This window comes from Miscanthus floridulus, chromosome 10 (genome assembly GCF_019320115.1).
Source record: "Miscanthus floridulus cultivar M001 chromosome 10, ASM1932011v1, whole genome shotgun sequence".
In the NCBI taxonomy this organism is placed as follows: Eukaryota; Viridiplantae; Streptophyta; class Magnoliopsida; order Poales; family Poaceae; genus Miscanthus; species Miscanthus floridulus.
The window spans coordinates 88,103,660-88,175,748 of record NC_089589.1 but is presented as its reverse complement, the minus strand read 5'-3'; the positions used below and the strand labels follow the sequence as shown (position 1 = coordinate 88,175,748).

General features: G+C 45.5%; 1 protein-coding gene and 1 long non-coding RNA gene across 8 annotated transcripts; one reads left to right on the top strand and one right to left on the bottom strand.

Annotated features, from left to right (window-relative positions):
* Positions 1-32,462: 32,462 nt before the first annotated feature.
* LOC136486849 (disease resistance protein RGA5-like) lies at positions 32,463-41,612 on the top strand. Its single transcript, XM_066483886.1, has 4 exons — positions 32,463-33,859; positions 34,197-36,096; positions 36,677-36,874; positions 39,974-41,612. The coding sequence occupies exons 1-4, from the start codon at positions 33,030-33,032 to the stop codon at positions 40,214-40,216; spliced, it is 3,171 nt and encodes a 1,056-aa protein (XP_066339983.1). The 5' UTR covers positions 32,463-33,029; the 3' UTR covers positions 40,217-41,612.
* On the bottom strand, positions 33,679-42,780 carry LOC136486850 (uncharacterized). Of its 7 annotated transcripts, none has more exons than XR_010767018.1 (4): positions 42,579-42,780; positions 42,313-42,493; positions 41,566-41,616; positions 33,679-33,810 (listed from the first exon to the last, which is right to left on the bottom strand). It is a non-coding gene; the product is annotated as an uncharacterized lncRNA (long non-coding RNA). The 7 variants fall into 7 exon arrangements; XR_010767017.1 differs by having other exon boundaries at positions 42,380-42,493; XR_010767020.1 differs by lacking the exon at positions 33,679-33,810 and adding an exon at positions 35,103-35,117.
* Between the last annotated feature and the right edge of the window lie 29,309 nt (positions 42,781-72,089).

The following is a 72,089-nucleotide window of genomic DNA, read 5'->3' as shown; positions in this document are numbered from 1 at the left end:
TTTCTAACGTATATGAAGAGTATGTCCCTCGTCTAGTTCCTCGAGCTCCTCGTACTTCCGGAAACAGGGGGCGAGCGGATAGTTCTTCTTCTGCTCCATCTGCTGCCAAGAAGTCCCGTCAGACGAGTACTTGTCCAGGTACTCTAGTTGTAGCTAGCATGCTCTTAGGTGAGCATATTAATACGCTCTGTCCTTTTGTTGTTTGCTTATATCTTTGACCGAGTACTTTTGTCCTTTTTTAGCTGGTGCTATGGTGGCCTTGGTTGAGAGTGAGGAAGAAGAGGATGATGATGCTCCCCTCGTTACTCGTCGGTGAGTTCTTTTCTTGTTTTCCTGTTGTTGAAACCCTCTTCTTGTTTTGACTTTTGGTCTTGTTCTCTTATAGCAGGCGGTCGTCGGGTATCAGTTCTTCAGAGGCTCCTGCACCGGGTTCTTCTATAGCTCCGGTACCGAGTTCTTTTGGGGCTCTGGTACAGGCTACGCCGCTCCTGCCACCGAGTGGCAGGGACATTTTTGCTGTCGTGGTTCCCCTGCGAGGTCTTCTTTTGGTTTTATGAAGAATAAGATAGTTGAGTGAGTGAATTCTAGTTTTATTTCTCTACTTCTGTTCTTCTTTTTTCTTATTCTTTTTGACGGGTTTCCTTGTCATCTTTCAGGCCTTCATCTTCCCCGAGCCTCCAGTCGACTTCTTGTCAAACCTCTAGTGCGCCCTTGCGTACTGAGTCTCAGGACTCAGAACGCACGGTCGCTGAGGTGGTTGTGAGGGGGACAGAGTCCGCAACTGCTGATTTGCCGGCTCCCAAGGTGACCGTGGCCATGGCGGTGGGTTCATCTGAGGGATTGGCCTTGGCTTCCCAGGAGATTGCCCTGGTCATGGCTTCTTCGCCTCGGCCGGCTTCTCCTTCTCCTCTTCTTGCCTCCGGTGGTCCGCCTTTTGCTGATGATGTGGTGCAGCAGTTTGATGCCACTCTTCGATTTTTGGAGCTAACTGTCGCCTGGGGAAGCTTATCGACCCTTGCGACTTCTTTTGGGGAAAGGCTCCAGGTAAGTTTTTCTGTAGTTCTTTCTTTGGATGTCCGTTTTTCTTCTGTCCTTATGTTTTGTCTTTCTTTGTCTCTTTTTGCTCAGTCTTTTTCTCATGATCATACCGGCTTCTTTTTCTCGTCTGAAAACGAGAAAAAGTTGTCCTCTGAGGTGAGTACCCTGAAGGCAGAGCTTGACCTCTGTCGGGCCAAGCTAGAGACTGAGCGTCAGACGCATCAGGAGGAGGAGGAGGCTCTTCGTGTCTAGGTGGTAGAGGTGGAGAAGCAAAAGGATGCTGCGGTGGAGTCCATGAAGAACGAGTGCAAAGGTATTGCAGGTTCCGCTTGTTTCCTTTTGTATTCTGACTTCCCTTTCTGCTGACTTGTTTTTTTTGTTGCTTTGCCTAGCTCTCTGAGTTGAAAAGCAGAAGCTCTCGGAGGGTATTGAGGAGATGAAGGCACTCGTCCGCACTAACCACAACAAAGCTGAGGGGGTAATTACTCGAGCTGAAGAAGAACTCGTGCTTGCTAAGTTGATTAGGCGTGGAGCTGATAGGGATCTTATGCAGGCCTTAAAAACTGTTCAAGACTTGACTGGTAGGTTGGCAACGGCTACTGATAACTGGAATGCTTTGTGGAAGTCTTTTCAGTCAGTAGCCGACCTTCTCCGGACTCCAGCAGATGACGGTCAATCTTGGGCTCAATTTATTCCCCAAGTGTCGACTCGTTTCTAGGAGTTCGTGAAGAGGTGCACCCATCTGTGTACTAGGAACGTTCTTGCCCAGGTCTGGGTTCTTTCTCCGGACTTTCCTTTGTCCAAGGTTGCCGATGAAGCCGAGAGCCAAGAGTACTTGGATGCTGTTGAGAGGTTGGAGCCTGAGGTCGATGACTTAGCCAGGAAGATTGTAGACAATCTTAACATTGATGTTTCTTCTCCTGATGACAATGCCTAATGTAATCGACTTTTGTATTCTAGCTTCTGTAACAAAACACTATACTTGAAAACTGAATGGAGATTTTTGGTTCTTTGTTGATGTCTTCTTTGTTTGTATTTCTTTGTCTCGTAAACAACCCAGGTTAGGTAAATCATTGTCTTGACAAACTCTATTGATCTGTCGTGTTCTTCTTCGGCTTTTAGTTTGTGCCTTGTAAACAACTCGGTATATGTAGATTGATGTCTTAACAGACTTCCTTGACTTGTCGAGTGCTTGTCTGGCTTTTGTCTGTGACTTGTAAACAACCCGGTATAGACCGTTGTCTCGATAAACTTTGTGTTCTTGTTAGTACTGAAAAGACTTAGTGATATCTCTAGCTTCTTCTTCTCGGCTTGGTTCGTAGTGTGGTCAGCAACTGGTCCTATCTCTAGTTGCAAAAATATCCTAGGACCGGCAAGCCCTTGAGCACTTCATGGTAGAGCTCTAGAAGCCTCGTCTTGTTTTCTTCAAGTCTTGTTGAGCAGGAACAAGCGTTGACCGAGTGCTTTCTTGAGCGAGCGAAACCGTGTAGCGCTTCTTGGGATCTTCTGAGTGTAGCCCCCGAGCCTCTTGCTATTTGGAACAAGGAGCTGGAGGGTCTTGTCTTGAAATTGCTCTGATTTATGTTCAGGCTTATTTTCAGTCGTTTTGCTTTTTGGTCCGGGTGTTAGCTTATTAGCTACCCTCATCGGTGGGCTCAAGCATGTTTTCAGCTCTTTTGCTCTCGGCCGGTATGCTCAGGCGTCTTTTCAGCCATTTTGCTTTTTGGTTCGGGTGTTAGCTTGTTAGCTACCCTCATCGGCGGGCTCAAGCATGTTTTCAGCTCTTTTGCTCTCGGCCGGTATGCTCAGGCGTCTTTTCAGCCATTTTGCTTTTTTGTTCAGGTGTTAGCTTATTAGCTACCCTCATCGGCGGGCTCAAGCATGTTTTCAGCTCTTTTACTCTCGGCCGGTATGCTCAGGCGTCTTTTTAGCCATTTTGCTTTTTAGTTCGGGTGTTAGCTTATTAGCTACCCTCATTGGCGGGCTCAAGCATGTTTTCAGCTCTTTTGCTCTCGGCCGGTATGCTCAGGCGTCTTTTCAGCCATTTTGCTTTTTAGTTCAGGTGTTAGCTTATTAGCTACGCTCATCAGCGGGCTCAAGCATGTATTTAGCTCTTTTGCTCTCGGCCGGTATGCTCAGGTGTCTTTTCAGCCATTTTGCTTTTTGTTCATATTGGAAACAACTCGGGGAAAGCCATAATGAGACATGTGTTTGTCGAGAAAGAACCATCTTTCTTGATCATGAATATTGATAGATTACAATAGTACATATGTTGTTTGATGAGCGCTATCTTTGTTGACCATGAATGTTGATCTCTTGTGTCTTGTATACATATTTTCCCTTGAGTTGTTTTCATGCATAGAATCTTCGTAGCTGACTGATGTGCCATGTATTGTTGACTTATTTTCCGTCTTCGGTTATCAACTTGTATGTGCCCGGTCCGATGACCTTTGTGATGATAAAAGGACCTTCCCATGGACTGAGTAGTTTATGGCATCCGTCGATTTTTTGTATTCTTCTTAGTACTAGGTCTCTGACTTATAATGATCGAGACTGGGTATTCTTGTTGTAGTGGCGTCTTAGTCCTTGGAGGTATCTTGCTGATTGAAGGGTAGCGTTTACTCTGACTTCTTCTGTACTGTCGAGTTCTAATCTTCGAGTGTGTTCTGCTTCTCCTTCGTCGTATTGTTCTATCCTTGGTGATGTCCAGATCAAGTCTGCAGGTAGTACGGCTTCTGATCCGTAAACCAGGAAGAAAGGTGAGTATCCAGTGGCTCTGCTTATTTGAGTCCGTAGCCCCCATACGACCTTGGGTAATTCTTCAATCCATTTTGATCCATAGTCTACTAGTTCTTCATACAATCTTGGTTTTAATCCAGCTAGTATGAGTCCGTTTGCCCTTTCGACCTGTCCGTTGGCCTCTGGATGTGCGACTGATGCGTAATCTATTCTGAAGCCGCAGTCCTGTGCCCAACTTTGGAATTCTATGGCTGTAAAGGGAGAACCCAAATCCGTGATGATTCGATTGGGCATGCTGAAGCGGTGCATAATGTCTTGGATGAACTCGATTGCTTTGGCTGCACTGTATTTTGCGAGTGGTTTGAATTCAATCCACTTGGTGAACTTGTCAATTGCTACGAAGATGTACTTGAAGCTGCCTTTTGTTTTCTTGAGGGGTCCTACTTGATCTAGCCCCCAGGAGGAGAAAGGCCAAGTAGGTGGGATGCAGATGAGGTTGTGAGCTGGCACATGAGCCTGTCTTGTGAACATTTGACAACCTTTGCATCTTCTGACAAGTTCTTCAGCGTCTTTCAAAGCGGTTGGCCAGTAGTAACCAGTGCGGAATGCTTTTCCGACTAGTGTTCTTGAAGCGACATGATTTCCATAGCAACGTGAGTGTATTTTGTCTAGGATCTCTTTGCCCTCTTCAAATGAGACGCATTTTAGGAGTGCTCCTGATGATGTGGCTCTTCTATAGAGCTTGTCTCCTACTAGGACGTAGTTCTTGCTTCTACGAACAACTTGGGTAGCTTCTTCTTTTTCCGCTGGCAACTTATTTTCTTTGATGTAATCAATAAAAACCTGGGTCCATGAAGTGGTGATTACTAAGATCTGGGTGTCTTTGGCTGAGATTTCAAGGGTTATCTCACCGGGTTGTTTGATAGAGGGGGCTAATAACTTCTCTATGAATACACCGGGTGGGACCTTCGCCCTGTTTGATCCTAGCTTGGCGAGGATGTCTACCGCAATATTAGAATCATGCAGGACGTGTAGAATTTCTAATCCTTGAAAATGTTTTTTGAGCTTTCGTATTTCAGCACAGTAAGCGCCCATGCTTTCTTTGGTGCTGTCCCAATCTTTGTTGACTTGATTGATTACCACTGCTGAATCGCCGTAAACGAGTAAACGCTTGATTCTGAGGGTAATTGCCACTCGTAGCCCGTGGATGAGGGCTTTGTATTCTGCTTCATTGTTTGTAGCTTTCCATAGAATCTAAAGGATGTACTTGAGTTGCTTTTCGTCTGGAGAAATTAGGAGGACGCCTGGACCGGCTCCGCCTAGCTTGAGTGATCCATCAAAGTACATCTTCTAATGATCAAGGATGGTAGTTGACACAGGCTGTTGAATTTCTGTCCATTTGGCAACAAAATCAGCTAGGGCTTGAGATTTAATTGCCTTTCATGGGGTGAAATCGATATTGAGAGCACCAAGTTCAACTGCCCACTTAGATATGCGCCCTGTTGCATATCTGTTGTGTAAGATGTCTCCGAGTGGGAAATCTATCACCACGGTAATCTTGTGGCTTTCAAAATAGTGGCGAAGCTTGCGTGAAGTGATCAGGAGGGCGTAGAGTAGTTTTTGCACATGCGGGTATCGGATTTTTGATTCTGATAGTACTTTGCTGATGTAGTATATGGGGCATTGTACTTTATATACACGCCCTTCTTCTTCTCTTTCTACAACAATCGCAGTGCTGATCACCGTAGAAGTTGCCACAATGTACATCATCATGTCTTCGTATTTTTCGGAGGTGTGAGAACGGGTGAGGATGTGAGATATGCCTTGAGCTTCTTGAAAGCTTCGTTGGCTTCTTCTGTCCACTTGAACTTGTCTGTCTTCTTTATTAATTTAAAAAAAAGGTAACCCTTTTTCGCCCAGTCTTGATATGAAACGATTTAGTGCCGCCATGCAGCCTGTTAGCTTTTGCACATCTTTGACACTTCGAGGAGGGCCCATCTCTGTTATGGCTCGAATTTGCTTGGCGCTTGCTTCGATTCCGTGATGACTGACTAGGAATCCGAGTAGTTGTCCTGAAGGAACTCCGAATACCCATTTGTTTGGATTCAATTTCCACCTCCATCTTTTTAGGTTTTCGAAGGTTTGCTTTAGGTCTTCAATTAGTGTATCCGGGTTCTTTGTCTTTACCACTACGTCATCCATGTATGCTTCTATGTTTTCGCCGATCTGATCACCGAGGCATGTTTGGATAACTCTTTGGTAAGTCGCACCAGCATTTCTGAGTCCAAATGACATGGTTTTGTAGCAGTAGGCACCAAATGGAGTGAGGAAAGATGTCTTGCTCTGGTCTTTTTCCTTTAATGCAATCTGGTGATATCCTGAATAGCAATCAAGGAAGGATAATAGGGCAGATCCTGCTGTTGAATCAACTATCTGATCAATGCGTGGTAGTCCGAACGGATCTTTCGGGCAGTGTTTGTTGAGATCTATGTAGTTGACATACATGCGCCACTCGTCCGTATTCTTTTTCTATACTAGAACTAGGTTTGCTAGCCAATCTAGATGGATGATTTCTCTGATGAATCCGGCTACCATTAGTTTTGTAATTTTCTATTTAATTGCTACCTTCTTGTCTGGTGAGAATCGTCGTAGTCGTTGCTTCACAGGCTTGGAGCCTTCATTGATATCAATTCTGTGCTCAGCCAACTCTCTTGGTACCCCTGGCATGTCGGCCGGCTTCCAAGCGAAGATATCTTTGTTGTCCCGAAGAAAGTTGGTGAGCGTGAGTTCCTATTTTGCCGACAGGTGGGCGCTGATGGTTGCCGTTTTTGAGGGATCACCGGTGCCCAGGTCGATTTGCTTGACGTCGGCTTGTTTTGGTGGTGCTAGGATGCTGGGTTTTTTAGCCGGTATCTCTAGCTCTTCTGGGCTCATTTCTGCTGCAACAGTGGTTATTTCTTTTCTTCCATCGTTGGCATGTGCTTTTGCTGCAATTTGGATTGCCTGAACATCACAGTCAAATGCACGCTTCAAATCACTCTGAAGCGAGAGAACACCATTAGGCCCTGGCATCTTAAGCAACAGGTATGGATAATGCGGTATTGCCATGAATTTTGCTAGTGCTGGGCGCTCAAGGATTGCGTGATATGATGAATCGAAGTCCGTGACTTCAAACTTGATGAACTATGTACAGTAGTTCGAGGGAGTCCCAAAAGTAACCGATAGAGTGATTTGTCCAAGTGGCATTGCTGCCTTGCCAGGTACTATGCCATAAAAAGGCATGCTTGTTGGTGTGATCATCCCGGCGAGTTGTAGTCCCATCTTCCTCAGAGTTTCTGAAAAAATGATGTTGAGTCTAGCTCCTCCATCGATTAGTACTTTCGTAACAGTCATTCCAGCAATGGTTGGATCTAGAACCAGTGGGTAATCGCCTGCGTTTCCTACGCTAGTCCATTGGTCTTCTCTTGAAAATTGGATTGGATACTCTGACCAATTGAGATATCTTGGTGTAGCAGGTTCTGCTGCCTTGATGGTTCGTAACGCTAGCTTTTCTTGATGTTTGCTTCTAGAATTTGGAACCCCGGCAAAGATTAATGCCACTGTCCCCCTGGATTTTTGGAATCCCTTGTCTTCGTGGTTGTCTTCTTCTTTTTTCTGATTGCCTTCTTTGGTATTCTCCTTACTATATTTCCTCGTGTATCGATCTTTGAAGGTATAGCAATCTCCGATGGTGTGATTTCCTTTGGGGTGCAAGGGGCAACGCATGTTTTCAATGTCGTCATACCTTCTTGGCTTTGAAAACTTCCTTGATTTGTCAGTCACTGCTACGGTGTTGTCTGGACCACATTTTCTTTCCTGATGTCTGTTGTTTTGAGGATTTTGCCTGTCCGGGTTGTCTCTGTTATTTCTATCCAGGAATCTTTCTCGTGACTTTTCCTCTACAGTAATCATCTTTTCCACTGTTCATCTGAATTCTTCATTGTTTCTTGGATTTTCTTTGCAGAAGTCTTGAAATTGCCACCTAGCCATGATTCCATGAGAGAAAGCTTTGATTACTTCTCGTTGCGTGATGTCATGTACTTGAGCTCGTAGTTCGCCAAATCGTCGATAGTAATTTCTGAGACTTTCACCTCCTTTCTTCTTGAGTCCTTTTAACTCTGCGTGGGTGATTGGGTGTGTAATAATACCCACGAAATTTTCACAGAAAGCTCTTTGCAAGTCCTCCCAATTTCTCATTTATCCTGGATTCAATTTGTCAAACCATTGAAGTGGCATGGTTTCTAGGGCCATGGGAAAGAACAAGGTCTTGATGTCATCGTCTCCTCTGGCCAATTCAATCGATTATGAGTAAATCCTGAGCCATTGCTTTGGTTCGGTCTTGCCATCATACTTGGAGTGGTTGGAGGGCTTGAACTTGTGAGGTAGTCGTATTGAAGCAAGTCTGTTTGCAAAACAAGGGAATCTATCATGCGTTCTGGCTTCTATGTATTCTAATTCAGCGCCCCCTTCTTGCCAACTGTTGTCTTGGTGAGAGTAGTTTTGCGTGGCAGTCTGAGTAGGTGCTTTGCTTCTGGCCTTTCTTGGTTGTTTGACTTGGTCGTTTTGATTATGATTTCTTCTACTTTCTCTGTTGTGACTTCCACTTGGTCCAAGTCTCTCGAAAGCGGACTTCCTTTGATTTTGATCTTCCTGCTCATGAGATGTTGACCTATCAGGTAGTCTTGAGCGGGCCCTTCCGTCGTGCGTCCTTAGGACTGTTGATCGGAGGAAGTCTCGGAGCTGTTCTTGTTTTTCATTGGGATGTGAAGTCGCCCTGAGTTCTTCTAGTGCTTCTCAGATCTTATCGTAGGGTGTATTCGCTGCTCGTCCTTCTTCGACCTCTCGCTCTGATTTTCTCCTATTGTACTCAGCTAGGTCTGACTCATATTTGATCCAAGTGTCCTTTTGCTGCTTAGCACGGCATTGACGTCCTTGTTTCAATTTGTTCTTTCTCTCTCTGGCTTGCCTCTGACTCTCAGTCTCACCATCGTGCCCCTGGATAAATGGTGATATGTTGGATTCGGATTCATCTGAAGACCTGACGTTGGGTGCTTCTGGGGGGACCAATGGTGATCGAGGATGGCGAATCATGAATACTTCTCGAGCGTGAGTTGTTCTGTCATTGTCTTTGGTTTCCGTACTGCCAGAGTTGTTGATAACTTCAGTAGAGGCTTCAAGGTCATAGATCGAGTCTCCTTCTTGGTAGGGTAGAGCTGTTGTTGTCGCGTTGTCGACTAGTTGAGTGCCGCTATCCTCGGGAACAGAACCTGGCCAGTGGACGATGTAGTCTTGAGACGTTATAGTTAAGACGAGACCTTCTTGGGCTCCTTTCAGTGGCATTCTAAGCACCGGATTGGTGGATCCTTCAGGCCATGTCTGATAAGACGTTGCCATGTTGTGGAGTCCGAACAGAAGAGAACCCGACTTCTTTAAAGTACTCTGAGTGTACTCCGAGTAGTATTCTTGATAGGTTGACGTCGTGTTCCGGAGCTTTGTCAGAAAAGAACTCGATTTTTCGAAAGAACTCGGATGAGACTCCGTCTCAGAAGCGGAACCTGAATTTGAATCGGATGCATGAAGTCATGAAATCTAAGTTGAATTGGACATCATGAGCTGCGCAAATCTCCCGCCAAGCTGATTTGCCGTTGTCGCCAGAATGAAAAAGTCCTGATGATGATCTGAATTTTCGAGGAGACGACCTTGGAGCTTGCCATCGTCGCTTGCCTCGCAGATCCATGAACCGAAGATGAAGGTTGATCCCTTTGAGAAGATCATGTTGTCGAGATCCATCGAGCTCTCGGATGTAAAGTCGCCGAAAGCCCCTACCTAGCCCGCCAGCTGTCGATGTTTGACCACCAATAGCCTGCCATGGGGGTACCCAGGGCAGTATGTTCAGGCTTCAGCGTATGCGGAACTCGACAGTTAACGCAAGAGACAGTCGATTTATCCTAGTTTGGGCCCTCAATCTTCGATCAAGTAATAGCCCTACGTCCAGTCGGCGTTAGCCTTTGCGTTGGATTGATTGTAAAGTGTTGTGTCGTACAATTGTTCTCTCTCCCCCGATCCAAGGAGCCCTGCCCTCCTTTATATTGTGAGGAGGCCAGAGTCCTAGTTGGTTTACGATGAGAGTTCCTAGTAGGATTACAGAATAATACTGCTACTAAGAGTACAGGGGAAGAATCCTAATTAGACTAGGTCTTGTTCCTTCCTTGCGGGGTATCCCGTGGGCCCCGTACCGACAGGCATCAATATTATCGAATAATGCCACTCATCACCATATGGAGGACATTATGGGGCATTCCACACTCATTTGAAGATCTAGCAAAGTCGATTCTTTTGGCCAACAATGTATGAAGACACAAAGGATTTTATCAGGAGATGTGGAGTGTGTCAGAGGCATGGGAATATCAATTCAAGAGATGCCATGCCACTCACCAACAACCTCCAGATAGAGCTCTTTGATGTCTAGGGAATTGACTATATGGGACCATTTCCAAAGTCAAAGAGCTATGAATACATCTTGGTGGCAGTTGACTATGTCTCCAAGTGGGTTGAAGCCATGCCATGTAGAGCTGCTGATGCAAAGAACTCCAAGAAAATGTTTGAATAAATAATATTTCCAAGATTCGGAGTTCCAAGGATGGTGATTAGTGATGGAGGAACTCACTTCACGGACAAGAACTTCCACCACTATTTGATGAAGCATGGGATCCACCACAACGTTGCTACTCCGTATCACCCTCAGACAAGTGGCCAAGCAAAAACATCAAACAAACAAATCAAGAACATTCTGCAAAAGACAGTCAACGAGATGGGGACTGCATGGAAGGATAGACTACTCGATGCACTATGGGCTTACAGAATGGCCTATAAAACACCATTGGGGATGTCACCATATCAATTGGTCTATGGAAAGACCTTGTCATTTAAGACCCTATTCTTCTTCAACACTTTTATACGAGTCTTAATAGGAAAACCTCGAAGCATCTTAATATGGCCTCAGGAGGCTCGTTCTTGCATGTCTCCGCTAATATGGAGAGAAGAATTCTTAAGTAGAAGAGAAGTCATTAGAGGAAGAATCCCACATAGCTGAATCTGAATCCATAGAAAACCCATCACCAACTTCAGCTATGCCAAATCCTAAACCACCGGAAAAAGGAGGAAACTCCAATTTTGGATTTCATGCTTGAATTCGAGGATGAACTTTTTGATGAATATGGAAATACCTCGAATTATCATACTATGAGGAGACCCCAAAAGTCTAGGAAATCATCATCTCATGAAGAACCTTTAGACCCTTTTGAGGAAGCTTTCCTTAAAAAGATTATGAAAGAGCTAGTGTCTATTATAAGCAATGAATGGTTAGAAGAATCAGAGCTTTCCTCTAATGTGATTTGCTTAAATTCACCTTCTATTTCCATTTGTTGCCAAATTAATAAAGATCCTTTCAATGCTCTTTACAATCCAATTGTGGATGTTAATATCATATCTGCATCTTTGGCTCATGATTTATTGAAACACAAGCCATTAACCTCAACAACAAAGTTATTGAAAAGTCTTTCAGGACACATGCTCCCAAGTTTGGGAATTCTTTATGTCCTCCCTATCCGAGTAAAAGGAACCAAAGTTTATTTGAGCTTCTATATCTTTGATATCATGGAGTTCGACCTGTTGATAGGACAACCAATTGAAAGACTTATCCAAGAAGGACAAACGGAGAAGTTGAATATAAGACTTGGGAAAAACTTTAAGCTTTCTATACCCATTACTCATTCTCTAAATGCTGAGAGTGAGCCTATTCTCGAGGAAGACCCAATGGAAGAGGTTAAGGCTACATCTCTTGATGACTTGATCGAACCAAATCTTAAATATGATGCCCAGTTCTTCATTGAAGAAGAAGACGAAAATCCTATAGATCGTGAACCTCTAGATGAATTGCTAGAACCACCTAAGCCTACCATTGAGCTTAAACCCCTGCCTTCTGGTCTTAGATATGCTTTTCTCAATAATGATCAGGTTTCTCCTATGATCATAAGTGATAAACTCTCTAAGGAAAAATCCATTTGCTTGCTAACTATCTTAGAAAAGCATCGTTCTGCTTTTGGCTACTCGCTCCAAGACCTTAAGGGAATTAGCCCTGCTCTTTGCACCCATCTCATCCCTATAGATCCTAACTCTATACCTTCTAGGGAGCCCCAACATAGGCTTAATAATGCGATGAGAGAGGTTGTTAAGAAAGAGGTTTTGAAACTCTTGCACGCTAGGATCATCTATCCCATGCCACATAGTGAGTGGGTAAGCCCTGTTCAAGTTGTACCTAAAGAGGGAGGCAGGACTATTGTTAAAAATAAAAAGAATGAATTAATCTCCCAAAGAACCGTCACTGGATGGCGGATGTGCATTGATTACCAAAAACTTAACAAGGCAACAAAGAAAGATCACTTTCCGTTGCCCTTCATTGATGAAATGTTAGAGCGACTGGTGAATCACTCTTTTTTCTGTTTCCTTGAGATGGGTATTCAGGTTATCACCAGATACTGATTCATCTAGATGACCAAAGCAAATCCACCTTTACATGTCTATATGGAACTTATGCTTACCATAGAATATCTTTTGGATTATGTAATGCTCTAGCTTCTTTCCAATGATGCATGATGTCTATATTTTCTGATATGATTGAAGAAATCATGGAAGTTTTCATGGATGACTTTTTTGTTTATGAAAAAACCTTTGATGAATGTCTTGAAAATTTAGACAAGGTTTTTACAAAGATGTGAAGAAAAGCACTTAGTCCTTAATTGGGAAAATGTCATTTCATGGTTAGAGAAGGCATAGTGCTTGGACACTTGGTGTCCGAACGAGGGATTGAGGTGGACAGAACTAAAATTGAACTAATTGAACAATTACCTCCTCTCGTAAATATCAAAGGGTTCCATAGTTTTCTTGGTTATGCTGGTTTTTACTGCTGCTTTATAAAAGATTTTTCTCATATTGCTAGACCACTTACAAATCTTTTGGCTAAGGATGTTCCCTTTGAATTTAATGATGCATGCTTGAAATCTTTTAACATTCTTAAGAAAGCACTTATCTCTACACCAATCATTCAACTCCCTGATTGGCCGCTACCTTTTGAAATTATGTGTGATGCTAGTGATTATGCTGTGGGGGCAGTTTTGGGACAAACTAAAGATAAGAGGCATCATGCAATTGCTTATGCTAGCAAAACTTTGATAGGACCTCAACTTAATTATGCAACAACTGAAAAAGAACTCTTGGTTGTTGTTTTTGCTATAGATAAGTTTAGATCTTACTTAGTAGGAGCTAACATGATTGTTTATATTGATCATGCTGTTTTAAAATACTTGCTCACTAAGAAAGATGTGAAACCCAGATTGATAAGATGGATTTTGTTACTCCAAGAATTTGACTTAGAAATAAAAGATAAAAAAACAGTAGAAAATTCTATTGTCGATCACTTGTCTAGAATGAAGTTTGAGAATTCGCAGGAACTACCCATCATTGATTCACTGCGGAACGACATGCTCTTCAAAGTCACAAAATCCAACCCCTGGTACACAAATATTATTAATTTTATGGTTGCAGGTTATGTACCACCAGGGGAGAACAAAAGGAAGCTCATCTATGAAAGTCATCTCCACATATGGGATGAGCCGTACCTCCTCAGAGTATGTTCTAATGGTTTGCTCAGAAGATGTGTACTGGCAGAGGAAGGCATCAAGATTATCGAACTATGCCACTCATCACCATATGGAGGACATTATGGGGCATTCCACACTCATTCAAAGATCTGGCAAAGCAGATTCTTTTGGTAAACCATGTATGAAGACCTAAAAGACTTCATCAGAAGATGTGGAGCGTGTTAGAGGCATGGTAATATCAATTCAAGAGATGACATGCCACTCACCACCAACCTCTAGATAGAGCTCTTCGATGTCTGTGGAATCGACTACATGGGCCCATTTCCAAAGTCAAAAGGCTATGAGTACATCTTGGTGGCAGTTGACTATGTCTCTAAGTGGGTTGAAGCCATGCCATGTAGAGCTGTTGATGCAAAGAACTCCAAGAAGATGTTTGAAGAAATAATATTTTCAAGATTCGGAGTTCAAAGGATGGTGATTAGTGATGGAGGAACTCATTTCACAGACAAGAACTTCCACCACTATTTGACAAAGCATGGGATCCATCACAATGTTGCTACTCCGTATCACCCTCAGACAAGTGGCCAAGCAGAAACATCAAATAAACAAATCAAGAACATTCTACAAAAGACAGTCAACGAGATGGGGACTACATGGAAGGATAGACTACCCGATGCACTATGGGCTTATAGAATGGCCTATAAAACACCATTGGGGATGTCACCATATCAATTGGTCTATGGAAAGACCTGTCATCTACCTATTGAGCTATAATTCAAAGCTCACTGGGCCATCAGGCGATGGAACATGGACTTTGAAGCTGCTTGAACTAAAAGGAAGATGCAACTCTTTGAGTTGATGAATGTCGTGAAAAAGCATATCATAACGCCAAGATACAAAAGGAGAGAACCAAAAGATGGCATGACAAGAGGATCAAGAAGGAGTTCGCTCCCAGAGATAAGGTATTACTTTTAAATTCTAGGGTTAAATTATTTCGGCATGGAAAACTTTGAAGCAAATGGGAAGGACCATTCAAGGTGATAAGCACTTCGTCGCATGGAGCGATAACACTTCAAAATGATGAAGGTATGTTATTCAAGGTAAATGGCCACCGTCTCAAGATCTTTTTGGAACCTGAAAACCCACTTGAGGATTTGGATGAGGTAGATTTTTTGATCTTACCATAAATTACACCACTTCCATCCTCTATAATGAATTGTAATGTGAAAATATACTTTTCAGGATTAGATAGAGTTTAGAAACCCATGTAAGAAAAATCACCCCAAGAGGATGACATGTGGGTCCGGTCGGCCCCACACCTAGAGGCCACTCGGCCCACTGTTAGCGCCTCTCGTGTCCCATCAACTCTCTCGTGACTTCTAGATCCTTCCTCTTGGCAATCCCGTAGTTTTTCGACGCATTCTATTTTTCCTCGTTATGAGTCCTCATATGGATAGATCTTGACCCCCTACTGGAAGTTGTTCCCCCCTATATAAACAAGCCTCCGCATGCCTCCATAGCCATCCCATCAAAGTATTCTTCTCCAACAGCAGCAAAGCTCTCCTCTGCTCTTGTTCCCATGGCCGATAAGCAGATCATCCCCTTTGGGACCGATCTCAACAAGCTACCTCCTATAGAAGAGCCTCTAGCCATTGTTTCTATAGGAGAACCTCTCCCTCTAGCCATTGTTCCTCCCAAGCAATTAGCTCTAGTTCCTCCAAAAAGAAGCTATGGACAATCTTACTATGCCCATGATGTCCGCAAACCGTTGATCGCTCCACTGCCACTGCGTCTCCTTCTTGAAGGAAAGCCTCTCCAACAAGAACCAAAGCTAGACATCCAGAAGCTTTTCAAGATGACAAAGGAGATCAACCGCCTTCCTCTGAAGGATCACGAGGTGCTGACTGGGCTGAAGACCAACAAGTTTGGAGACATTACTTGTGCGAAGTACCGATCCATCACCCCTCGTACAATCATTGATGGAGTCCAGGCTATGCCGGAGCAAATCAAGGTTGTTCCTCCTAGGAAGAGGAAGGTGCCATCACCACCAGCTCCACTAGAGAGGGAAGAGAAGTGTCAGAGGACGACAGTTGCAGCCCTAGAGAAGAGGATTGATCTTCTTACCTAGACCGTCACAACCCTCCAAGAGAAGACCAATCTCCTTACTAGGACTATCGAAGTTATGCATAATAGGATGGAATTAGAGCATCTTCAGCGGAAGAATTTAAAAATGAAATTTCTATCCTTTCCCACTGTGTTGGGAATAAAGGGCAAAATTGAGTAATAGGTCGATTAATAAGGCACAAGTGTTAGGTTAAGTGTTATCGTGTGTTAAGGTTTGTCACTTAGCTCAGATGGTTAAAAGATTGTGTTAGGTTAGTTAAAGTTTGTGCTTAGTTTGTGCTTGTGTAATAAAGTGCCTTATTGAAATTAATGGAGTCGTATTATTATATGCTCTCTATTTCTTTTGGATATGTGTTTGTCTCCACATGTTGTGCATAAAGGTATACAGGAAAACAAGTGTGGGGGAGACACACCGCAACAACAAGACGTAATTTAATCGCTAAAATCATGAAATTCGGAAAAGTAATGAGTCAAGAACCACGTACGATGAAGCGGGCCTCGAGAAGACCCTAGAGTGGGCCGCCCGTCCTCCTCTATGGGCCGACCAGCCCATCACTACGCCACCTCACCCTGAGCTTTGTCCACTGTCAGGTTTGCGGCCCATACACTCTGTTTTCACATGTTTTGCTTTCCGTTTTGAACCAAATTGAAAATCACTTGATAAAACAACTTAAAATATGAGGAAAGATTATTTTAGTCATGACTTAAGGATAGACTCGCATAATACTTTTCCTAGAAGTCATGCTACTGTTGGGAACTTATTATTAGGGACCCCATGTCACTTAAGTTGTGGAATGAGATATAGTAGAATAATGAGAACTTGATTCTTGATGTCTTGTTATTGGATAATTTTATTTCAAAAAGTAAAATGAATAGCTACACCTCTCCTTTGTGGTAAGTAATGTCCTACCAGAGGCATACATGATATATAGACTAGGGAAACCTTCTACATATATTACTTGTCATGATGTTGAGTTTGGTCAACTTATCATGCTTTCAAGATCAAGATCACGTACACTCCACATATATCTGCTGCTCCTACACTAGGAGTATGCAACAACATGTTTTCCATCCACCCAAAACTATTCTACTCCTACACTAGGAATAGACACAAAAATATGATTGTTAGGATAAATGCTCCAAGTTCTTTTAAATGTCTCTCTTGAAAAGTTTCAATTACAGAAAAAGAGGCATGGGCTATGCCAAAGTTATTCATAAAAGAAAGAAAAGTATTGAAAAAATGGACAAGTGTTCGAGATATCTAAAACAATGGGTACTTAGATGTCCGCCTAAAAAAAGAAGATGAATAAGATAGCCCATGTTTTCTTACAAAAAGTTTTCCAAGTTTCAAAAACCAGAGAGACAGGTTTCAAGGAGCATAACAGAATTAGGTTAGCCACCATATACATATTCCACACACATGCATATCTTGATCTAAGAGTATGACATCTTTCTCCTTGGATCCTTGTTTTGACTTTACAATATATGCAATGCAAGTATGTTCTTACATTTATCCCTACTTGAACTCCACATAAGTTTTTAGAAGTAGGCAAAAAGAAGGCAAAGTCATCATTGCCTTGGTGAGGATCCAAAAATACTACATATATAGAGTGATTTGTGAGTACTACAAAAGGAGAAGGTAAGCTATGTTTTGTTTTCAAAAATTTAAAATGTTTCTCCAATTGACTTAACTGAAGGAAGAAGGTGATCTGTTTCAAGCTGTTCCATTCTTCAACTGTCCAAAGTTTCATGGTAGACACTTTGAATCCTACAGTGCATGTATGACTAGGAATGGTTTTATGTTGATGACTCGTCCTAAGGTTATGTCTTGAGTAATCCACCCTTTTATCGAGGACGAGTAAAAGCCTAAGTGTGGGGGAGTTTGTGAGTTTGTTGATGGTACTTAACATTCATCACAAACCGTCAATATACCTTGCATAAATGACTGAAATAGATCACCAACATAGACTTAGGAGTTTAAACTGACAAATTCCATAAGTTTTGGTGAATCTGTGTTTCTAGCAGGATTTAATCAGAAAACCATCAAGGGGGACCTATTCGTTAAAGGAAATCATGGAATTCCGCCGCGGGATCAATGTGGGAAGGTTCTAGAAGACTCCAGGAGGCTCTCCACCGAGGGAGACCACATGTCTCTGACATGTGGGGCCGCCCATCCCCACTGCCAGGCCACCTAGCCCCTGGTGGGCCCATCAGTCAGCCATGTTGCTACGTCGGTTCTCCACCGCCTCCTAGGATGCATCTCAGCTGTTACATCAAGTCAGTTTGATCCAATGGTTGAGGATTGATGCTCTGAAGAGTTGAGAAGCCAAAAACCCTAATTCATATGTCCACCAGGATCAAGGCTAGCAATCAAGAGAAGATTAGTCCTCGATAGGATCTAGTCTTGTATTAGAGATAGAGAGATAGAGTGAGAGGGAAGAGTTTTGGAGGAGTCTCGGCCTATCGGTGCTCTCTCTATGGCTTGTACCCTGGCGAAATCAAGTTCTTCTTAAGCTTGCTTCTAAGATTTCTCTGGTAACTGACTTCTAATTCAAATAAGCATTTTGTTCATATTATTGATCAGGTTTGCGACTCTCTTTTGATTACTTTAATTCTTGTAGCTCCTGGGTTAAAGTAGTATTCGTAGTGTAAGCGTGGTGCTAAGACTCGGTTACTCGTGGATGTACCCTATTTTCCGGATCAGTGGTAGCTCACGAGGGTGACTCTTATAGCCTCATTGAATCCTCTATAGTCCACCTCTCGTCAGTAGGCCTAGCAGGACTTTGTTACTATAGGAAACATAATCTGCTTGTGTTTTCTCTAGTAATATCCCCATAATTGAACAATAGAAGGCAAAGCTTACCGAAGTTAGAACTAGAAGACCTTAACAGTCTCTTCTACGCTCCTATTATCTAGCCTTGATTGTGAAGTTGGGTTAAGTTAGAATTAGTTACTCTTACCTCCATTCCTTTGGGTTCGATATAAAACTGGGTTACTCTCGGTGAAGTGCTATAATGGTATAATATCTATGCGCTTGTGGATTATTCTATGTGCATTAATTTATACCTACAATATCTCACACTTGTTTCCAATGAGGTAGTGTCTCCATATCTTTAGTGCGTGCACTATGGCTGCTAGTTCCAAGTCATGTGTCGAGTAATTTTCTTCATGCTTCTTCAGCTGTCGAGAGGCATAGGCGACCACTTTATTGTCTTGCATTAGAACACATCCTAATCCTTGTCAGGAGGCATCGCAATATACTATGAAGCTTTTTGTGTATGTCCGGTAGTGTGACTATTGGAGTTGTAGTTAGTCTGGTCTTTAATTCTTGGAAGCTCTTCTCACAAGCATTCGTCCACTTAAATTCCTTTCCTTTCTGTGTCAGGGCAGTCATGGGTCTCGTGATTTTTGAAAATCCTTCAATAAATCTCCTGTAGTAGCCTACTAGTCCGAGAAAACTTCTAATCTCTGTTACATTTGTCGGTTGCTTCCATTTAGATACTGCTTTACCTTTCTTCAGGTCTACTTTTACTCCATCTATAGTGATAATGTTTCTTAGAAAAGCGACCTATTGTAGCCAAAATTCACAATTGCTGAATTTAGCATATAGCTCATGTGCCCGTAATTTGTTCAATATCACTCTCAAATGTTGTTCATGTTCTTCAGCACTTCTTGAATGTATGAGAATATCATCGATGAACACTACTACAAACTTATCTAACTCCTTCATAAAGACATTGTTCATCAAATTCATGAAATATGCAGGTGCGTTGGTCAGTCCAAATGGCATTACGGTGAACTCGTATTGCCCATAGCGGGTTACAAATGCGGTCTTTGGTATGTCGTTGAGCCAAATCTTCAGTTGATAGTAGCCTGATCTCAGATCTATCTTGGAGAAGTATTTGGCACCTTTTAGCTGATCAAATAGGTCATCCATCCTTGGTAGAGGGTACTTGTTCTTGATGGTGACTTCATTTAGTGACCGATAATCGATACACATTCGGAGGCTACCATCTTTCTTCTTTACGAACAAAATTGGCGATCCCCAGGGTGACGAGCTTGGTCTAATGTATCCTTTTTCTTGTAGCTCCCGTAGTTGCTTCTTCAGTTCTTCTAGTTCATTGGCTGCCATTCAGTAGGGTCTCTTTGCTATTGGGGCAGTTTCGGGTATCAAGTCAATAATAAACTCCAAGTCTCTGTCTGGAGGCATTCCCGATAGCTCTTTAGGGAACACATCGGGGTATTCACATATGACTGGTACTTCTTCAATAGTTGTTGCTTGTACGTTGCAAACCATTGGTTCTGCTTTTGGGCTTGTGGGTGACATTCTACCTTTATCCCCATGTGGTTTGTTAGGGTTACTGCTATGCCACTGCAGGATATGTTGCCATGATGTTTCTTTAACCAATCCATTCCTAGTATTATATCTAGGCCTTCTGTCTTCAGTACTATCAAATCTGCTTGAAATTCTACTCCGTCTATCATTATCTTCACTCGAGGGCACTTTAGGGTACATTTGAGGACAGCTCCAGGGGTGCAAATCAAGAGAGGGGTGGGGAGTAACAACATTCTTAAATTATTTTTAAACATAAAACAAGCAGAAACAAACTAATGCGAAGCGCCAGAATCAAACAACATGGTTGCAGAAGTGGAGTTTACTAGAAACTCACCGTACACGACATCAGGCGTTGCCTGTACTTCCTCTATGTTCACATGGTTCACACGGCCTTGCCCAAAATTTTGGGCATTCCTTCTTGGTTGTCCAGAATTCTGGGGTGCAGTGCGTCCGACTCCTGAGGTGGCTGTCCTGTTGCTAGCTACAGACTGGGCTAGGGCAGAGTTCGTGGCTTTATAAGGGCATTGGGTGACATGTTGTCCTGGTTGATGGCATCCAAAACAAGTCTCTGGTGCTTTATTATTGTTACTCTTGGGCTGGTTGTTGTTGCTGCTATTGCTACCATTGTGGTTCTTGTAGTTGGATGTGGTCTACGAGGTGTTGGATCTAGATGACCTATACTGCATGGTCAGCTGATACCTTCTAGGTGCAGTGTTGTTGGTGCGAACTCGTTGTGTCATATCTTGCTGACAAGCACATTGTATCAGGAACTTGCGCTTCCTTTCTCCTTCACTCCTGTTGCATTCTTCTTCTAGCAGGATGGTACGATTCATTAGTGTGTTGAAATCAGGATAGATATGGGTAATTATCTATTCCTTTAGACCTGCATTGAGTCCTTTAATAAAATGCCTTTGCTTCTTCTTATCCGTGTTAATATCATCTGGTGCATAGCGTGCTAGCTTCATAAATTTCCGGATATATTGATTCACTGTCATCATGCCTTGTCTCAGGGAGCGAAATTCTTCTTCCTTTATTTCCATGATTCCTTCAAGGATGTGGTAATCATGAAATTCATCCACAAATTCTTGCCATGTGATAGCGTCTGGCTCATTTACTGCATCTTGATAGTTTTCCCACCATTCACCCGCTGCTCATTGAAATTGTCTGCCATAGACTCCTTAGTCTCAATGGTCTCATGGTCAAAAAATGACTCCCTTGAAATGTATCCATTCAGGTCATAGTGTGGGTGTTGTGGATCATAAGCTGGTACTCCACCTCCTATGCCTGCTGTTATGGGACGCATGGCAAAGGTCCTTCTTCCTTTCTTCATCCTTGAACGCTGAAAGCTCTAGTTTGGTTTTGGTGAATTGATGAAACCCTAAGTGCTAACCTAGTTTATCAAAGTGTTCATGAGATAGGTAGCACATTCCAAGTGGTGAAGCAAATGAAGATCATGACATGATGACAGTGATGCCATGGTGATGATCAAGTGCTTGGACTTGAAAAGAAGAAAGAGAAAAACAAAAGGCTCAAAGCAATGGTATAAATGGTAGAAGCCATTTTGTTTCGGTGATCAAGACACTTAGCGAGTGTGATCACATTTAGGTTCGGCAGCCATACTATTAAGAGGGGTGAAACTCATATCGAAATACGGTTATCAAAGTGTCACTAGATGCTCTAACTCATTGCATATGTATTTAGGATCTAGTGGAGTGCTAACACCCTTGAAAATGTTTGTGAAAATATGCTAACACACATGTGCACAAGGTGATACACTTGGTGGTTGGCACATTTGAGCAAGGGTAAGAAACTTCACTGGTGGAGTGTCCGCCCATAGAGTTCGAACAGTCCGATGGTGCCACTGGCGCCCTGTACAGAGAAGACAGGGTTTCACAGAGTGGACCGGATGCTGGCCTCAACTGGACTGGTGCATCCGGTCAGTGGAAGCAGTGAAGATGCTGGCATCGGTCTTCGATCGAACGCTGGGTCACCTTGTGACTGGACGCGGATAGGATGCGTCCGGTCCCGCTGACATGGCAGCGCGTAGAGGAGATAGTGTGTGACCAAACGCTGGGTGAGTCTAGTCGGGCATGACCGGACATGTCCGGTCGTCTCTGGAACCTTATTGGAAATGACCGAACGCTGGTGTTGGTGTGTCCGGTCACTTCAAGCAGCGTGTCCGGTCATCACTTGACCATTGGGATCAGGCGCTCAGTATTTGAAGAGAGGGATGACATGGCAGCCATCCGTTGACCGGATACTGGGGTCCTGCATCCTATCGATCTGACCGAAGCGTCCGGTCACCCCGAGTTGTGCCCGATGAAGGGGTACAACGGCTCTATTTCATGGGAGGCTTCTATTTAAGCCCCATGGCCGACTCTAGCTCACTCTCTTGGCCATTTTCATTAACATAGCAACCTTGTGAGCTTAGCCAAAGCCCTCCCAGTCATCTCCATCATAGATTCAACATCTTTGTGAGATTGGGAGTGAATCCAAGTGCATTGCTTGTGTGTTTGCATCTAGAGGCACTTGGTATTCGTGTTTCACTACGATATTCGCTTGTTACTCTTGGTGGTTGCCGCCATCTAGATGGTTTGGAGCAGTGAGGATCGTCAAGCGGAGGTTGGTGATTGTCTCTGGCTCTGATCGTGGTGATTGTGAGGGGTTCTTGACCTTTTCCCGACGGAGAGCCAAAAGGTACTATAGTGAATTGCTCGTGGCTTGTGTGATCCTCATCTTGTGTTGGTTGTGAAGCACCCTATTGAGGGTTTGGCGTGTGATGCCAATTAGCGCGTGAACCTCCAAGTGAGTGAATTGCCACAACGAGGACTAGCTTGCCGACAAGCAAGTGAACCTCGGTAAAAAAATCATTGTGTCATCATTTGATTCTGAGGTGATTGGTCTTTATTGGTTTTCATTCTTGTGATTGATTGGTTCATTCCTCGACACGGCGGTATAACTATCTTGCTCTCTCTCTCTTTACATTACCGCATACTAGTTATCAAGCTCTTTAGTGTAGCTAGTTGTGAGAGCTTATTAGTTTGGTTAGTGTGGCTCTTTAGTTAGCCTTTGACAGCACACTAACTTAGTGTAGTGTCATAGTCATTGTGTGGTTAGAAACAATATAAACTAGAATTGTGGTAGGTGGCTTGCATTTTTAGTAGGCTAGCGCAACACTTGCTTCGCCTCATAATTGTGTAACCGGTTTGTTAAGGCTTGTTGTAGAAATTTTTAATAGGCTATTCAACCCCCCCTCTAGCCATTAGGACCTTTCACACACTTCCTATTGCATGACTATTGTAGGGCCTCCTTTAACTCCTGGCGGCAGGTGTCCAACTTGCGCTTCAGAATTGCCTTCTCTTGGTTTGCCATGTATAACTCTTGACTCGTGTTGTGTAACTCATCTCTAATCTCCTTAACCTTGTTAATCCATCTTGACAATTCCTGCTGCTGCTCTTCATAGAGAGTGTCGAATGCATGTAAATATCTGATAGTAGACACTGCGGTGTATTCTGGTGCTTGCGGGCTGATTTTCTCCAAGACCCGTACCTTCTCACACCACGTGGGAGTGGTTTGATCAGGCACAGGGAAGAATCTGGTAGGGGTGTGCTCAATGTCTTCCTCAAATATCTGACAATACTCTGCAAGAGCCTGGCGTGCTACTTTCTAGCATGTGTCATGCAACTCTCTTCCAAACACTGTGATGTATCGAGTCAGGAATGCTGGGCATGATGGATGTTCTGGAATATGCGGGCGCATCTCACACTTAGGTGCACCATCCTCAATGTACTCATGTCCGTAGTACATCGGGGACTTGGTGTAACCAAGTCGCTGGAGCGTCTCCCAAAGGAGCGGTGGCAATCCTTCAGCTTGCAAGCCATCCGAACGAACCCAATCGTTGTCCATTTGCTGTAAAATTTTTCACATGGGTTAGAAACATTTTTGCAACACAAATGAAAAGCGACAATATGAAGAATTCGTTCATCATATTATTATTAGGTTCGGTATTATTATTACTTCTACAATTATGGTTATTCTACGTGTTCCAATCCTAGGGCTTCGTCCTACGGTCAAGCTCGGCTCTGATACCACTCTGTCGGCCCATTATTTTGAGAGTCCTAGGTGCATTTGTACTTACGCCAGGATCATGCATAAGTACGCACAATTTAACAAATATTTAATAAAAATGTTCCGAGCTTTATTGTTTTCTAGAAAATAGGGTCTTACAACAGTGGCCCGAAGGACATATTTATGGGTTACATAACTAGCGGAAGACTACTGCCGTGAAGTGGCATTTTATTACATCATGGTGGTCTCTAGTACGATAGTATTATACTGCATAGCGATATCCTAATCCACAGGCAAGCTTGAGCACGGTCGAAACCCTAGCTTCAATGTCTTCTTCCTACGATCATAAACCTCGCATAACTCCTAGTCCTCGCGGTGCGCCTCCTCGTCATAGTCAGGGTCCTCCTCGGTGCCGAAGTATGTGAGTCAACAATGGGTGAGTACATACATACTCAACAAGCCCTAACCATAGGGCAGAAATAGAAGTGGAGCAATGATCATAAATAAGGGTTTGTCCTAACGGAGTATTACCATTCCCACTAGTCCTCGAGTCAATATTAATGTTTCATATCACAGTTTCATTACACATAAAAGTAAATATAATCATAGGTTACCTCATCCCAGCATCTGCCCATTCCAAGGACGTGGCTATTCGAATAGATTTAATAAGCTCTGCAGAGGTGTAAAATTTTCCCCACACGATAGGCACCATCCCTTCCATGATCAGTGGATGGAATAGGCCTAACGAAACCCCGTACCTGAATGTACGCGACCTTCGATTTCCATATAACTCTACTACGGCTTCTTAGGGGGTTGGAAAACACACTAATCTCGTGAAGGTACCTAATCGTCCCATCTCATAATCCCAGATGATACCACATCATCCTATTATATAATCTCGGACAATACCAAATCATCCCAACATAACAGTGTCGATGATACCTAATCATCATAATAAATAATAATATGGGCTCGAACGTGGCCAAAATTCAAGGGCTTAATGTGGAAGATCACATAGCAACCATGCCAACCAGGCCACGGAAGATCACATAGCATCCGTGCCTTCTCCTGATATTTCGCTGCCTACACCGACCTCCTAGTAGAAATTATACTTCTATCTAACGGGGTGTGAGGTCAAGTCTACCCATATTAGATGTGTGGCTGTACGTAATATCCTCACTAGGCGAGATGGCCTATGAACCGGTCCTTATGTGACTGAGGTGAGTATCTCCCACAGCAACCCGCTCCAGGCGATCCTGCTAAGATAACTTATCCCACATAAGTTACCTCCACTCGCCCCATGTCGGGGTTTTGTTTCAGGTTTACCAAATTATAAGTTCAACAAATTATTATCCCTAAGTTTCATTTATTTCATGGAGCTCATAAAATAACAAGAGAACCATTCATCTCAATTCAACATTAATCATATCGTAATAACCAAGCTCATATTCTAGGATAATAATTAATCAAGTTTATGCATTTGATAATAATTAAAGCAAGATGGTAGAAGGGAGGGGGAGCTAGGACTTTCCTTCACTGTTGTCTCCTTCCGGCACGTCTACTTAGTCTGGGTCCTTGTTCTCCTGGTAGTCACCGTCGTCTGTCGGGCGTAGCTATCGTATGAGACTACCGAACATAAAATAAAAGGGCAAAAGCAAACATAGAACAATATGGTGGTACCATGTAAAATAGATAGAGCTAGATTTTAGATGAATTTTAGAAGTGGTTTCATGGAAAAAGGAGTTAGGATGCAAAAGTTATGTATTTTAGAAGTTTATCCTATAGTTAATTAACTAGGTGAAATTTTTACATGTATTCTCTGGTACATGAAAATGTGTGCAAACTATATGGTTAAATTCCCTAATGCATCTAGTTTATTTACAAATTTTATGGGAATTTTTCTAAGCAAGGAAAATATATTTATAAGCCTCTGTGTACGTTTACCGGGTGCACCTAGCATTTCTGCGTGCTGTGCTGAGTGTGTGTATGTGTGTGCGTGTGGCAGGTGGGGTCGGGAGTCAGTGGCGTGGGCCGCTGACGTGTGGGCCTACCCGGTCCTATGAAGTAGAAGGGAGTGACGGCATCTCAGCCTGGTCCCACGTGATAGAGAAGGAGAGGGGGACGGAGGGTGACGCCATCGCAACGGCGGGTCCCGGTGCGGTGGTGGAGCAGGGGAGCGGCCACGGGTTCGCCGGATTCGGCTTCGCTGGTGGTTTCCTATGTCGGAACCCGTCTCCAAGTGGTGGCTGGTGATCTAGGGACCAACCCGCGGCTTCTGGTGGGGTAGGTGAGGGAAGTGGGGGCTCGTGGCAACGACGACGGCTCGCCGGAGTGGGGTGGCGGCTCGGCGACGCATGCACTTGTGCTCTGGTAACGTGTGTGGTCCAGTGCGTGCGGTAACGTGTGTGGTGGGTGCTACGATGCGCCAAAAGTGTAGCCAAACCCGTTGGTGGTGTCGAGAAGCGGCTATGGTGACGGTGACGGCTCGCCGGAGGAGAGCGGCGGCACGGTGATGTGAGTGTGCACATGTAGGGCCTAATGTGGTCGTTTCTTCGAGTGTGTGTGAGTGTGAGTGCTCAGTGTAGGTGCTGGTGGTGGTGTAGTGCTTAACCGAGCCTTGCCAGCGGTGGTCGTTGGCCATGGCGGCTCAGCAGAGTGTGGTGCATGGTGGCGGGGTAGCATAGAGGGAGAACGGAGGCAACTAAGAGAGGCATAGGTTGCAGGAGGGGCTCCGGAATCTCACCTGCCTCACTAATTGACCCGAGGTGCAGCAAGGAAGGAGGAAGAGAGGAGCGGCTCCAACGGCGCCGGTGGATCCCGATTTGGGATAATTCGCCTAGCTCACTATTAGGAGGGAGGAAGGAGGAATGGAGGGGGAGAGCTGGTGTTCTAGCTCCTAGCGGAGCTCAGAGTGAGGAGGGCGAGGGCGGAGCATCTCCAACCGAGCCTATTTATAGGCCGGCAATGGCGCTTTGGCCGGCGAGATATTTTCTCGCCGCGTGCACCGCCATTGCACGCGCTCGTGCTCAAATTAGCTAGGTCGGTTTGCTACAGTGCGGCCGTACCCATGCACGCGGTGGGGGTTGCTTGGCGGCTACCCATGGTGGTGTTGGTGGGGAGCGGCCATGGCGCCGCCTGTCGATGGTGGCACAATGAGAGAGAAGGGAGGGGAGGAGCGTCCGTGGGGCCGAGGGGTTTCGTGAGAGTGCGGTCGGCCTTATCCGCATGGTGCTGGGCAAGCGGGGCATGTCCATGGCGGTGTGGCCAAGGCGGGCGCCATGATGCGGTATTCCCGTCGTCTGGAAGTAGACGACGAGAATGACACGTGGGCCCCGTCCATCAAGTGAGAGAGGGGGAGGGCGTGGACGCGCACGGGATGGGCCGGGTGGCGGTGATGGGCCGGCCCATGCGGAGGGGGGAAGGAAGAGGAGGGAGGGCTGCTGCTGCCGCGGGCCGAGAGGGGAAGGGAGGGAGGAATGAGCCCAAGTGGCCTTTTTCATTTTCCAAATCTTTTTCCATTTCCCACATTTGTTATGCATTTATTTTGAATGCATTTGAATTAAAATTTCGAGGTGTATGCATGTAGGGTGTACCACCATATGTTCACAAGCAAGCAAACACTCCTTCACACAAACCACACATTAGGTTTTTATTTCTCTGTGAAACTATTCCTATGTTCACAAGCAAGCAAACACTCCTTAACACCTATGTTAGCGGCATTTATTAGTTCCCATGCGAGTTTTAAAAAGTTCAATTTTTTAGTGATTTTTAAATTGGGTCAAAAATTCAGGGTGTTACACAATATGTATTGAATCCGAGCTGTCTGTCTGTGGGCTGTCCAAAAAAAAATCTCTGTCACCTCCTCCTGCATGCCCGACCAACGTGTGAAAATCCTCGTCAAGCCAGCACGAGCGCCACCCGCGGGCTCTGCGCCTCTTGCCCGGACGCCTGGAGGCTGCTCCCACACAACTTAAAGCCACCGCCATAGCTGTCACCGATAAAAAATACTGACAATGTATTTGTATAAGCTTCAATCGGATTCTATCTTTTTTCTTTGCAATGTTCCTTGTTTAGGGATTAGATTCATGACATGCTTGCTATAATTGGTAAACTAGATGCAAATGGGCTAGGTCCCTTTTTGAGGGCTTAGATTTATGGCATTATTGTCATAATTGCTAAAGTAAATTGCAATTTGTGTCAAATTCATATATAATTCAATTGGAAGTCATCAAACTCCATGCATTGTTTCCTCTAAGGGATTATATTCATGACATTATTGGCCTAATTACTAAAGTATATCACTTCAGTTGTGAATTCATATGAATATATACCTTAAAATCTTCATAACAACTATACATCAAAATCTCCAATTAGGTTTATTATGAAACAATATTCCATGACTAATTCAATGATACTTATTACACATCACAAACATCAATTTTTTTATTTGTATTTGGTCGAAATTAAGAAATTCTTTAACTCCTTGGAAAACGAGGGTTACATTCTTTTCAGAACGGAGGTAGTATACGTTTGCTTATAGACACAGTTGCTAAAAAAGAAAGTCATCAGTTTAGAATTCTTCTGTACATAGAGAGCGACTTTACACGGAGAATGAGTGTGACGAGGGCTATTGTCCGCCACCAATCCCTATGGCCCTATTATTCATACTCTACTCTCTCATCAACAGCTGGCCGACGATACCTTGGTGAGCAGAAAAAGGAACAGCGCGGCAGCTGCGTTGAGCAGCTTCCAACTCATCAGATGCTACCCCAACTCGTCTGATCACCACCCAGTAACTCTGGTCACATCGATCGGGCCGGCGGCAAAGAGAACAACAGGTAATAATGCCAGATTGATCCGTGTCAGCTTACGTTTCTATTTCTCCTCTTAATTGGAGCTTAAATTGTGTCCATGAATACTACAGGAAGTAGGGAGCATCAGCACGGCAGTCAAAGACTGGACTGATCGATTTCATCCATTCCAGTCCAAATTAAAGGCTGCTGCTTTGGTAGAAAAATCCTCGGCTTCAGATTCAGGTATGCTTACCGCAATGACGTACCTCGATGCCAAATGTCGATGCCAGCAATTACTCAAGGCCAAACCACCTGCAAAGTGCAACAAATTTCTTGTGTCGCCTTGTAGCATAGAGATCTTGTTCAAGCTTGTTCAGTCCGACTCCGGATTCTGAATGTTTCAGTTGCCGACTGACCTGACCTTGTTCAGCATTTTTGTGATCTATCTTCGTTTATCTAACTCTAACGAATAGGGATACATCAATGTAATGTTGATTTCTCGTTCGTGCTGTGCTTTCTGATTGGAATGATGCTTTCTGTTGACCTTATTATGGCCGGGGAGAAAAAACAAAAACCTGACTACTAATGCCGCTCCAATCTTTGTGTAGGATTGTGTGACTCCTTGGACAACGAGAGTTGCATTCTTTTCGGAACGGAGGTAGTATACGTTTACTTGATAGACACAGTTGTTAAAAAAGAAAGTCATCAGTATAGAATTCTTCTGTACATAGAGAGCTGACTTTACATAGAGAGCTGACTTTGCACGGAGAATGAGTGTGACGAGGGCTATTGTCCGCCACCAATCCCTATGGCCCTATTATTCATACTCTACTCTCTCATCGACAGCTGGCCGACGATACCTTGGTGAGCAGAAAAAGGAACAGCGCGGCAGCTGCGTTGAGCAGCTTCCAACTCGTCAGATGCTACCCCAACTCGTCTGATCACCACCCAGTAACTCTGGTCACATCGATCGGGGCGGCGGCAAAGAGAACAACAGGTAATAATGCCAGATTGATCCGTGTCAGCTTACGTTTCTATTTCTCCTCTTAATTGAAGCTTAAATTGTGTCCATGAATACTACAGGAAGTAGGGAGCAGAAGCACGGCAGTCAAAGACTGGACTGATCGATTTCATCCATTCCTGTCCAAATTAAAGGCTGCTGCTTTGGTAGAAAAATCCTCGGCTTCAGATTCAGGTATGCTTGGCAACTGGGTGGGTTCGGATCGGGTGGAGTGCCTGGGCACCCGAAACCGAAACCCGAACCGAAAATCCGAATCCGACCTGAAAACCGATTTGGGTGAAAATCCATCCCCGAAATCGAAACCCACGGGTATACGAAACTCGATGGATTAACCAAAACCCGAACATGAACAGTACATTGCACAATACACCAGTCTTAATCAATACAGTAACAGTGCCGGCACGGTGGCGGGGCACGGCCTCCTCGTGGGACGGCGCACGGCGGCGGGGTCTCGCGGTCGCGGGGCGACGCACGGCGGCGGGGCGCGGCCGACAGTGGATCCGGGGGAGGGGCGCGTACTCGCGGTCGCGGGACAGCGCACGACACCACGGCAACGCGGTGCGGCCTACAGTGGAGACGGCCAGAGGCGGGAAGACGGCCGGCGGCGGGGAGGTGGTCGGCAGTGGAGACGGCGGGGTGGGGGACTGGGGGTGCGCCGAGCCGCCCATGCGGCGTGCGGGACTGCGGGGGCTGCCGGGTGCGGCCGTGCGGCATGCGCCCGTGCGGGGTGCGGCGTGTGCCTGGAGCCTGGACGCCTGGGTGTATCTTCCCGTTATATACCTAGGGTTCCTAATGGGACTTTAGTAGGCCGAATTATTTCGGGTACCCGATGGAGCTCCGTGGGTTATTTTTCAAACCCGCCCCAAACCCGCGGTATTTCGGGTATCCGAACCCGAAAAACCGTGGGCGAAAACCACGAACCGAAACCGAAACCTGCGGACCCGAAACCCGAGGATATCCGACCCGAAACCGAACCGCTGCCATCCTTAAGATTCAGGTATGCTTACCGCAATGACGTACCTCGATGCCAAATGTCGATGCCAGCAATTACTCAAGGCCAAACCACCTGCAAAGTGCAAAAAATTTCTTGTGTGGCCTTGTAGCATAGAGATCTTGTTCAAGCTTGTTCAGTCTGACTCCGGATTCTGAATGTTTCAGTTGCCGACTGACCTGACCTTGTTCAGCATTTTTGTGATATATCTTCGTTTATCTAACTCTAACGAATAGGGATACATCAATGTAATATTTGTAATATTGATTTCTCGTTCGTGCTGTGCTTTCTGATTGGAATGATGCTTTCTGTACAATCTTTGTGTAGGATTGTGTGACTCCTTGGACAAAGAGAGTTACGTTCTTTTCGGAACGGAGGTAGTATACGTTTACTTGATAGACACAGTTGCTAAAAAAGAAAGTCATCAGTATAGAATTCTTCTGTACATAGAGAGCTGACTTTACACAGAGAATGAGTGTGACGAGGGCTATTGTCCGCCACCAATTCCTATGGCCCTATTATTCATACTCTACTCTCTCATCGACAGCTGGCCGACGATACCTTGGTGAAAAGAAAAAGGAACAGCGCGGCAGCTGCGTTGAGTAGCTTCCAACTCGTCAGATGCTACCCCAACTCGTCTGATCACCACCCAGTAACTCTGGTCACATCGATCGGGGCGGCGGCAAAGAGAACAACAGGTAATAATGCCAGATTGATCCCTGTCAGCTTACGTTTCTATTTCTCCTCTTAATTGGAGCTTAAATTGTGTCCATGAATACTACAGGAAGTAGGGAGCATCAGCACGGCAGTCAAAGACTGGACTGATCGATTTCATCCATTCCAGTCCAAATTAAAGGCTGCTGCTTTGGTAGAAAAATCCTCGGCTTCAGATTCAGGTATGATTACCGCACTGACGTACCTGCAAAGTGCAAAAAATTTCTTGTGTCGCCTTGGGGCATAGAGATCTTGTTCAAGCTTGTTCAGTCCGACTCCGGATTCTGAATGTTTCAGTTGCCGACTGACCTGACCTTGTTCAGCATTTTTGTGATATATCTTCGTTTATCTAACTCTAACGAATAGGGATACATCAATGTAATGTTGATTTCTCGTTCGTGCTGTGCTTTCTGATTGGAATGATGCTTTCTGTTGACCTTATTATGGCCGGGGAGAAAAAACAAAAACCTGACTACTAATGCCGCTCCAATCTTTGTGTAGGATTGTGTGACTCCTTGGACAACGAGAGTTACATTCTTTTCGGAACGGAGGTAGTATACGTTTACTTGATAGACACAGTTGCTAAAAAAGAAAGTCATCAGTATAGAATTCTTCTGTACATAGAGAGCTGACTTTACACGGAGAATGAGTGTGACGAGGGCTATTGTCCGCCACCAATCCCTATGGCCCTATTATTCATACTCTACTCTCTCATCGACAGCTGGCCGACGATACCTTGGTGAGCAGAAAAAGGAACAGCGCGGCAGCTGCGTTGAGCAGCTTCCAACTCGTCAGATGCTACCCCAACTCGTCTGATCACCACCCAGTAACTCTGGTCACATCGATCGGGGCGGCGGCAAAGAGAACAGGTAATAATGCCAGATTGATCCGTGTCCGCTTACGTTTCTATTTCTCCTCTTAATTGGAGCTTAAATTGTGTCCATGAATACTACAGGAAGTAGGGAGCATCAGCACGGCAGTCAAAGACTGGACTGATCGATTTCATCCATTCCAGTCCAAATTAAAGGCTGCTGCTTTGGTAGAAAAATCCTCGGCTTCAGATTCAGGTATGCATGCTTACCGCAATGACGTACCTCGATGCCAAATGTCGATGCCAGCAATTACTCAAGGCCAAACCACCTGCAAAGTGCAAAAAATTTCTTGTGTCGCCTTGTAGCATAGAGATCTTGTTCAAGCTTGTTCAGTCCGACTCCGGATTCTGAATGTTTCAGTTGCCGACTGACCTGACCTTGTTCAGCATTTTTGTGATATATCTTCGTTTATCTAACTCTAACGAATACGGAATAGGGATACGCCAATGTAATGTTGATTTCTCGTTCGTGCTATGCTTTCTGATTGGAATGATGCTTTCTGTTGACCTTATTATGGCCGGGGAGAAAAAAACAAAAACCTGACTACTAATGCTGCTCCAATCTTTGTGTAGGATTGTGTGGGACAAGGATCAGCTAGCTTCTGTTGCCACTTGCCAGCAGGTGAATGTGAATCGATGGAGATCATGACCGGAGCGCTGGGCACCCTCCTTCCCAAGTTGGCCAAACTGCTGACGGATAGATACAAGCTTCAGCGATGCCTCAGGGGCGAGATCATGTTCCTGAAGGCAGAGCTGGAGAGCATGCAAGCAGCTCTTGAGAAGGTGTCAGATGCTCCGGTAACTGACAACCAGGTGAGGATCTGGGCCCGGGACGTGAGAGAGCTGTCCTACGACATCGAGGACAGCATCGACAGATTCATGGTGTGCGTTGACACTGATCCATCAGCACCAGCAGAGCTACATGGATTCAGGGGTTTCATTCAGAGGAGTTTGAAACTGCTGACGACTGCTAACACCCGCCATAGGATCGCCAAAGATATCAGAGGCATCAAGGTGCTCGTCAGGGAGGTGGCTTCAAGGCGCGATAGATACAGCACTGACAGCAGTGTCTCTTCCATCAGATCTGCCGCCACAGCGACAGTAGTTGATCCCCGTTTAATTGGTCTCTATGAAGAGGCTAGAAAACTTGTTGGCATCAGTGGCCCACAAGAAGAGCTAAAGATGCTGATGGAGCCAGAGGCCACATCATTGGAGGATGGCCTGAAAGTAATCTCCATTGTAGGAGTTGGTGGTTTGGGTAAGACAACACTTGCAAATGCTGTGTATCAACAGCTTAGGGGACAGTTTGACTGCCATGCTTTTGTATCAGTGTCTCTTAGACCTGATTTAAACAGGATTCTCAGCAGCATACTCCGTCAAGTTAGTGAACAACATTATTGCAGCACTGAAACGTGGCCTGTGGAGGAAATTATTGACAAAATCAGATTATTCCTTGATGATAAGAGGTACATATATAAATCATAAAGTTCCGGTGTATAGCTAGTGTAAGCCAAATAAGGTTACTTAAGGAAACAATCCAATAGTATTTCAATTTTCATATGACATTGCTAGTTACATAGGGTTAGTTTTACTGGTAACCATTCCTGCATTGTGAATGGGCAATTGTAGGTTCCTCATTAACTGTGTACATTAGTGAGGAATCTACAATTTCCCATTCACAATGCAGGTATGGTTACCAGTACTAACCCAATCTAGGCATTAGCTCTCTCATCAGTAGTTTGTTTCATTTTATATTTCACCTTACTTACTTTGATGAAGTTATATTATGTTATGAAACCACAGGTACATTATTATCCTCGATGATATATGGGACATTTCAGCATGGAAACACATCAAGTGCGCATTAGTTCACAACTGTGGTAGTAGAATAATCACAACAAGCCGTGTACTAGAAGTTGCAACATCTTGCTGCTCAGAGATTGATGGTACCATATATAAACTAAAACCTCTTTCCGATGATGATTCAAAGAAGTTGTTCTTCAAGAGAATATTTGGGTCTGAAAATGGTTGTCACTCAGAACTGAAGGAAACATCGGAGAAAATTTTAAAGAAATGTGGTGGAGTTCCCTTAGCCATCAACACAGTAGCCAGCTTATTGGCAAGTAAACCAAGAAATATCAACCAATGGTACAATGTCCATAATTCTATTGGTACAGGACTTGATAAAAGCCCTAGTGTGGAGAATATGAGGAAGGTATTATCTATTAGTTATTATGGTTTACCTGTCCATCTAAAACCTTGCTTACTGTATCTAAGTATATTTCCAGATGATTACAATATATCAAAAGATCAATTGATACGTAGATGGATATCTGAGGGCTTTATACCAGGAGAAGATGTGGTTACCTTATATGAACTTGGTGGAACATATTTCAATGAACTCATTAATAGAAGCATGATAGAACCAGAATACATCGACACTCATGGCAGTATACTAACTTGTCGTGTGCATGATATGGTACTTGATCTCATTGCATCTTTGTCATATGAAGAAAATTTTTCGACCACAATACCTTCTAAGCAGTCAACATACTTTCACAAGAAAATGCATCGGTTATCCTTTCAAAGCAATGCAGAAGGACAAGCCATACCGAAGGCAATTAAGTTGTCTCATTTGAGGTCACTCATTGTCTTCCCTGGTTCTGCTAACTTACTGCCTCCTCTCTCAAGCTTCCATCTATTGCGAGTACTGGATTTTGAAGGCTGTCATGATTTAGAAAGTTATCAAATTGATGGTCTTGGCAATTTGTTTCATCTGAGGTCCCTAGTACTAAAGGATACAAATATTGCAAAACTCCCAAAAGAAATCGGTAAACTTCGTTGTCTGCAGACATTGGACTTAAGGAAAACTAGCATAGGTGAACTTCCATCAACAGTTGTTCAGCTAAGACAGCTAGTGCGACTGCACGTTGACAAGTCAGTGATGCTACCATCTGGGTTTGGGGCCATGAAATCTCTGCAGGTCCTATCATATATTGGTGTCTGCAAAACCCCGAACCTAATAACAGAGCTAGGTAACTTAAATGAACTGAGGATTCTCCACATTTCACTTAGTGGTACAAGGCATATGAATTGTGAGAAACATTTAACTGATTCATTGAGTAACCTGGAAAAACTCCATGAACTGTGCATTTTAGGTGGCTTCTTATCCAAATTGTCAATGTGGATAAATTCCTCTCTCTTATGCCTCAACACCTTAGACATGAAGCTCAAAACACTAACACAAGAAGATTTCGAAAATCTTGGGTCCTTGTGGTGTTTGCTTGATGTCCGTCTTATGGTGCTCAAAATTGAACCAGAAAAGTTGGTTATTGGAATTGATCATGAAGAATTCCAGTCTCTAGTTAAGTTCTCGTTTGTCAGTAATGCAATGAGGCTGCTATTTGCACAGAAAGCTATGCCAAGGCTTGAAAACCTTGAGCTTGGCTTTAGAGTTCAAGAGACTAAGGATTTTGATCTCGGCTTGGAGAACCTCTCTTCTCTGAGGTATGCTATGATAAGAATTGATTGTGGGACTTCCAATGCATGTGAAGTAGAGCGAGCTGATGCTACTATTAGGAAGGCCGCATTTGTGAATCCGAATCACCCTAGACTTGATATATTCAGGCATTTTGAGGCTGTTTTGATACGGGATGATAGGAAGCTACAAGTCCCAGATGAAACAAGGAAAACAGAAGAAGAGGTAACATTTTCTCTTTACCCAAAAGTAACCTAAAGTCTAAGCTTATATCAAATGGTGTGCAATTCACTTGTACTTTCACTATGGTAGTGATGGTGAGTGATTGACTTTGCTAAGTAAGATGGCAACAACTAGAAGAGAGGGAGTGCAAAGACTTCAGTGCTAGCAAGTAGCGAAGGAGGATAGCATAGATTAATTAGAAGATGATTATGGAGCAGAACCACAGAAACATGTGGTAGGAAGCTGTCATATGGATGCTTTGTGTGGCCAAGGGTAGCAATGCTGCTAGTACGGAAATAGCATTCTCATAGGGATGTGATGTGAGACTTTGAAAGAGGGGGAGGCGTGAAAGTTTTATGTGTGAGGAGGTTGGCGTTGAAAAAGCTAGGGGTGGGGTGGATGATACAATAGTGAGGGAATATAAATTATTGTTTGTGGTATTAATCAGTCCAAAGCATCTATGATACAATAGTGAGGGAATATAAATTATTGTTTGTGGTATTAATCAGTCCAAAGCATCATGTTAAACATAATTACGAGCATTAAATATTCCTCTTGTTTCAAATGTGGCTTCACCATGCAGGCTATGGTTTCAAAAATGGGCCCATGGGGTGGAAATGGTGGTGATACTTGCGACATCAAGGTGATACCACATCATTTGGAAAGTGTGATAATTTGTAGTGGTACAATTATCGACGCGCTTGCATTTTCTTACTGGGATAGAAACGGGCACCGGCACACAACACAATTTTGGGGTGGCATTCTTGGGAATGTCCAAACGGTGAGTACACTTAACAAATGATGCAAGGCAGACATGATGCATGGTATCTTTTTCATTCTTGGCTGAATTCGATAATTCAAAACAAGTATTCAAATATTTCAGGCAGGGTTATATTTGTTGCAATATCTTTCCTTTGTAAGAAACAATTCCTAGAATCGAATGGGTAAGAAGATAAAAGGCCTACTATCACTTGAGAGTCTCCAAACTTTGCACTACACTACTGCTCATGATATAGCAAATGGTGCCTAGATCAGGTCGGGTAAGGTTAGACTTTGGGATTTCAGCAAATTTGGCCAAAATTTCAGTGATGTTTTAATAGACGCTTTGCAATGAATTGAGTTTTGAGTGTTTTAAGTATTATAAAAATTTAACATGATTACATATATCCATACAGTGAGATGGAAGTCAAGAAATATAATGAAAAAAAAATGGGCTCAAGAGTCCTCTAGTTGAAAGAAGGCGACGCAAATCAGGGTTTAGGATTCAGTATGGATCATTTAAGTGGTAGCCAAAACATTGAAATTTGGCCAAAATTCCGTCGATATTTTGAACCCTATGTCAACTATTTTCACAATTCAATGGAAAAGACCATAGCAGGCAAGGGCTTAGAGATGGTGGCCCATGATTCTTCATCAAGTAACTTCTTTGTAAAGTTAGGAAAAAATTATTTGATTTAGTTGTCATTTTTTTGTTTTTGCTTACCAATAATGATTAGCTCTATAGGTTGTTTGAAAGCTGAGAAGCTACAAATGGTTTGCATTTTCATAGGGTTATTATTTATACTCGATGGTTTAACCCCTTCCCTTTTTATTTTCCCAAATGACCAAGGGTATTTCAATAGTTATTTGCACAATTCCCTAAAGTGAATGAAAATCGATGTCAGGAATAAATTTGTGCAAAATAATTTCTAATGCAAAATGCTGTATAGTATATGTCTTTTGTACTTGTGTAGACTTTGGGATTTCATTTATACCATTCTATCTATGTGCAATTTGAAATAGAAAAAATGAATTTGTATCCTGTAGGGTACACATGTTTAAATAGTTGATGTACATGTCTCTAGAGTTAATCCTATTACTACACAATAGTTTAGTACAACAGGTTCAAAATGGAACCTTAGTGATGCCTCAACACTATTGTTTGCAGCTAGCCAGCCCTGGCTACTAATAATCGGGCAAGCCAAGAACTATAAGTAAAAACAACTACCACTACAGTTTCTGGCTCAAACTGGTAGTGGTATGCCCCATGTTTTTGAGGCGCCACGGCGAGGCGCGGCGCCCGACCCCCTTCACAACGCCTAGGCGTTTGTGGCGGACGCCTAGGCGACGCCATACACACATTTATTAGGCGCCATATGATCATCTTAATATATATGCTACTAAAATTCAGAAGCAAATCATACCTTAATATTGCAAGTCTTAGCATGTAATACCATAATAAATTAGCTACCAAGAGTGCTAGTGCACAACATAATAAAGTAGCAAAATAGCAAATCTGAAATCTCTCATCACTCAATAGCAACAAATTAGTTTCTAATATCATAATTGCTGGTAATGGAAGATGTACTCGCCATTGTGCTATTAGCTGTAACTGTAAAAACAAAGAACTCGAGCAGTTCCAGTCACCTCTCTGTAACAAAGCATGAGAGACAGGGAAAGAAACAGAGGAAGAGGGAAGGAAACAGAGGAAGAGGGAAGCAGATGGCTCCAGAGGAGGGGAGGGAAAGCAGACTGCAGAGTACACGCCTCAAATATTTGGGAAAGCAGAGGAGGTAGGAGGGAAAGCAGAGGAGACGAGAGGCATACCAGGCGGAAGGGGAAGTACCCGACCAAGGCAAGGCAGAGCAGGTGCGGACGGATGTGCGGACTCGAGGCAGAGGCAGAGTCGCGATGTGCAAAGCAGGGGCGGCCAGCCGGTGGACTGGAGCAGAGGAGCAGCCAAGCGGAGCTCGAGGTAAGCCCGCCTCCTTCTCTCTTCCTCTTCCGGTCGCCCGGTCTTCCTGCCGCCTTTCTCTTTTCCTCTCCCCTCGATCTCAGTCGTGGCCGCGGGTAAAGGCCTCGCACGGTAAATTTCCCGCGCGGAAGGGCCTATCTACTTCCTGCGCGGTCAATTTCCCCCCTGCGCAGTCGATTTCCCGCCGCGCAGCCACCGCGCAGTCGATTTCCTTTTGCGCGGTCGATTTCCCGCGATCGCGAGGGCCACGGTCTTTTGGCGCCCTTCCCCTCGCGAACTGGCATCCGGCGTCCGCGGCGAGCTTGTAGGCGTCCGCCCGACGCCAAACCAGTCCTAGGCGACGCCTAATGCGATTAAGCGGACGCCATACCACTCCAGGTCGTGGCGCCCCCGACGCCCAGCCCCTCTGCCACGCCTTGTCGCCTAGGCGACGCCTCAAAAACATGGGGTATGCCACTGCCAATTTGAGCCTCAAGCCAGCAATGATAGTTGCATATCACTGTCAATGATAGTCACATTCTACTGCCAATTTGTCGCACATAATAACAGTGATAGTCAACTATATTACTGCATATTCTTCCTACCGATCGGAAGTGGTATGTCTACATTATATAATAAACCTTCTTGTTTCTCTAGCTCGACTAAAGGAGCCATTTTTCTCAACTTCTTTCATTGTTGTGGCCATTTTCCAAAATTTCACAATGAGGCTCCTATTTTGAAGAATGTACGCACATCTTGTCTTATGTTTGGGTGTGTCCGCCTTATGGCGTTTTTTTTTTTTTTTGTACCGGTGACTCTCAGCTGTGTACCATTTCCGGATAGTAGAGGCTGGAACTTTGTTCCCTTATCTAAAAAATTTTGAAGAATGTACATGATCCCCTTACTTTGAGAGGTTGGTAACTAGCAACCCGCTAAAATTATAGTTTGTTTGCTTTGTTATATTGTTTGGCCATTTTAATAAATGTGATGGAGTGGATCTTCCTTTTGTTTAGAGGCTGTTTTCATAAAACTGCTCAAGCTAGCTATGGATTTATGCAATAATTATTATTTAGTGTTTAAGATAGACACATGAAATGACTTTATGTTCTCCTTGTAAAACATATTCTTAACTGGTTGGTACAATTAACTTTCATTTATCTTGTGCAGATCGTCCTTGGCACTTCAGAATATCTCATGGAAGTTTCTGGGACAACCGGCCCATTCAGTGATGTATCAGAGGTTATAACATCACTTAAGCTTGTGTCCAATGTACGTTGCTATGGGCCATTTGGGGAACCACGAGGTACTCGATTCTGCTCTAGAGCAAAGAAAAATAGTAGCATTGTTGGATTCTTTGGGCGCTCAGGGAACCACCTTGATGCAATTGGTGTCTACTTTCATCCCATCTGAACATTATCTATCTTGATGCAGACGATGTTTTCTTTTTGGTATATATCCTAAAAATGATGTCAACCAGGATTTGAGCTTTGCAGGCTTATATTTCAAATAATCTTTCCTAGTTACTTTTTTAATTCACTTATTCAATCAGGATCATTTTATGTTGCAAACTTGCAATATTATATGTACAATGATAATTGCCATATAACTAAATGCCAGGAAAGCACCAGATATAAGCTTTTACCAATTCTATACGAGTCAAAAATTACAAACTTATTTTTCCAGTACAAAGGAGGTATTAGAATCCTTAGTATTATCTAAGTACCTTCACTTGTAGAAGGCCAAAGTTAGACTTGGAGCCATGCTCAAAAATAGATAGGAATTAGTATAAGCAGAGTGATTCAATATATGGAAAAGATGCCTATGCGCTTTCAGGCCATAAGAACAAACAAACAAACAAACAAGATGTAAAGAAATGAAGGAAGATGGCTCCAAGGAAAGTGTAACACCCCAAAAGAAACCACAACAGTCCTCTAGAGAATTACCACATTACACTACAACAACGGAGTACGCGGAAGCAACAAACGTCATCTAAGTTGAACATTAAATTAAGTCTTCTATCATGACATAAACAAAGACAGCTTCAACAACAACTAGCAAACCTCAGGTGTTTATTACAATGTAAGAAAACAACCAACTAATTTGTTTGAACAATTATGTTTGTTTGAAGTATATGTCAACAGGTGTGCACATGTGCTACTACTCCCATCCCACCAATCATCCTTGAAGCTCATGTACATGAGATGGGGGAACAAGCGTATGAGGTTTATGGAAAACCTCAGCAAGCAAACTGCCTTAACTGAGTTATTTAAATCACAGCTTGTTTAAGCATCAAATTTAAATAGCATTATAAAGATACATCAATTGCTTCATAGAAATATAAATATACTTCAAAGTATAAGTGCAAATGATGCAATGCAATGTATGACTTCACTTCTACCCACACATCCCAAGGAGAGGGTGTGAGGGCTGCAACCACATTGCTTATCAACGTGCGTTGCTACAACCACATTGCTCATCAACGTGCGTTGTTGTACCAGTACTTACCGCACCAATTCGGCTACGGTTTCTTTCAAATGCATATCAATGGAAAAAGTGCAAAATGCAAATGTTGCAATGTATGCACTTCATGTACTTCATAATTCAAAAGTAATACCACAAGATATGAAATAATATACTTCAAAGTAAAGCAAAAACTTCAGATTTTAGATTATATGGCTAGTGTGAGAAACTAAAATTTAGTGGAGGCAATTCAAACAACAAAGCTAAAGCATGTGGACCACGGCGCCACGTTTACTTGCCTTTACCGACGATCAAGCAAAAGAACTAGGCACGCTCCCAAGGCAAACCACCTGATCATAAGCCAACCTCAGTACCAACATCATCATACTAACAAGACAAACAACAATTACACACTAAAGCATCTCAAACCCATCGTTTAAGTATCTACCGTTTCGCTACCAATCATGACAGCAGCACTGTCCCTTCTCTTTTTCATAGACATTTAACTATACATTCAAAATTTCTGAAAATCTTCCAGGTGATAGAGAACTCCATTATCTACAACTTTTGTATTATAAAATTCTGCATAAGGGGTCACCAAGATAGCATAATCATCCTCTTGATTTAACTGAACTTTCCGACGGTCAAAACAAGACAACAATATTATAAATTTGATAACCGGAGGTATACTCATCCACAAAATATGTTGTATAACAATCTGGAAAGATTAAGAAAAATTATACAACTTTCATTTAGATCACAAGTTCAAATTCCTCCATTACAAGGGCCACAAATTGGATAATCTAAAAGTGTTTAGATTCTTGTCACTGCAAAAAAAAAATTCTTAGGAAAACCATATCTTCAAAAATACAGAGGCTATGAGGGTGATCTTGCAGTCGAAAGAAAGGTATCTACGACTTTGTCCACAGTGATAAAATTTATTAAGGCCATTAAGATACTCTAAAACAAAGATGAACAGACACTGTTCAGTCTGACAGAATTTCAGAACATGGACGAAAATTAATTTCGACAATTTCGGGAATTACCTTCTAATTCAATGATTCCATCCACAAAACTTGATCCAAAGAGGTGGATTAGCATTTGGCATCTCACCTACGGAAAATACAGCAAGCATGACGACAAACTCCGGGCGATCCACTCCTTCCTTCCTTTCTCTTCTCCACTTCACAGCGATCTACGCCGCTATGACTGGATCGGTGTTCCGATCTACGTCGCACGTAGGGTAACCATCATGGACAGCAAGGGAACAATAAATTGATGGCAAAAATAGGGAGACAAGATGATGCCTAACCAAACATCCGTGAAAGAACGGCGCCCCGGACAACTGCGGTGGCAGACGACGGCAGATGACACCAGCAAGCCCTAAATCCTCTCTCTTCCTCTCTTATTCTTCCTCTTCCCTTTTCTCTTGCGTGAATCAAAGAGCTAGGGCTGGTGGCAAACGAGAGGTTCGGCCATAGGGGAGAAACATGGCATATGGAAAGTCACGGAAGGGGAATTGGTCAAGAAGAAAAAAAAAAACCCACGCCAGGTCTCCATAACAGGTACGTGGCCTTTGTTTTTTTTTTTTTTACATAAAACTAACAAATAATATAACTTCACCATCGACGGGCCGATTAATGCGAATAAGTATTCGACGAGCTCTACGCTACGCAATGGTGGTCTTCATTAATCCATCCGAACAATGGATCAAAAGTCAAATTTTCAGTCTTTCTTTAAATCCGGTCAGCCTTCGCCAAAAAAACACTTGATCCATATTAAAATTCTTATTTATAGCATTTATTCTTGGGTTATTACATTCTCCCCTCCTTCCAAGCAGAACTATGGACAAAACAAGAATTGAACCACATGCTAAAAAAACACTTATCAGGCTCGAAAGTTCAACATACTTCTCATGATCCTCAAACTCCGAGGTGGCTTCTCGTTGTGTCAAATTCTTCCTAAAGACCTTGACATATTTTATCATCCGGTTGCGCGTCACAAGGAGAACTCCAACCCTTGCGCAAGATGATGTTTCATAGTCATGTCTTGATTTATGATAAGTATTTTCTCAACATAGAGACATGAAACACCGGGTGTGCTCCTATCCTAACATAGACTTCAGCAACTGCAACCGACATGTAATGCACCTACACGAGCGATAATCACATAAGGTCGAATGTACCTCGGGCTAAGCTTCCCTTTTGTACCAAAATAAAACAATGTCTTTTCTCTATGAATCCTTCAGGATCACCTCTTCTCCCACTGCAAACTCCGAAGCCCTTAATCTAACATCTGCATAGCTATTCTGCCGACTCTGAGCAGTCAACAAGTTTTGTCGAATATCACGGACTTTATCATGAGTCTGTCGTACCCACTCTGGACCAACTAAGGAGCGCTCACCAACCACATCCCAACAACGTGCAGAAATCCATCTATGCCCATACAACGCTTCGTATGGAGCCATCTGAATACTAACCTGATAACTTGTTATTGTAAGTAAACTCCGCCAAAAGCAAGTGAACTTCCCAACTCCCTTCCATGAAAGCACATAGGCATGCGATATATCCTCCAAGGTGTGAATAGTACACTCAGACTCACCATGTGTCTAAGGGTGGAAAGAAGTACTCATGTCAAGTTTTGTGCGCAAAGCACTATGCAATCTTTGGCAAAAATTAGACACAAACTTAAAGTCCTAATCTGACACAATAGACTTGGGCACACCATGCAACCTCACAATCTCCTTGATAAACAACGTGTCGGTGTTTCGAGTAAACACCAACGAGTAAATTTATATTATTGCGCGTCTGGCTCGGATGGTGTGCTAAGAGGATACGAGATTTATACTGGTTCGGGTAGAATGTCCCTACGTCCAGTTCATTGCTGCCGCTTGTGTTACTAGCACTGGAAAGTTCATAGTATGGGTTACAAACGGGCGAGAGATGAACAGGTCCTAAGTCTCTGGTGGTGTGTGTTGTGATGAGTTCGAGCTCGGACATGTTCGGATGCTGGATCCATGGTCCGATCTGATGTGTGATGGGTCGCTTGTTCGATGCAGTGTCCGATGCCCCCCTAAGGGATGCCCTGCTTTCCCTTTTATAGACCAAGGAAAAGCATGGGTTACAATGGGAGAAAAGAGAAGAACGAGAGGGAGAGGAAGTCCTTCAGGGTCACTGGGCCTTTCCTTTCCTTTGTGCGGGCCCCACTGACATGGTTGGTGGTGATAGGGACAGACCCACGCCAGGCGCCTATCCGCTTGATGATGCCATGCCCTGTCGTTGTTAGTCGGGTTGTAACATCCCACTCCGCCCCGGCGAGCGGCGCGACGAACCAGCGTGCTGATCAGCGACCATACAGGGAGTAGGCAGCATAGTGACCATGCATCCATCACTGTGGACGATGTGAGTCCCCCAGAATGACATGTCACGGGGATGGGTCGTGTTTGTAGGGTTATGAGGATACTACGCTAGCCGGAAAACAAAAAATTCAACCTCATAAACCAGGATCTACTGCTAGTTATAGATCACGGGATTACCACTAGACGCGCAGGTGCAGCGGAAGTGACTCGATGTAGTCGTACGCGTCGTAGTAGTGCCGTGCAATTGCAAGGTCGTCCGTTCGTCCGTCTCCTTCATGCGGTTTGTCCTTGTGCTCCAGATGCAGCACCTTCGAGGTATCCACACATACAGGGAGGAAGCGTCGCGCCTTCAGACTACTAGGTCCACGAGGAGCAGTAGGCGCGGGCGTAGGATGGGCGGTGGCGGCTGCCAAATTGGCGTGGGATACCTAGCCCTGTTGCCCACCCTACTTATTTATAGGCGTCCCTAATGAGCTCCCGAGTTGGAGGCCCATTAGTAACCCTAAGCCTTGTCTAACTCGGATCCAATCCGAATTAGGCTTCCAGCCCCTTAAGTGTGCGACCCCATGGGTTCACGCACACATAGACATGGCCTGAGTACTCCTACTCGGCCATTAGTTGATAGCGGCCTCTAGCAAGGCATGTCAACTCCTATGCGTACGCAAAGATCATATCAGACGAACCACCACAAAACCATATACTTGTTATTCCCTTGCCTCACGATATTTGGTCCAACTCATAGGTTAACACTTGACCCAAGCACGGCCATGCATTTCTTGATCTAATCATTAGAGTGATCCAATGATATCTCTCTCATATAGAGAGGGGCAAATTCCATCTTGATTGTCTATGTCTCATAGCATGTTTCCCGACAAACCCGAAAAACCACCTTTATAACTACCCTGTTACGGAGTAGCATTTGATAGTCCCTGAGTAGGTCATTTCACATCTTGAATACATACAACAATCTCAGGTCTAAGGACATAACGTACATGATGTGAATAGAGATAATAACAATATCTCACGTTGGGTCAGTCCAGCCCCATGTCATACATGTGCCCACATTATTAGTTTGACATCTCCATGTCTATGACTTGTGAAACATAGTCATCAACTAATAATGTGTTGATCCATTATTCATGTGTGTCCTCACACGAACACTGACCAAGGACAACATTAGAATAACCATACAAGTAAAAGAGTTTCACAAACAATTCACATAATTGCTAATCGATACAGGTTGTCTTTAATGGAAATTCAATGAACTCATAATATGTCATGGATACAAGGCAATATAATCATCTCTATGATTATCTCTAGGGCATAATCCCAACAGTGTTGAGACGTGACCGCTCCCTGCACGATGTCAGAAGTTTGACCTTGGGTTGTACTTTCTGGCCCTTAGTGGTTGGTGGCGATGTGGGCTTCCGTTGAGAGCCGTGCTCAAGGGATCAGGCGAGGCGGAGCCATCCCTTAGACGTCGAGCGAGGCGAAGCTAACCCTCGAGGGTCAGGCGAAGCGGAGCCAACCCTTAGACGTCGGGCGAGGCAGAGCCAATCCTCGAGGGTCGGATGAGGCGAAGCCATCCCTTAGACGTCGGGCGAGGCAGAGCCAACCCTCGGGGGTCAGGCGAAGCAGAGCCAACCCTTAGACGTCGGGCGAGGCGGAGCCCCCCTTGGGGGTCGGGCCAAGGCAGAGCCAACCCTCGGGGGGTCAGCCGAGGCAAAGACATCCCTCGAGGGTCGGTCAAGGTGGAGCCAACCCTCGGGAGGTCAGCCGAAGTGGAGCCAACCCTCAGACGTTGGGCGGGGTGGAGCCAACCCTCGAGGGTCGGACGAGGTGGAGCCATCCCTTAGACGTTGGGCGAGGTGGAGCCAACCCTCGAGGGTCGGACGAAGAGGAGCCAACCCTTAGATGTCGGGCAAGGCGGAGCCCCCCTTGGGGGTCGGGCCAAGGTGAAGCCAACCCTTGGGGGTCAACCGAGGCAGAGCCATCCCTCGAGGGGCGATCGAGGCGGAGCCAACCCTTGGGAGGTCAGCCGAAGTGGAGCCAACCCTCAAACGTCGGGTGAGGCAGAGCCAACCCCTAGGGGTTAGACGAGGTGGAGCCATCCCTTAGACGTCGAGCGAGGCGGAGCCAACCCTTAGACATCGGGCGAGGCAGAGCCCCTCTTGGGGGTTGGGCCAAGGCGGAGCCAACCCTCGGGGGGTCAGCCAAGGCAAAGCCATCCCTCGAGGGTCGATCGAGGCGGAGCCAACCCTTGGGGGGTCAGCCAAGGCAGAGCCAACCCTTGAGGGTCGGATGAGGCGGAGCCCACGACCTCGGTGGTCGGCAAGAGCTATAGCCGCGCTCTTGACCACTCGGATGAATCAACATTGATGGTTATTAGCACCTTCTCTTTGGGTACCCTAGTATTGGTCCCCGACAGTAGCCCCCGAGCCTGTGGAGGAGTGGAATACTCCTTCGGAGGTTTTTTTGAAAGGGAGGACTCTAAGAGCCCTGGCCTTCTTTTGTTGCCAGCGACATGTCCTAGGGACAATGATTCCCTCTTATCAAGGCCGGACCCTTTGCGGGTATGGCCATGAAACTTGGTGGTTTGTTAGCTGGATAGTTTGATTGGAGTCCCGACATCCCGTTCATGGGGATCTGGCTGGGGTCAGCTTGGTGGCTGACCCTAGACTCTTAGCAGTCGATCCGTATAGTTCTCTGGTCCGTTCGATCGATCCCGAGGGCTATGTGCCTTTCTTTGAGAGAAGACCACGGATCGTAACCCGTCGAGACTCAGATGTGAGTCGGGATGCCCGCGGCGTTTGTGCGCCTGGGTACTGGCCGCTTGCGGGCCCATCCCATTCTATCCCTTGTTCTAAGGGTGCCCGGAGGGGTTGTTGAAACCGCCGATGGGCCAATCCTTCAGACTCCTGGTCCCAGGAGGGACGTGGAGGTGTTTTTGACCCATATCCTTCTTACTTGTGACAAGTCATGGCCCATCCAGAAAGGCAAAACGTCCAGTGAGCTTTCTGAGGGAGCGGATAAAGATTGCTTGCGCACTTCCCATGGCAGGATGTTGTGGCAAATCGTGGCAGGTGCAAAGATCTAGGTGGACGGTTGGTTTCCTTGCATCCGTCGCCCCTATAAAACCGAAGGGTTCGCCCCCAGGGTTCTATATCTTGCCTTCTTGCCTCCACAGCCACGACCGCCGCCACCAATCGCCTAAGGTTTTCTGCATTCGCGTCCTAGTCACCGTCGAGCTCGTATCCACCCACTCCCATCTTCTAATGGATCCGTGGTGCTGCTTTGACATCACCTTCAAACGTATGGAGGGCCTCATCTATTGTGGCCTTCTCTGTGCGTGGACAACGGCCTAGGAGTGGTGGCTGCCTGGCGAGGAGGAGATGCCGTCACCACCTAACGGCTATGTGGTGTCTTTCGCGCACTTCCATGAGCACGGGTTCGCTGCCCGCTCATAGATTTCTCCGAGGGCTGCTGCACTACTACAAGATCGAGTTGTAGCACCTCAATCCCAACAGGATCCAGCACATGGCGGCGTTCATCGCCCTGTGCAATGGATTCCTAGGGATCAGTCCCCACTTCGATCTGTGGCGGCACTTCTTCGTCGGCACCCTCCAAAAGAAGAGAGAGAAGGGAGGCAGGCAGGAGCTGCATACGCCGATGGGATGCGCCGGCATCCACCTCCGGAACAACCGGGTCGGCGAGTACCCGTCGATGTGGCTGTCGACCTCCAACAAGGGATGGCATTCGCAGTGGTTCTATCCCAAGAACGACGCCGACGCCCCCCTGCCAGAGTTCACCGGGCGCCTGGTCGAGGAGGCCCTAGAATCATGGAGGAAGTGGGGTGTCCCGGAGAAGGACAAGAAGAAGATCTAGGACCACTTCACCGCCATCCGCATTCTGAAGGAGAGCGGCCTAAAGGGGTCGGGCATCATCAGGGCCTACCATGTGAGGAGGGTGGCGCCGTTGATGAGATGGACGCTTCTGCTATATGCGATGGCGCCCGAGGCATCATTCGACGGGACGACGCTCGCCGAGGGAGCACTCTCCCCCTCTGAAGTCATGCAGCGCATTAAGGAGGCAATGGAGCCTTTGTGGGATGACGCCGGTGCCCCCCTTGATTTCATGTACCTAGTGCCAGGGCATCCTCCGATGCAGCCGAAACCAGGCTACGTCGTCATCATAAGTTTCCTCTCCTCATGCCTTCTCTTCAATTGATCTCCCGACCTTTTGATACTAACATTGAGATGGGGGGACCAGCCGAGGGACCTCGTCCTCATAGATCACCTGGCTCTGTTGCCAAGGGATTCGTCCATGAGGGCGGCGAATCGCGTCGAGGGCGAGATGCTTAGGAAGGCGAAGGAGGACAAGAGGAAGAAGAGGCAGCAGAAGCTGCAGGCATAGGAGCGAGGTAAGGACACCGATAGCGACGATGACGATGATGAGGGAGATGACAATGAGATAGTCGACAACATCGAGTGGGATGATTGGAGAGCGAGAATGTGCTGACAGGTATTCGCTCGTCCTTGTAGGAGTCGGGACCTTTCCCGTTCCATGGAGGGGAGGGCGCGTCCGTGGGGCCGGTGGAGATAGGCCAGACCATCGGCTTGCCCCAGGAATCGATAGGGGTGGGCAGATCCACTGCCATGCCTGAGGTGCCAGTGTTGGTGGGTGGCTCCACCGTCGCGCCCCAAGATGCAAGGGGAGTGAGCCCCTCTGCTCGAGAGCAGGGGGTGGGCTCGAAACGACCTCACCCCGATGAGGCGGAGCAGAGGTCTGGGGGTTCACCCCCCAAACATATCTGCTGCCAAACAGCGTCGATGTAAGTCACCAATTCCTCTATTTTCTCTATTTTCATCGTGACTTATGCTTTTCGTTCCTTGCAGCGTCTTGAGGCAGCGTAATCCTTTGGCGCTGGCGCCAAAGAGCGTCGCCCTTCAACAGGGGCGACAGCCATTGGTTGCCATCACAACCATTTTGGGTGGGAGCGGCACCAGTGTGACCGTGTCGCCGGTCGATCAGGTGCCTCCTACGATCATGCTCGTGCCCTCAGTGGGACAAGCGGGTGCAGGGGCTCAAGGGATGCCCTCAAAGGTCATTGAGCAGCCAATGATGGAGGTGATACCACTACCAACGTCAGGGGCGGATGGAGCTGCCTTCTACGCTCATGGCACCGACCGCAGTGGGCGTGATGCAGCCGGTTGAGGCCCCACTGATGCAGGTGGAGGTGGCAGCGGGTGTGATAGGCAGGCCACAGCCATACGCAACCATGGCGGCACCAAAGGCAGTGGCACGACCCGCGCCACCGACGGTCCAAGCGATGGTGCCTAACGTGGGCCAAACGGAGGGGGACACGACCGAGGGGTCCTCGGACATCGTGGTGGTGGGAGAGAGGTCAGCGCCCATACCGCTGACCCCTTCCATCGCTGGAGGGGGTGTCCCGGCGGGAACGTCGTGGCGAGAGGGCTCAGCGGCGCCTGGAGTCGGCGGGAAGTCATCTCTAGCCCTAACATCGGTAGGTGGTGACTCGCCTACGCGAGGCGAACCCTTGCTCCGGTGGACAAGTCTAGAGGACCCAGCGTTGACACTCTTCACCCTCGACAACACCACCGAGAGCATGGAGCGAGAGAGCCTTGATGTGGGAGTCTCGTCCATGCTTGAAGCTCTAGACCATGCCTGGGGTGCCTTGGTCGATGTTGTTGTTCCCGCTGGCCGAGTACTTGCTTGATCCTACTTCTTGCTTTTTCCTTTCTCCGCATATTTTTGTATTCTGACCATCGTCTCATTTTAGTCCGTCATCAATCGTAGCCGGGGGAAGTCGTGGTTCCTTCGTGAGTAGAAGGGAACCTAGGACTACCTCGTCGAGGAGGCGTGGCTGCATGGGGAGGCAATGGCTTAGCTTGCTGCCACCTAGCAGAAGGTGGCTGAGCTAACTCCCCTTGCCGAGGAGTCAGACAGTCTCTGGTCACGGGTGGCCGAGGCCTATTGGCATGCGGACGAGGCCAAGAGGGCGTTCGAGGCCTAGTTGGCTAGGTCGCGGAAGGAAGACGAGGAGGCAGCCAAGGTTAGGAGGGAGCAGGATGAGCTGCTCCAGAAGGACGCCGAGACCCACTGGTGGATCTTCGACCTTCTGGCCGAGGCTAAGAAGGAGTGGGAGCTAAAGCTAGGAGCCGAGGAGAAGCTCGCGGCCCTAGAGAAGAAGGCGAGTCTAGACGTTGTGGCGGTTGCCTAGTTGCGCAAGGAGCGGGACGAGCTACTCCAAACCATGGAGAGGCTCCGCTCAGAGCATGGCATGGCTCACAAGGAGCATGACCAGGCCCTTCGAGAGCACGACGATGCGCAGTAGAAGATCAACTCCCTCTAGGCCAAGCTTGGAACCATGATGACCCAGAGGCAAGAGGCCGAGGGCATCTCTGCCGGGCTAGCCATGGACCTCGCCGAGGCGAGGAGGAACCTTCAAGCGGAGAGCAACGAGCTCAGTATCCTGAGCACCGCCCTCGGAGTGGTCTGTGATGACCTGGAGGTGGTGCGGTCGAAGGGGACTAGTTCATTCATAGCCCGTGCCATCAAGATCATGGCATGGGTGCGCCAGCTCGAGAGGGACGCCCTTCACACCGGGGTCAACCAATCCTTTGCGATTGCTCATTCTCATTATGGGGATAGCATCGACCTAGAGACGATGAGCCTTGGCTTCACGCCTAGCTACGAAGCCCATGAGCTAGATGAGATAGAGACAGTGGTGGCTCCCCTTTCATGGAACCTGACGGACAAAATAGAAAACATAGTTCTCCCCCAGAGGGGTTAGTTAGTTAGATAGGTCGTGTAATCGTTCATGTAATAAGCAGATAAGCTCCGACCCTTCTGTACTATCGAACAAACTTATCATTTTGTTTTTGTTTGATTGAGTTTATTTTTCCACCCTTTTTATGTGTGAAAAGGAGGTCGTGTGTTCTGACCCTTCCATTTGTTAAGACCATAGGGCTTGAGCTGCAAGAGGGAAACTCTAATTATGCTGGTAAGCAAGAGTGTCATAGCCGCAAGGGCATAGGTTTCTCATAGTTCGACCAGCCATGCTCAATCATTCGTTTCCGCAGACCTTGCCACTAGGTTTAACGTGAGGGAAAGGTTGGGTGCGGTGACTGTTTTAGAAATGGTGTATTTATGCCCTTATCAGCCCTCGAGTGAGGCCTAACCCCTTATGATTGCTGGGGTTTGGTTTCACTAAAGATCAAGGAGAAGATAGCGAAACTAGTAGGAGATAGCATCTCTTGTTTTCACTCGTACTTCCCCCTTAAGGTTCTAAGCCATCATTCTGTGACCACGCATTCGGTCTCCTCACGAGTCTAACTTTCCTTAAGCCCCTGCACGTAGCAGGGGTTCGGTCGAGGGTCGACTTGTCTTTGTGATTGTTGCCCCGTCCATGGTTTGCGCAACTAGAGGGGTTGAGCTAACGTCACTTGCCTCGATGGCTCGAGTGACACGCTCGGTGAGCTCGCTAATGGGCATGTTCGAGTGGAATCCAGGTCCATCGTTCGTGGTGGGGTCAGCAAAGTCCTCATGCGGCATTCCGCTGCTCCTTAACCCGCCTTCCAACAGATGCCCCCTCAATGGGGCTTCTATGGGCTTGGCTGGAGGTCAGGATCGAACAAGAAGGTCGAGATGACCCTGTCCGCTTCTAGGCGGGTTGGGCGAAGGCTGTTGGAGCTCATCCGCATTTTCTCCCCTGGCTCTTGTTCGATGCGAGATAGCCTCGGGCCCTCCATGGGCTGGCCTTTGAACCCCCATCCCCCTATTTTAGGATTGGGCGGCTTGAGCCCCTGAGCCCCGTGAAGCTCGGTAGGGGTTGGCCGTGTTTCATGCGTCAACCCGTCCTTAGTTTCTGCACCCAGAGGGGCTGAGCTAATGACACTTGCCTCGATGGCTCGAGTGTCGTGCTCGGTGAGCTCGCTAACGGGCATGTTTGAGTGGAATCCGGGTTCGTCATCCGCTGACAGGGTCAACATAGCCCTCATGTGGCATTCCACTGCTCCTTAACTCGTCTCCCAGTAGATGCCTATGTCACTCTGGAGAGTGACCCAGGTGGCCCATTGGCCACTCCGCGATGGAGATTCTGTGGCTTGGATCGAGCTTAGAATCAAATGAGAAAGATGGAGATGTCCCTGTCCACTTTCGAGTGGGGTCGGACAAGGCCGCTGGGGCTCATCTTGGTTTTTCTCCCCTGTCTTTGTTTGACATGAGGTGGCCTCGAGCCCTCCGTGGGCTAGCCTTCGAACCTCGGTCGGTCGCCGCTCATATCGAATGAGATGACTACCGCTTCATGATGCGACATGAAGCATTGTGATACAGCAATTGCATATGCAATGCTCAGATGTATGGGATGAATGAATGGATGAATGAATGAATGAATGTATGAATGAAAAGTATGAATGCCTATAGGAGAATGGATGAATAAATGATCATGCAATGGAACAAGAAAGGTGGGGGTTAGTAAAGTTACCTTGATGGCTTGAGTGATGGGTTTAGGGAGCTCTTACCAGATATGTCCATGCGGGGTCCAAGTCCGACGTTCATGATGGAGCTAGCGTAACCTACATGAGGCATCCCAATTTTCCATCCCCATCTCTCGGTAGTGGCCCGAGCCATCCGATCAGCCTGGGCGACCTGTCCGCCTCTCCTCGATGGAGATTCCATAGGTGGGCCCCTCCGAACCCTTCCCAAGAAGGTAGAGGCTAAAGCTTGAGGTGCGGGGACAAAGACTCTGATCACTCTGGTGAGCGAAGATGCCGTAGCCGCTAGAGCATAGGTTTCTAGCGGTCTGACCAATTTTACTCAGAGTTTGTTTCCGTACACCTTGCCTCCAAATTTTTAACGTAAGGAGGGGTCGAGCATAGGGAATGTCTACCGAATAGACACTCTTGCTAGTCCCCGAGCGATGTCCGACCCCTGCCGTTGCTGGGGTCGGAGGCTCGATAGCGAAATTAATGCGTTAAGTGTGACCCATCTCTCGGCAGCAGCTTTGTGCCGTTCGATCGACCTAGGCATAGGTTTTACCTCGATGGTAAGAGTGATGGGCTCGGGGAGCTTTTACCGTCGTTTGTGATGTGGTCGGCATAGCCCGCGTGGGGTATCTTGCTGCTCCCTACCCATTTCTCGACAATGGTCAAGCCGTCCGATCGACTTGTGTTACTTGCTAGGACAAGACTTTCCTACGGAGATATAGGATGAGAATATCCCGCGCAAGAATTTAGTTAGGCAGATAAGCTAGGTGGAGAACTTGTAATAAATGGACAAGCTCTTAAATTTTGTTATAGCAAATACCTTTTTAGCACTTCTCCCCTTTTTATAAAAAGGTTAGTGCGTTCTGACCCTTTCTGTCGTTAAGGTCATAAAGCTTGGAATGCGGGTGAGCCAATTCTGATCATGCTGGTGAGCAGAGGTGCCGTAGCCGCTGGGGTGTAGGTTTCCCATAGTCCGACCGGTTATACTCAGAGCTTGTTCCTACAAACCTAGCTCCTAAGTCTTAATGTGATAGGAGGTCGAGCATAGAAGATGTTTGCTAGGCGGACAGACTCTTAAACGAGTACTAACTCTTTCTATGGCTAAGGCCAAAAAGCTCGGGGTGCGGAAAAGAAAACTCTGATTATGCTGGTGAGCAAAGGTGCTGTAGCCGCTGGGGCATAGGTCTCTCGCAGTCCGACCAATTATACTCAGAGCATATTCCTGTGACCCTAGATCATAGGTCTTAACATGAGAAGGGGTCGGATGTTGAGACTGTCTACCAGATAGATAAGCTCTTATTAGCCCCCGAGTGAGGCCCGGCCCCCCGCCGTTGCTGGGGCCGGGTGTCACGAAAGATCGGGGAGCGTGATAACGAAACTTATAAGAGAAAGTGTGTGTTTATTAAGGGTAAAGGTGACGTAGCTGCTCGATATTCTAGGCATTGGCGAAGACTTCACTGTCGATGGTCTTGAGCTTGTAGGCGCCTGGCCAGAGCACTTCCACGATGATGTATGGTCCCTCCCATGGGGGGAGAGCGTGTGGCAGTCCTTGCTACTCTAGATGAGGTGGAGCACTAGGTCCATGACATTGAAGGTCCAACCCCGCACTCGACAGCTGTGGTACCGGCACAATGCTTGCTGGTACTTGGTCGAGCGAAGGAGTGTGACATCACGTGCTTCATCTAGCTGGGCTCCATCCTATGCTCCCCCTTGTTGGAGCTTCTAGACAAGAACCGCTTCAAAAGGACGCAGTCTTTGTATAGGTCCTCAACGGGGAAAGCATGGTTCGGACATGCCCCTTCAAGCAGCTTCTCGAAGTGGTCCGGGGTACCCTCCGTGGGCTTCCGGCCCCTTTTGCGGTCGGCATTGGCCACGAGCGAGCTCCTGTGCCGCCACCTTGCTAGGCCTAATGGACCAGTATGTCCTCGTCGGGTTGTTCTGAGGGCGTGTTACGCCTGTGAGCATTGAGGGCATCGCATGCGTCATAGTGGGGGCCAAGACGCTCGTGCACCGGAACCGCGGTGCGCGACCTGCCCAGGAGTGCTGTCGGGGCGCTCCGGGCAAGGTATTCTAGAGAGAGTGGCTCTCCTCCGACAAGCCACGTCAAGATGTTGGCGAATGAAAAAGTGAGGTGGCACAGGTCCTCCCGGGATGGTCGGGATCCCAAGAAGGCGCTGAGTTAGCGCTCTAGCCTCCCATATGTCAAAGTTGAGGAGATGATCACTTCTAGCGGCGTGGGCCTCCGGTTCATGCAACTACAGCTCCTCCAGCGCCTCAGCGATTGCACCGAGGCTGGTGGAATGGAGAGGTTGGATGGTGGCGGGAGCCTGTGCCAACTCTCCTTCCGTCGTGGCGATGAAGTCTAGGTCCCCAAAGCGTACATGCACGCCCGGGACCTAGCTTACATTGCGATTAGCCATCCGAGGCCTGGTGTTGATGTCGAGACGTGAAAAAGGCCCCTACCTGGCGCACCAACTGTCAGTGTTTCGCGTAAACACCAATGAGTAAATTTGTATTATTATGCGTCTAGCTCGGATGGTGTGCTAAGAGGACACGAGATTTATACTAGTTCGAGCAGAATGTCCCTACGTCTAGTTTATTGTTGTTGCTCGTGTTACTAGCACTGGAAAGATCGTAGTAGGGGTTACAAACGAGCGAGAGAGGGGTAGGTCCCAAGTCTCTGGTGGTGTGTGTTGTGATGAGTTCTAGCTCGAACATGTTCGGATGCTAGATCTGTGGTCTGATCTGATGTGCGGTGGGTCACTTGTTTGATGCGGTGTCCGATGCCCCCCTAAGGGATGCGGTGAACCAGCATGCTGATCAGCGACCATACAGGGAGTAGGCAGCATAGTGACCATGCATCTGTCACTATGGGTGATGTGAGTCCCCCAGAATGACATGTCATGGAGAGAAGTCGTGTTGAGACATGACCACTCCCTGCACGATGTCAAAAGTTTGACCTTGGGTTGTACTTTTTGGCCCGTAGTGGTTGGCGGCGATGCGGGCTTCCGTTGGGAGCCATGCCTGAGGGATCGAGCAAGGCAGAGCCATCCCTTAGACGTCAGGTGAGGTGGAGCCAACCCTCGGGGGTCAGACAAAGCAGAGCCTACCCTCAGACATCGGGCGAGGTGGAGCCAACCCTCGGGGGTCAGATGAGGTGGAGCCATCCCTTAGACGTCGGGCGAGGTAGAGCCAACCCTCGGGGGTCGGGTGAAGCGGAGCCAACCCTTAGACATCAGGCAAGGCGGAGCCCCCCTTGGGGGTTGGGCCGAGGTGGAGCCAACCCTCAGGGGGTCAGCTGAGGCAGAGCCATCCCTCGAGTGTCGGTCGAGGCAGAGCCAACCCTCAGGAGGTAGTTGAAGTAGAGCCAACCCTCAGATGTCGGGCAAGGCAGAGCCATCCCTTAGACATCGAGCGAGGCAGAGCCAACCCTCGGGGGTTGAGCGAAGCGGAGCCAACCCTCAGACATCGGGCGAGGTGGAGCCAACCCTTAGGGGTTGGATGAGGCGGAGCCATCCCTTAGACATCGGGTGAGGCAGAGCCAACCCTCGAGGGTCAGGCAAAGCAGAGCCAACCCTTAGACGCTGGGTGAGGCGGAGCCCCCCTTAGGGGTTAGGCCAAGGCGGAGCCAACCCTCGGGGGGTCAACCGAGGCAGAGCCATCCCTCAAGGGTCGATCAAGGTAGAGCCAACCCTCGGGGGGTCAGCCAAAGTGGAGCTAACCCTCAGACATCAGGCGAGGCGGAGCTAACCCTCGGGGGTCAAATGAGGCGGAACCATCCCTTAGATGTCGGGCGAGGCGGAGCCCACCCTTAGGGGTTGGATGAAGCAAAGCCAACCCTTGGGTGGTCAGCCAAGGCAGAGCCATCCCTCAAGGGTGGGTTGAGGCAGAGCCAACCCTCGGGGGGTCAGCCGAGGCAGAGCCAACCCTCAAGGGTCGGACGAGGCAGAGCCCGTGGCCTCGGTGGTCGGCAAGAGCTATAGTCACGCTCTTGACCGCTCGTATGAATCAACATTGATGCTTATTAGCTCTTCCTCTTCGGGTACCCTAGTATTGGTCCCCAACACAACAGAACCAAAACTATAGCTAAATTAGTTATCTTCATTGGAATGAAGTAAGCCATTTTGGTAAGCCTATCGATGGCAACCCAAATAGCACGTTTGCGGCTAGGCGAGCAAGGCAATCCAACTACAAAGTCCATTGTAATATTCTCCAATTTGCACTCAGGGACCTCCAATGGCTTTAGCAACCAAGCTGGCCTCTGATGCTCAGCCTTCACCTTCGGACAAATACCACACGAAGCCACATACTTAGCAATATCAACTTTCATCCGCTTCCACCAAAAACTCTATTTCGAATCTTGATAAATCTTAATCTCACATGGACATACTGTATATGGAGTGCGATGAGTTTCCATTAAAATATCCATGTTCACCTTAGTTTTCTATGGAACACATAGATGACATCTAAAATAAATATTGCCATCAACCTTCATACTAAAATGGGGTTTACCTACCTCAACACGCTTGCGAGCAGCTTGGAGTAAGCGATCTTGCAACTGAGCCACTCTCACCTTCCCACATAATGATGATTGAATCAATAATTGGATCTCCTCGTGTTCAATACCAACATAGCAAAGAAAAATATCCATATAATTCATGTCACCAATCAATGTCATGCATGTTTTAGGAACACCTGTCCTACTAAGAGTAAGGATGAAAATGGGATGGATATTTCCCGATATCCGTCTATCTCAAAAAGGTCAAACCCTATATGTATAGTCCATATCTTAATTTGAACATTTAATATCCGATCGTATCCGAATTTGAATATTCAAAATTGGATTTCTGATATGTATATGAGATAGATATTAATATTCGAATGATCCGTGTCTAGCTATAAGATCATAGAGAAAATATGAGATACAATACGAGATATGGAACATAACATAGGATAACTTGAATCCGTCTGAATCAGATCCGGTTTCATCCCTAAATAAGAGCATCTACAGCAACATTTGCCTTTCCAAGATGATACTAAATAGTCAAATTATAATCCTTAATAAACTCTAGCCACCTCTTCCGCCTCAAGTTTAGCTTCTTCTAAGTAAATATATACTTGCGACTTCGATGATCTGTAAAGACATCACAAGACTCGCCCTAAAGATAATGCCTTCAAAATCTTCAATGCGAATACCACTACTGCTAATTCCAAATCATGTGTAGGATAATTCACCTCATGCCACCTCAATTGTCTAGAAGCATAAGCAATCACCCTACCTTCTGACATGAGTAAACAACCAAGCCCACTACTGGAGACGTCCGTATATAGTGTAAAACACTTGCCACTCTTAGGCAAAATAAAAATAGGAACATCCACCAGTTTCTCCTTCAGAGTTTGAAAGCTCACCTCACACTTAGCAAGGAGAACCCTTCATAGTTAACTTTGTCATAAGCTTTGCAATAGTAGAGAAATCCTGAACAAAGAGACGATAGTATCCAGCAAGTAAAAAAACAATGAACATCTATGACAGTAGTCGGTCTCTCCCACTCCACCATAGAACATTTTTGGGATCAATAGTGATTCCATACTGATTAACAAGATGGCTAGGAACAGAAAGCAACCTCAGGAAGTCAGAAAGCACACTTCTTTACCTTGGCAAACCTGTATTCTCTCTTACTATAATAACTCATTCTAGAAAGAATGGACCACCTTCAAACCTCAGCCAATGGGTGTAAGGTCGAGATGGCGGACTAGAGGGGGGTGAATAGTCCTTTCTAAAATTAATCACGTCGGCTAACCAAAACAAGTGCGGAATTATAACTATCGGTCTAGCCAAGACTACACCCCTCTATCTATGTTCTCTAGCACCTTCCAAAGATACTAATTAAGCAACAAAGGTGCTGGGCTAGCTAGAGCTCACCTAACCAATTCTAGAAGCAAGGTCACACAAACCTATGCCATTAGTACTTCAAGCAATGAGGGAGCTCCTACACATGCTAGTAAGCAAAAGCACAAAGCCAACTAAGCTCACTAGCAATGCTCAATAACAAGGCAACCAATGCCAAATTAGAGAGCGCAAATACTTAGCTACACAAACTAAGCAAAGTGACTAACAAGGTTACACAAACCAAATTAGCCACGCAAGGGAGCTACTTCTATGCTACACAAGCAAGAAGGTAACTAGTAAGCTACACAAGCTAACTAATTACAAGAGCAACTACACAAGCACAATGTATATGAAATATAAATACAAGCTTGTGAAAGGGGATTGCAAACCAACGGGAAGAACAAGGTTGACACGGTGATTTTTCTCCCGAGGTTCACGTGCTTGCCAACACGCTGCGTCCCCCGTTGTGTCGACCACTCACTTGGTGGTTCGGCGGCTAATTGGCATCACCCGCCAAGCCCGCACGTCGAGCACCGCAAGAACCCACCCCGAAAGTGAGGGTAGCTCAATGACACGCTCAACTAGAGTTGCTCTTCATGGCTCCCGCAGGGCGAGCACAATGCCCCTCACAAAGCTCTTCTCTGGAGCACCGCACAAGCTTCTTGCGGGCTTCGATGGAGACCACCACCAAGCCATCTAGGAGGTGGCAACCTCCAAGAGTAACAAGCACCACCGGCTTGCAACTCGATCACCTAGTGCCACTCGATGCAACCTCATGATGCAATCGCACTAGAATCGCTCTCTCACACAATCGGATGATCACTATCAAGCATATGTGAGATGGAGGGCTCCCAAGCACTCACAAGCATGGACACAAAGTCCCCTGAGGTGCTCCGTACCAGCCATGGCTGAGGCCACCTTCTATTTATAGCCCCACAGGCTAAACTAGCCGTTACCCCTTCACTGGGCAAAACTCGGGACGACCGGACGCTCCGGTCATATCGACCGGACGCAGGACCTCAGTGTCCGGTCAACGAATGCTCGCCACGTGTCGCCTCCATTCAACCTCAGTCACTTGATCTCAATGGTCAAGTGATGATCGGACGTAGCTACTCAAACTGACCGGATGCAGCACCCCCAGCGTCTAGTCATTTCTAGTAAGGTACCAGTCGTGACCGGATGCGTCCGGTCGGTCGTGATCGGACGCAACGTCAGCATTCGGTCGTTCTCCAACTTTTCTATGTCGCCTACATCACCATACATTAGCCTGACCAGACACACCCTACCAGCGTCTAGTCACTTCCAGCGCCAGCGTCCGGTCGAAGACCGACGCCAGCACGCTCTCTGCCGCCACTGACCGGACGCAGGACCCCAGCATCCGGTCACCACGTGACCAACGTTCGGTCCACTCTGTGAGACCCTATCTTCTCTAAATAGGGCACCAGTGGCACCGTCGGACTATCCGCACTCTATGGGCGGACACTCTGCCGGTGGAGTTTCAAACCCTTCTCGCCTCCGTTTCATCGCCGAGTTGATCCACATCAACTCCAACTTCATCTCCTTTGTAAATGTGCGAACACCACCAAGTGTACAACATCATGTGTATGTGTGTTAGCATTTTCACAATCATTTTCCAAAGGATTAGCCACTCAACTTGCCACACCACTCAATCCTAGCGACGATGCAAAGTTAAATCACTCGTGGCACTAGATGACCGATATGCAAACGAGTTTGCCCGTCTTGATAGTATGGCCATTTATCCTAAACCTGGTCATCAACTTCTCTACACACCTATGACCGGTGAAATGAAATGCCCTAAGTTATACCTTTGCCTTGCGCATTCCATTCCTATCTCCTCCAATGTCGATGCAACACATGCACCAACATGATCAACAATGATATGATCCACTTCATATCATCACGTGATCATATTGGTTCATCGATCTTGACTTCACTTGCTTTTCACCATTGCCTTCGTCCATCGGCGCCAAGTCTTGCTCAAGCTTCACCGCCATGCGATCCATCGCTCCAAAGCCTCCGACTTGCCCTTTCACGCATGCAACCGGTCCATCAAGCCAAGTCTTGTCTTGATCTTCTCCACCTTGATCACATGACTCAATGTCATGTCTCATGTGCAATGAGCTCCTTCATCATCACATGTGTGAGCTTTGCAACATCTCCAAGCCATTTTCACCTTCATGGCATATGTTGCTCACACATATGTACCTGTGGACTAATCACCTGTGTATCTCACATAAACACAATTAGTCCACCTAGGTTGTCACTCAATTACCAAAACCACATAAGGACCTTTCAATGGTTAGACTTAACTATGTGACAAAATTGCACAATAACCATAGACACTTGTCAACATGCCTCAAAGCATACTAAAAACTGAACTAGGCTGAAAGTAACTCTTCTCCAAAACTCGTCCTTTACTTCATGAAGAAAGTTGCTAAATATTAGATGACCTTCACAACTGGCAAAACAGAACTTACTAAGAAAATGACATATGGATCCATTGGGATAACACTAGTTAACAATATACTTCCTCACTTGCAGGATCTAACCACATGAGCTCGCATCATAATGGAAACAACTTCTATGGTGTAGCAATCATGCCAAAGACACTTCACTTAGCAGGTGTAGTCGGTCTCATATCAAAACTTCGGTCCAAACAACCTACTTGTTGTGAATCCTTGATTTAACCTTCTCCTCATCAAACATCATAGAACAACTACTTATACCTCCACTACAACCTAAAACTTCAAGATAAGATCTAGCTTCACTTTCTTAAATTTATTCAATTCATGAGAACAAATGGGATAGAAAAGAAAAGGGCCTTAAATGTCATGAAGAACGACCGAAGGGATGTCATAAAATTCCTCCAACATCAAAGCTAGAATTCTTAGACCTCCCTTTGATTTGAGCATCATTCAAGGGACAAGAACCACTAGGTCAATAGCCACTATTTTTATAGACTCGAACTTACACTGTATCACATCTTAGTTCCATTGTTATACACCTTCAAGTAAGTCCATGCAACACCAACAACTAAGGGTTATGCATAGTAACATCATATTTCTAAAGAAAGCAACATTATGTTATTCATGAAAGATTCACCAAAGAAGTGTGACAAAACCACCATGAAACAACCTTCTAAACTGACTTGTCCTTATAGGCACCAGCCTAGAACAACTTAAGTCATGATCCTCACAAATTGGTCATTTGCATCATATAGGAGAAAATATGTCATTCAACTTGTGCCCCATCAGAAGAACCCTTGATACACTTCTACTATTAGATCATCTGAACCACTCTTCTAGGCTAATTCAAAGTCATTGAGATCCACATCAAAGCCTTTAAGGCTACTACAACACATAGACTGGCCACACATGACTACAAAGCCTCTTCAATTAGAAGTTATATTTTTAGCATCCAAACTAACACTAAACACAACACTAGGTTTAAACACTAGAAACCTCACAAAACTCCATTTGAGTATATTCTCACCTCATCTTGATGACCGCCACTAAGATGGTCTTCGAATTGTGTGGAAAAAACTACACCAGACTAAGGATAGGTCGAAACGTCGCCACTCCAATCTATAGGACAAGGCACTCAATGACCCACCCATTTGATATATCAAGAGCAAATAGTTACAATGTACGGCATGGTGGCCAATCCATCCGTCATTCAACCATTTCCTTTGAATATAAATAGTTGGGTCAAGCTAACACTGGGTCAACCTCACTTAGCAAAGCAGAGACGGCGTTGTGGGGGCCCTCCACTCAACCTATCTGCAAAGCCAAAGAATACTCTATAGGATTCCAAACTTATTCTTGGGTCCTACAGACCAAAACAAAAACACCCTCTTCTACTACTCAAAAGATACCTAGAACAGCTAGGAGCATAGCCACAAAATAATTATACCACATGTAAAACCACATATATGTACAAGTGAAACAAGCAAGTAAACATAGCATTTAAGAAAAACCCGACTCCCATCCTATAAGTGCAAGTGTGTCAAGTTTTAAAGTGAATCAAAATTTTAGTGCAACAATTTAAGTCTAGAACCTATAACCTAGGCTCCGATTACCAACTATAACATCCTAGAAGAAACCACAACAATCATCTAGAGAATTACCACATTACACTACAACAACGGAGTACGCGGAAGCAACAAACATCATCTAAGTTGAACATTAAATAAAGTCTTCTATGTTGACATAAACAAAGACAGCTTCAACAACAACTAGCAAACCTTAGGTGTTTATTACAATGTAAGGAAAGACTCAAACAACCAACTAATTTGTTTCAACAATTATGTTTGTTTGAAGTATATGTCAACAGGTGTGCACTTGTGCTACTACTCCCATCCCACCAATCATCCTTGAAGCTCATGTACCTGAGATGTGGGAACAGCGTATGAGGTTTATGGAAAACCTTAGCAAGCAAATTGCCTTAACTGAGTTATTTAAATCATAGCTTGTTTAAGCATCAAATTTAAATAGCATAATAAAGATACATCTATTGCTTTATAGAAATATAAATATACTTCAAAGTACATGTACAAAAGATGCAATGCAATGTATGACTTCACTTCTACCCACACATCCCAAGGAGAGAGAGTGAGGGCTGCAACCACATTGCTCATCAACGTGCGTTGGTGCAACCACATTGCTCATCAACGAGCGTTACTGTGCCAGTACTTACCACACCAATTCGGCTACGGTTTTTTTTTCAAATGCGTATCAATGGAAAAAGTGCAAAATGCAAATGTTGCAATGTATGCACTTCATGTACTTCATAATTCAAAAGTAATACCACAAGATATGAAATTATATACTTCAAAGTAAAGCAAAAACTTCAGATTTTAGATTATATGACTAGTGTGAGAAACTGATATTTAGTGGAGGCAATTCAAACAGCAAAGCTAAAGCATGTAGACCACGGCGCCACGTTTACTTGCCTTTACTGATGATCAAGAGAAAGAGCTAGGCACCCTCTGAAGGAAAACCACCTGATCGTAAGCCAACCTCAGTACCAACATCATCATACTAACAGGACAAACAACAATTACACACTAAAGCATCCCAAACCCACCGTTTAAGCATCTACCATTTCGATACCAATCATGACAGCAGCACTATCCCTTCTCTTTTTCATAGACATTTAACTATACATTCAAAAATTCTTAACCTCTACCAGATCATAGAGAACTCCATTATCTACAACTTTTGTATTATAAGATTGTTGACGGTCACTAAATGCCTATTTTGACCATCAACATTGCAACAAAAATGGGAGTAAACAACACCACAAGTAGTGATTTTTGTTTATAATTCACATATTTCCACTTGTACTTGGAGATCTTTGCTCATGTAGGAAAATTATACAAAAATGTCAAAAATCAAGCAACTATAAGCAATTGGAGCAAGGTGGGCCACTTGGTGGCGCCGCCCGGTGCCTCTTTGTCCCCTGCCATGTCTGTTGACGGTCACTAACACCAAGTATAAACCATCAACATAACCTGCATTTACATTTAATTTCATCACCAAACATAGGTATAGGGGTTTAAACTAATGAATTCCATGAACTTTGGTAAATATTTGTATGCAGGATGATTTATCTAGAAAATAGCTCCTGAGATCACTATCATACACTTCAAACAAGCAAACCAACGACAACAAGTGATTCAACCCGCGAAAACTGTGAAAGACAACTCTAGAAGGTTCCAGAAGACACCCCGCCGAAGCTTGGGCCAAATGGCCACAATAGTGGGCCAGCCGGCCCACTAGGGAGGCCGCCCGGCCTACCACGGAGCCTGTTTGCCCTCCGCCGCCTCGTACTCCTTCCTACGATCTACACCATTGATTTTAAGGTAGTTTTAGGTCGGTTCATCCAAAGGTGATCGAGTGAGTTGACGCGGATCGATGACATGGCGATTCCTTGCCCCCTACTCCACCTCGATTCCTTGCCTCCTACTCCACCTCGGCCTATATATAGCAGCCCCTACCCCCTCCCTGGAGGCCATCCTAAAACCCTAATTCATATTCTCCTCATCAGGATCAGAGCCAGCTATCAAGAGAAGATTATTCCGCCATAGGATTTAGTCTTATAAATAGAAATAGTAAGATAGAGAGTGAGAGAAGAGTTTGGAGGAGGCACCGGCCTATCGGTGCTCTCTCTACGGCTTGTACCTTGGCGGATCCAAGTTCTATCTGAGCTTGCCTCTGAGATTTCTCTGGTAATCAACTTTTAATTCAAGTAAGCTTCTTGTTTATATTATTCATTAGGTTCACAACTTGTTTGAGTGCTTTATTCTTTATCCGGGAAGAGTAAAGTAGTAATTGTAGTGTAAGCGTGGTGCTTAGACTCTGGTTACTTGTGGATGCATCCTGCATTCCAATCGGTGGTAGCTCGCGAGGGTGACTCTTATAGCCTCGTTGAATCCTCTATAGTCCACCTCCCGTTTGTAAGGGCACGTAGGACTCGGTTGCGAAGGAAAGCATCCTCTGCTGGTGTCTTTCCCTAGTAATATCCCTAGTTGAATAGTAGAAGACATAGCTTACCTAAGTCAGAATTAGAGAACCTTAGTTTTTCTCTCTACGCTCCTATTTATCCTAACCTTGTTGCTACCCTTAGTTAAGTTAGACCGTAGTTAGTCACACATTTCCCTATGGATACGATACTTGGAATACTTCTGGGTGAAAGCTACAGCGGTATCTGTGCGCTTGCAGATTTATCTGTGTGTGTTAAAATATACCAACAACATCACTGATCCACCCCAAGGCCAAGAAACACACCTCCAAGCCTTCTCCACCGTTGATTCCAAGTCAGTGCATGATCAAGGGCCAAAAGGAGGCATCACATGGATTGCTGACTCACCATCCGGTATGTCGGGTGCTCAAATGGACAAATGGTGTTCATACCCACACTCTACTACATCCCAAGGGGCCCCACACCAAAGGAGGAGGGCCCACTCAATAGTGGGGGGCCGATCGGCGCCCTACCTACGCCATCCGGCGTCCCTCAGTCACTCCACCGCCTCTCCTTCAGACATATGCAAGGAAACACACTTGAGAGCAATCCTATGCGTTGATTTATGGTGGTTCCAGGTTGGTTTGATCTAAGGGCAAGGAGAGGGTGTCACCTGGATCGATGACGTGGCGATGGAGTAGCCCCTACTCCACCTTAGGCTATAAATAGGACCCTCACCCCTCACTTGTAACACACACCAACACACAAGAGATGTATCTCTCTCTCTCTCTACTCTCTCAAGATGTAGCTCTTCTAGTAGTAGCTAGTCTTGGCAGGAGCTCTGGAGCAGTCTTCAGGAGCCTGGTATAGCTTTGTCTTTCTCTTGTAAGTACTTTATTTTAGTATGTTACTCTATGCAAGTATTATTTCAAGTCTTTTACTTTATGTACTAGTCCTATTCTCTAGTTATACTTTGGTTATGCTTATAATTACTATGATAAGTGGGCTCTCAATAGCATGGGTTGTTCGTCACTAGTTGATGATCTAGTCCTAACATGAGGCTAGGGTAGTATCAAATAGTGTAAGTGTGGTGCTTATACTATTGGGTACCTTGCAACGTGCCTAGGTCTCCGGATAGATTAGGGTAGTTGGCAGGTGGTGACAGCCCTGTCCATCCTATGTATTCCCCCATGATAGGTCTAGTTGCTAAATCATAGGGCAAAGGTGCTTTGTGCCCAATCAACCCTCTAGGTGAGTTTGGGGTGGGTATGTCCGAAATGTTATTGCATCCTACCTTGCATTATCTTGGATTATTAGTATAGCCACAGTCACTAGCTACAGTAGTGCTTGAATAGAAGTGACTTAGGATTCTTGTCCTCCCTTTATTATTGTCCTACTACTTAGTTATGTTTCCAATTTACCTTTCCATGATTGGATCCTTGTGTGTCACCCCATTTGATTGTACATCACTTACCCCCCCCCCCCACTTTAGTCTAGTCGGTATACTAGTTAGTAGATACGTCATGGTTAACTATCACCATCTTTAACCATTGCTTCCCTATGGTAAAATATAAATAACGATACCCTGGAATACTCCCGGGTGAAATGCTATAATGATATTATGTGCGCTTGCGGAATTATCTACTTGAGCATAAGAAATATCAATAAGCATTTTTGGCGCCGTTGCCGGGGATACAAAACCTGGTAGTGACACTAAGAAATGTCTACAACCATTTCTGACGCCATTGCTAGGGAAGCAATTGGCGTAAAGATTTTGATATTGACCTTGATGTCTGCTATTCTAGTTTACCACTAGCTTTTGTGGGATTATAGTTTTACCGCTACATGTTTGCTTGAATCATAAATGTTAGTGCTTTCTTTGGGTAGCTCCTAGATTATGAGCTATAGTTAGGCACTGTGCCTAGTCTAGGTAGATGGCAAATTTCCTTTGTTATCTATCTATTTGGGTTCTTAGTCTAGCTTTGTAGTAGACATAAGTTAAACGGGACCAATGGATCCATATGTTGGCTATGCCATTCAGTATGATATCGGCTGATGGTTCGCGCTATGGGAAAAAGCTAAGACGTAGACATTCATGTATAACATTCATTTAGTTAGCTTTCCTTTCTAGCATGCTTGTTTAATTGGTTCACCATTAATATTCTCATCTCCACTTGAATGAATCTTAATATGCTTTCATGCTTCTTTCCATTTATGCTAGTATGTTCAAGTTTGGAAGTAGTGATCAAACATCTATTGCCTTTAAATTAAGCATGGTGCCTAGTTTAAGGATTGGATGCGCTGATCATATTTCCATAGGCTTTAAATTAAGCGTGGTGCTTAGGTTAAATAGCCTTAATCAAATTAGACATGGAATCAAGTTTGGTTATTGAACTAAAACTACTTGTGTAGATATTGGTTGCATGTAAAATTGTAAATATGAATGAGTAAGTTTTTGAGATAAATTCAAATATGGAGATAAAGGCTTCTGAATTTTGCACATCATGAAAAAGAGCCACCTCTCATCTTTGAAGGGTGCATTGTAAATACTTTAAATCTCTCTTTTGTGTCATGTTGTGCTTTGTGGAAGCTTTTGCAAGAACTTGGTGAACAATAAACAAGAACTAAAGAACATGGGAAAAACTATCCATGCTAACTAAATAGGAGCGTCAACTTGTTGTTATCATAGAAGAATACTTTTTAGCCCCAGTGATAACAATCACCCTTGCTTCTTCGAGAATTTCTCTGGGTATGTGTTGTCCAAATGAAGATCAAGATGGTGTGGCAAAAACAAGAAATTCAAGTTGAATTCAATGGGGAAGTCATGCTCAATTGACTTGACACAACAAGTCCTCGCCGACAGGTAAATCGGTACGTATCCCATATTTAATTTTTGCATTACTTTTAAATTTTAAACTTTTGCATACTTAGCTTTAAATATAGTCCCTTTTCTTTCATGCATAATAAATTAGAATAATCTTATCTTATGTTTAAAAAAAACTAAAAATAAAAATAAAAATAATAAAATAAAGATTTACTTGCATTATTTCTTTGCATAATAAGCTTGCAACCACTCCTCGAATAAAGCCTCTCTTAATAAAAAAAGCAATGAGGGAAAAACATGCTTCTAGGACAAGTTTCCTTTGGGTATCTTTGTTCACTATGTTTTGAGATTAAAAAGAACAAAGGGAGTACTATGCCCAAGAACATGATTCCTGCATCAACTCTAATATCTTGATACTTTTTGGCAATGGAAGATACTTCAAAATATACTCCAATACTTACACTTGGATTTTGATTGCACAAAAGTCCAAGTGTGGGGGAGGACATCTTGTCCTGATCCGTCCTTGCCAAATTTTAATTTGAGTTAGAGATGTTGCCCCTTGCCTTGCTTTCTAAAAAAAATTAGTCTCTTCTATTTGTTCTCACTCAAAAAAAGAGAAGTAACTTGGTAAAGTGAGAACAAAACCATCTTGTAGAACTTGTATCCTTCGGGTATTTGTCGCTAAACCTTTCAGGTTGAACACAAAAAGGAGGGTGTGGTGGTGGCTTGACTAGGGATGGACCGGATGCATCTGGCCACGCGCACACGGCAAGCCCAGCGGTGGACTGTGGTGGCATGATCATGTCAGCGGCGCCGGGAAAGTAGTGGCGGTGCAAGTGGGGTGCGCAGGATGAAGTGGAGGTGAAGGTAGAACACGTGGTGAAGATGGATTGATGAGAGGTGGTACGGCGGGTGGCTGCCCTCGGTCTCGGCCGATTCTGGCCTTAATGGCACGACGGAGGGGAAAACAGCCAATTAGAGTTTGGCCGGGTGCAATTGAAGGCCAGAGAGGACTGGGAGGTAGCAAAACTCTAGTGCTAGCACTAGGCACGAGTAATTATGTTGACAATGACCAGGTGCTGTGAATTTTGCATTGGCGCGGCTCGGTCCTACCTACCCATCTCGGGCGATCGCAATAGCGCACGCACGAGAGATGGAGAGAAGGGACAACACGACAGCATGACGAGATCAAGAGATGGAGAGAGGATGGCAACTCCACATGTGGCATAGGATGAGGCCAGTTGCGGCTTGGCATGATGTGCCACGCGCAGGAACTCCCCATCACTTTGACAGGGCATAGCTGACCCGTAGCGGGGTTAGGCGCACGTGCGAAAGGCAGCAGCCTCGACCCCATATTGACGCAACACCACCAGAGCAGCGAGAGAGGCCAGCGCCGTCGCAGCACCCATGTGCGTCGCGGTGTGCGCACAGCGGTGCAACAACGATGGCAGCTAGCGGAGCAGAGCCGAGCAACAGAGCGACGCGGCCGGCCCCAGGGGCACCAACAACGGCGCGTATCACGGTAGTGAGGAAGGACAACTGCAAGCCAGGGCTGCCGGCCACAGTGGCTAGCCGAGCGTGGCCAGACACGCGTGCGTGTGCGGCCGATGGCTCAGGAGCTCAGTGACCGCGCCTATGCGATGAACTCGACTAAGAACGTGGCATGCACGCTTATTAAAGCATCAACCATGACTAAACCATTAATCCCATCGCCAAACCATCTTTGCTATACTTAAGAGGGCATATTAGGCTACTAAAACAAGCCATAAAACCACACCACTCCTTAACCCAATTACTCAACAAAAATTGCCAAACATAGCTTTGACAAACCATTTTTTAGCTTTAGGAATTTGACTAAGTCTTGATTAGATTCGCATCAAATTCGATTTCCAAGCTATTAGACTAGTTAGCTAGTGATATCGTTTTTCGACCCTAGGTATTTCATCGTCATCTACAAAGTTTGCACTTCAAACTTTATTTAAGTAGCAAATATATGTTCTATAGCATTTTCGCTTAATAAAAATTGGTTTAAAACCCTAAGTGATATAACGTGACTATGAAATTAACTTTCGTTTTGTATTTCTGCCGATTGTTTCAAGTTACGGAATTTGATCTACACACTATATTACATGCATCAACACATAAACATGATGCTCATGACATGTTTTAGCAAATGATTTACAGTGTAACACTAAGGGTGTTATAGATATCCCCTTGTGACCTCATCCATCACTAAGGCAAACAGATAAGGGCTCAAAGCTAACCCTTGATGTAGTCCTATCCTAATCAGGAAGTCATCCGTGTCTCCATCACTTGTTCGAACACTAGTCACAAACATTGTTGTACATGTCCTTAATGAGCCCATCGTACTTCATTGGGACTTTATGTTTGTCCAAAGCCCACCACATAACATTCCTTGGTATTTTATCATAAGCCTTCTCCAAGTCAATAAAAACCATGTGTAGGTCCTTCTTCTTCTCCCTATACCACTCCATAACTTGTCTTATTAAGAAAATGGCTTTCATGGTTGACCTTCCGGGCATGAAACCAAATTGGTTCATAGAGACCCACATTATTGCTCTCTAGCAATGCTCGATAACTCTCTCCCCTAGCTTCATAGTATGGCTCATCAACTTAATTCCCCAGTAATTTGTACAACTTTTAATATCCCCTTTATTCTTGTAGATCGGTACTAATATACTTCTCCTCCACTCGTCAGGCATTTTTTTTAAATGGCACTGAATTCAAAAACTCTCAGTTTGAAACCTTTTGTGCTTCTTTGGGTCTTGAACACCAGTTTTCCTCTCCTTATGTCCCTCAGCAAAATGGTGTTGTTGAGCGCAAAAATTGGACTTTGGTTGAAATGGCTAGGACTTTGCTCGATGAGCATAGGACTCCTAGGAGATATTGGGCCGAAGCAATCAACAACGTGTGCCATGTATCCAATCACATTTTCCTTCAAGCTTTCATGAAGAAGACTTCTTATGAGTTGCGATTCGGATGACTACCTAAGGTAAGCCACTTCAGGGTGTTTAGATGCAAGTGCTTCATCCTCAAACAAGGTAATTTAGACAAGTTCGAGTCTAGGTCTTCCGAAGGTATATTTCTTGGTTATGCTTCTCACTCTAATGCATATCGTGTTCTTAACCTTGAAACTAACCAAGTTGTGGAGACCTGTGAGATCAAATTCGACAAAACCATGCCCTGTTCCACTCCTGTCTTTGAATGTGCAGGTGATCAAAAGATAGGTGAGAGCATCTTTATGGAAGAGGAGCAGGAAGAGGCTGATTGGGGTGATCCCAAGGTGACTCCACCGGCTGTCCCTCTTGAGCCTACGACGTCTACTTTAGCTCACGGCCCCGATCCATCTTCTTCCACTACTTGGGGTCCATGCGAGTAGCCTCCTCAGCCTACGTCGGCTTCACCTAAGGAGGCCCCAGCTGTTGTTGAGGGGGTGGCGACTTCTTCAAGAGGAGCACCTCGGCACATTCGGCGTCGCCACCCACCTCAGACCATGATTGGCGATATCGACCAGCGAGTCACATGGTCTAGGTCATATCACATCTCACACTTCGCTCACTCTGCTTTCGTTGCTTCCTTTGAGCCTCGAGATGTTGGTCACACACTATCTAATTCTGATTGGGTCAATGCTATGCACGAGGAGTTAGAGAACTTTGAGCGAAATCAAGTATGGGTTTTAGTTCCACCTCCACCAGATTGCCACCCCATAGGTACAAAGTGGGATTTCAAGAACAAACAGA

Excerpts from the sequence above, each read along its gene's own strand:
- LOC136486849 (XM_066483886.1), top strand. The coding sequence starts at position 33,030 with ATGGAGATCATGACCGGAGCGCTGGGCACCCTCCTTCCCAAGTTGGCC. Across the intron at positions 33,860-34,196 it reads TTATTCCTTGATGATAAGAG|GTACATTATTATCCTCGATG; the intron begins GTACATATATAA and ends ATGAAACCACAG. Across the intron at positions 36,097-36,676 it reads CAAGGAAAACAGAAGAAGAG|GCTATGGTTTCAAAAATGGG; the intron begins GTAACATTTTCT and ends TTCACCATGCAG.